Below are 72,089 nucleotides of genomic sequence, written 5' to 3'. Positions count from 1 at the left end.
GTCATTCTAGTAGTTCATCGGCCTTTGGCATGGGTATGCATCAAATTTTGAAATTGCATTCATCTTTTAGAAATCAATGCGGAATCATGTCGACCTGTCCTGTTTGGGCACGAGCACAATGTGGCTTCTCCATTCACTGTGCAATTTTTCCATAACCCCTAACTCTAACATAGCCTGGAGCTCCTGGAGATGGGGTTGCACACCCTCACACATCTTTTCTTCAGGTGCAGTGTCAATATAGTGGGATATCAGATGTGTTTGCCCCAGCAACGTTGAGAATATCTCTGTGAACAAGGCAACCAGCCAATGACCCTGTTGCTTTTGGAGAGGCTGCAGATGTCTCCTGACCAGAGTGGGATAGGCTCTAGGGGCATAGGAGGCTGTGGGCCAAGTTCAGGGGAAGGGAGGAAGCAGGATGACACACCTTCAACAGATGAGGTGATACACCTGGGTCATCGTCTTCCTCCCAAGATTGTCAGATCTCAGAGTCAACTTTCCCCACTTAGATCACCACCTCAGAGGGGCCCTCCCATCGGGCCAATAGCTTTGATTCTGATGTCAGCAAAAGAAACAACACTCTGTCTGCCAGATGCAACTCGTGTACATTATAGGTCTGCTCTTTGGTTGTGCTGTGCCCTTTGCAGGTTTTCCCTCGCAACCTTCCCTTGGGTCTTCACCTTCTCTCAGAACTGGATAATATGCCATACTATGCTGGTTGCCTTGGAGTCCCATTCCTCCCACGTCTTGCAGAGGAGGTCCAGAACTCCTCAGGGCTGCCTCCTGTACAATAACTCAAATGGGGACAAGCTGGTGGATACTTGGGGCACATTATGGAAAACAAACAGAAGAGGCGGGGTGTCTTTTCTCTCCCCAAGTGGTCCCCCTATGGCAGGGGTGGGCAAAATACAGCCCATGGGCTGGATGAAGCCCGTCTAACATTTCAGAACCCCCTCCTGCACTCCAATTCCCTGCCCCAGCCTGGAGCTCCCTCCTGCACCCAAACTCCCTTCCAGACCCTGCACCACCTCCTGCACCCCAATCTCCTGCCCCAGTTCGGAGCCCCCTCCTGCCCCAAACTCCCTCCCAGAGCCCACACTCCTCACTCTCTTTGCACCCCAACACTCTGCACCAGCCCAGAGCTCCCTCCTGCACCCAAGTTCCCTGCCAGACCCTGCACCTCCTCCATTAATATAGTAGAAATATGCGGCCCGTGATGACTTACCAAAATTCGTGGAGTGGCCCCCCTGTGAAAATTATTGCCCATCCCTGCTCTATAGTATTACATGGGCCTTCAGAATTTCCTGGGCACGAGCAGCTGCATTTTCCCTCCCCGATTTGGGGTCCTTTACATCCTGATACACCCTTTTCTCAACCAGCTCAAAATGGGTCCACTGTTTCAAGAGCTAAGGCTCTAGTACTGTGCTGTCTACACAGGCAATCTATTCATAAACCTGTCCCAAGGTTGGATCATTCCTTTGTTCTTCAACAAAGTCCATCTTACCAGACAGCAAGTCCTCATTGAGGAGCAGTGGTGGGCTCTTACTGTTAAGTTAGGCCTCTGTGTGTGGTCATTCACCCATGAAGACAGTCCTTCATTTGGGGCACTCATGGCACCCTTCTCAGCCACCACAGCTGTCTCTGGTTTTCTGGGGTCTTTCTGCCTTGTCTCTGCCTCCACTAGGGAGGTGCCACCACATCTCTTGACAACCTTTTTGAAAAACTTCCAGTCCTCCCCAGGACGAGCAGCTAGGCCAGGTCTTTGACCACTCTGGCCAACACCATCTTGGTGTGGTTTTGCACAGGCATCCTCATCTCTTCCATTGGGTAGGGCTGTATATCTCTGCAGATGTACTGGAGGTACATCCCTCTGTCCTTTCCTTCTGGCCCCACCAGTTGTTGCCTGACCATTGTCTGGCTATAGTGAGAGTCTATCAGTCCCTGCATGGTTACTCCATCCACCTGCACTGGCTCTAACATTTTCCCTGGGCCACCATGGTGGAACGCAATCCCATTGTTACTTCTCCTGAGGGGGATGGCCCCTGTGGGTAAGGTCATTCCTGTGGGCCCAGATCTCTCCTAACAGGATGAGAATGGACTTTCAGGCTCCTCTCAAGCACCCAGTCCCCCAGGACCTCTTCAGCTGTATTTTGGGGTCAGTAGCATGTGGGCCCTGGAGTTGTGCCAGGCCAGCCATTGCTGTTTCTTCTACGGACCCAAGGGATATCAGATAGTTCTCTGCCAGGGCAACAACCATGAGAGTTTCAGGACAGTGCCTTACCACCCATTTCTCTCTCCCCCCTGCCCCCTAGCAGGGACAATCTATGTGAACTGCTCCAAAATGACTTTCTCTATCACCTGAATCCCCATGCGGCCCTCTGGCTGGTGCCACCACCAGCAATATTCCTTAAGTCTCTGGGTAACAGCCCAGGACCAAGCCCCAAGCAGGAATTTCTTAGAGCAGAATTGCTCCTGGTAGGTTTCAGGAGAGATGTTCAGGACATCCAGGATGGGTGCCTTGACTTGTGCATCATCCTGAGCAGTCGCCATGTTGAGGCCCTGGTGTGTGACCATGTAGGGGGCCAGCATGATGGCCCAGCTTTCCAGAGACCATTGAGCCATGGCAGCATCTCTCTTGAAGGTGATGAGGACCTCTGGATCATCCGCAGGCCCCATCTGTGTCAGTTTCGCTGGGACAAATGGCATTGGGGTGATACCTCCCCCTCCTGTGGTGAGAGATGCTTCTACCCCAGATGGCTCTAGGAGTGTCATCAGCTGCTGGATGAGCTGCTGCTTTTCCTACTGCTGTGCTGCCATTTCTCTAATTAGCTGCTTCTGCTAAACAGGTGCCTGCTGCTGCTAGGTGGTGAGCTTCTGAAGCAGTTATAGGCTCTAAGGTCCAAACGGATCATTGTGACCATGTAGTCTGACATCCTGCACATTGAAGGTCATAAAACCTCACCCACCCACTCCTGTGCCAGACCCATAACCTCTGGTTGGGTTACTGAAGTCCTCAAATCATGACTTAAAGACTTCAAGTTGCAGAGAATCCACTATTTACACTAGTTTAAACCTGAAAGTGACCTGTGCCCCATGCTGCAGAGAAAAGTGAAAACTGGCCAGGATCTCTGCCATTCTTACCTGGGGGAAAATTCCATCCTGACCCCAAATATGGCGAGCTGTTGGACTCTGAGCATGTGGGCAAAATCTAGGACACCTGGGAAAGAATTTTCTGTCGCAACTCGGAGCCCTTCCCATCTAGTGTCCCATCACCGGCTGTTGGAGATTTTTGCTACTAGCAGCCACAGATCGGCTACGGCTGCTACTCTGAAACATGCCATTGTAGGCAGTCTCAGCATGCCATTGCCTCCATAAACTTACCAAGTTTGTAGTGGTGCTGCTGCTGTTGGGGACTCTGCTGTTGCTGGTTTTTCAGCACCTTTGTGAGGACCATTTCTGCCTCTCCCCCTCCTCCTCCCCCCACCCGTGTCTTCTCTGGCCTACTCTCAAGCCTGGGACACTCTGGGGCTCATATTCTCCACCAGGTTTGATAGGAGGCTTGGAGGCTAGGGCAGCCTAGTGGTTAAAGCATCTAACTTCCACCCCCTTGCCTTTCAGTCAGGGGTATCTGTACTTGACTTTAAGTGGGGGATCTTTGGCTTTCCAAGCCACAGCTGCGTCTGGGCCCTTAAGGGAGTGTGGTAAGGGGACTCAGACTATCCCTCTCCACTGGGCCCCAGTCCAGGGCCCTGTGAGAAGCAACATGTAGTGAGTCTAAGTTGCCTCCTTGGGCTCCTTCCTACCTATAGATCCTTTCAGTTTGGGGCATGGCCCCTACGGTCCAAACAGTCAATCACCTTGCAACCAAAAGAGTTCAAAGGAACATGGCCCTGCTGGAACTGAGAGTTCTCAAAGGACATGGTGATTAGAGAAGGTTCTGCTCTGTGGTCCCCTCTCAAGCTCACTCGTCTGCCTGGTTTCCTATAGAAGGATCCTTCTCTCCTGCAGTTTGTCCACCACTCTTAGGCTTAGGCTTCTGAGCTCCTTTTAACCTGCTCCTCCAGACACAGCATGCTCAGCAGATCTGGAGGGGCCTGGCTATCTGGGCCCAGTATGGCCTTTTCATCCTATTGGTCCCGGTGTAGGGTTTGTATACACCCTCATACCTGCCTACAAAAGTTTTCTTCTTATCCTCAGTAGCTAGACGTTGATGTGGAGCAGGAGACTTTATATCTTTTCCAGAACAATCTGGGATTCTGTTTTTGTTGTTTAGTTTGTTGGTTTTGATTCTTGCTATTTGAGCTCTGTATTCTCTTAACACTAAAAATGCCCAACCCTTTTTGAATTGGCCTCAGTAGTCTCTTGTGCAAACAAGCCCCACAGACTAATTGTCCACTGTTTGGAAAAAAAAAGTATTTTCTTTTTTTTAGTTTTAGATGTACTGCCTTTCATTTTCATTGAGTGTGAATAGAAGTGCCTGATTTACCTTCTACATACCATTTGTTATTTTGTATACCTTTATCATCTCCATTCTTATTCATCTCCCCTAAAGTAAATAGTCTCATTCTTTCCTGTCTCTCTTTATATATGAGTTTTTTCCACGTCGCTAATCATTCTTGTCACCTGTCTCTGCACCTTCTAGATTTCCTTTCTGGGGCGGGCACAATATTCCAGAAGAGGATAGACCATTGATTTGTATAGTTTTTCTGTTTTATTCTCCATCCCATTCCTTATTCATTCTATCATTTTATTTGCATTTTTGAGTGCTGCTGTTGCAGGGTGAGCTGTCTGCAATTAAACACGTGTCTCTTTCCTGAGTTGTTGCATTCAATTTAGAACCCAGTAAGGTATACAAGCGGTTCATTTTTTCCCCTTGAAACACATAGTCTTTGGCTATCCCTCAATGCGAGGATGATGTCTGCCAAGGGGGTTCATTGGTGAGTTTCTAAGTGGATGAGGAGCCCAATACTTGCCCTGCAGATTTTCCTACAGAAGTGACAGGTGTAATCTTGGAGGAGATATAGTTGTTGGCTGGACTGTTGTGCCCTTTCTTTCTTTCTTTCTTTCTTTCTTTCTTTCTTTCTTTCTTTCTTTCTTTCTTTCTTTCTTTCTTTCTTTCTTTCTTTCTTTCTTTCTTTCTTTCTTTCTTTGTCGCTTCTCTGTCTCATTAGCACATCTGTTCTCCTCAAAGTGAGCTATGGCTTGGTGTATGGTGTGGCACCACTGTCCTGTTCTGTGCCAAGTCCTTCCAGTTTGTTGGTTGATGCCTCCCTTTTCAAGATGTTCTTTCAGTGCATCTTTGAAACTTTCCGCTGCCCTCCGTGAATCCTTCTTCCCTGACTTAACTGAGAGAAGAGTACTTCCTTCTGGAGGCGAGTGTCAGGCATACGTACACAGTGGGTCAGCCCAGCAGAGTTGGAATTTCATGACCTGCACTTCTGTACTGCTGATGTTGGCTGCAGAGAGAGTACTGGTGTTAGTGCATTGGTCTTCCCAGCTGATCCTGAGAATCCTCCTGAGGAACCACTGCTGGAACCATTCCAGCTGCTTAAGATGTCATCTATAGCTTACCCAGGTCTCACACACATAGAGAAGGGTGGGGATGACAATTGCCTTGTAAACCAAGATCTTGGTACCTGTTTGTAGATCCCTATCGTTGAAGACTCGTTTGAGTAGTCTTCCAAAAGATGTGCTGGCACAGCGGATCCTGTATTCAATTTCTGTGTCCATGCTGGCTGTTTGGGTGAGGTGGCTGCCAAGGTACGGAAAATGGTCCATATTTTCCAGGGGTTCTCTGCTGATCGTGATTTGTGGCATATGAAGAGTAGTTTGTGCAGGTGGGGGCTGGTAGAGTACCTTGGCTTTTCCAATGTTGAGAGAGAGACCCAAGCTGTGATAGGCATTTGCAAAACGATTTAGGGTGCTTTGCAGGTTGGCCTCTGTGTGTACAAGAATGACAGTCATCTGAATACTGAAGGTCAGTGATGCCAATTCTCATTATCTTAGATTTTGTTTGGAGATGTCGAAGATTGAGTATCATATGGATAGCCAACTCCTCAATTCTGATTCTGTCACAGCAACATAAATGGAGAAGAGTGTTGGAGCAATGACACAGCCCTGCTTGACACCAGTGCAAATGATGAATGGTTCAGTCTCTGTGCCATTGCACAAAATGGTGGCAGTCATCCCATCATGGAATAGTCTGATGATAGAAATGAATTTCTGTGGACAGCCAAACCTACACAGCACCTTCCATAGGGCATCACAGTTGATGGCAGAGGCCTGTGAATGAAATCTTTTAACATGAGGAAACTGGTGCACAGACAGTAACAACACAAAACTTGACAAGAGGAAAATCCTGACATGGTGGCAAGGAGATCCAAGACAACCAGGGCCTCCCTCCTGCTGCAGTCCTCATCGCCTTCACAGCCATAGAGTACTAGAAGGTCCTCTATATGCGCCCAATCCACCATTGGGGTGTTTTGAAGTTTGGACCATGGTTAGTGAGGAGGCTCGCCTCAGACCTGCTCGCCAAGGGAGAACCTACCAGGAATATAAAAGTTCTGGACTATATAGATCTGAGGGTCTTTAGCCCACACAAGCCTCTGCACCATGACGAGGCTGTGATCCATCAGAGGGGTCCAGTGCATATTACCTTGCATTTGTCAACATTGAATTTCATCTGTTTATGGTGATCTTCACTTGCTTTGCTTAGTTAAGTCCATCTGAAGTTCCTCATGGCCATCTCCTGTTTGACAAAATAATTCTGTAACACAAAGTTTGTTACCTCACAGCTTCCTGCCCCACTTTTTCAGACCATTAATACGAGTATTAAATTTTGTCCCTAATACAGAACCTTGGTGATCTCCACTATTAACATTTTGCCACGATGAAAATAGACCTGTGTCAGGGTTCCTTCCCCACTCTGAACTCTAGGGTACAGATGTGGGGACCCGTATGAAAGACCCCCTAAGCTTATTTTTACCAGCTTAGGTTAAAAACTTTCCCAAGGCACAAACTTCACCTTGTCTTTGAACAGTATGCTGGCACCACCAAGTGATTTAGACAAAGAACAGGGAAAGGACCACTTGGAGTTCCTATTTCCCCAAAATGTCCCCCCAAGCCCTTACACCCCCTTTCCTGGGGAGGCTTTAGAATAACGAAGATGACCACAGACCAGCCTTGGATTTTTAACACCCAAAAAACCCAATCAGATTCTTAAAAAACAGAACATTATTAGAATAACAAAAAAAGATAAGAGAACAACTCTGTAAGATCAGAATGGAAGATAATCTTACAGGCAGTCAGATTCAAAACATGGAGAATCCCTCTAGGCAAAATCTTAAGCTACAAAATGACACAAAAACAGAAATACACATTTCCTCCAGCACAGCGAATTTCACAAGCCAAAACAAAAAAAAACCTAATGCATTTTCTATCTAGATTACTTACTAACTTTACAGGAGTTGGAGGGCTTGCATCCTTGATCTGTTCCCAGCAAAGGTATCACACAGACAGACAAAAGCCTTTTCACCCCCTCCAGATTTGAAAGTACCTTGTCCCCTCATTGGTCATTTTGGGTCAGGTGCCAGCCAGGTTATCTGAGCTTCTTAACCCTTTACAGGTAAAAGGTCTTTGCCTCCGGCCAGGAGGATTTTATAGCACTGTATACAGGAAAGTGGTTACCCTTCCCTTTATATTTATGACAACCTGTTATTCCTACTTTGTTTTCTCTCTCTGCCATTTTCTGATCAATGACAGTAATTTGCCTCTCACAACATGACTACTTCATTTTTCTTCAGGGCTTTTTGTGAAAGACCCTCTCAAAGGGTTTTTGAAAGTCCACATAAATTGTCAACTGGTTCTGCTTTAATCAGTCTTTTGTTATTGACATATTCAGAGAATTCTAATAGACCAATGAAACATGATTTTCCTTTGCAGAAGGCCCAATCACCATCACCATATAGGTGTTGTATAATTCTATTTTTTTTAATTGTTTCACCCATTTTATTCAGATACAGAAGTGGGGCTTACTGCTCAATGATTCCCAGTATCAGTCCTAAAAAAAAAAAAAAATTAGGGACAACATTTGCTGTGCTCTGATCTTACCATCCCCCTTTTTTGTCCTTACAATCAGAAGTGAAAGGGCTTGGAGCTGAGAGGTCTTACATCACAGAGCCAGCAGCCATGTTTACTGGCCTTTGGGGCTATATTCAACTCTGTTTCAACAGCACAGGGCAGTTGTATATCTGCCTTGTTCAATCTGAGGATCCTTGGATTAGAGATTGTAATTTTGTTGTTGTTTTTGTGTGGTTCCTTCAGTGTCGTCTTCTTACCATGCTCAGTCATGCTCGGTCATTCATATCAATTTTTTTGGCAGAAATAAGGTTGTGAAAAGTCAGGTCAGCTGAGGAACTTTCTCCTTTGCACTTGTCTTTCACCAGTTCTAACTCACCCTGGAATTCATCAGCTCTGACAGCTGTTGCCTTGCCTGCATAAAGAATGGATATACCTAGAAACGTTCAATTGTTTTTGCTAAACTGCTGTAAAAATACATTACCAATACTTCCCAAAGTATTCACACAACTGAACAGTTGCAACCTTTGCAAATAAATTTCTTTCAGACTTCGCCCACTTCATGATAAATGTTCTTCATTGAATATTTTAGTTTTTATAGTGAAACAGGACACCTTTAAAACAAAGTAAATACATTTTCTGTAATCACCGATGTTACAGTTCTTTCGTGCAGGAAATAATAGTGCACTATACATGGGCTGTATGTGGAGGGTAGCAAAATGTAGTAGAAAAGGCCAGAAAACCCACTGATGTAGAAGACCCCAGGATCTACTCCAGGCACTGCAGAGGCCTGTCCGCTCCAAGTGCATGCAGTACGGGAGGGGTCACTCTGCTTGGCCTGTTGCTCTAGGGACCAGAGATATCTAGTTGATAATCAGTGCAGAAGTTACTGCTAAGAGGCCATAAAGCCAGCAGATCTGGCCAACTGGGTACTTTCCCTGTGTAAATGAAATTCATAGAAGATGTAGAGATTCTACATTCCCACTATCCCCCTGCATGTAAAGGGATGTGGCTGGAGGAAGGGGCAAACCCCCCACTCTGTCGTGGGAGGTGACAAAGTTTCAGCAGTTCTGTTCTGTAAATGGGAAGAAATGGGTAGTGTCATATTTTGTTTTTTCCCCTTGCATCTCTAAATTGATTTTGCAACAGTTAATTTTTCCAGGTGTTTGTGTGTCCTTTGTCTTTTCAACAACTAATGCTCTTAATATGACCACAGCTTTGTGAAGCATTTCCCTTCACATCTTCCATTGTCCTTATTTTATCTCTAAATATTCATTTTCTATTAAAAATTCCTTTTTAGAGCGGGAACAAAAAGTAATCATTTATCCTCTGACCTGACCACCTGCTTTGCCTAATTCCTTAGAGGAAAGTATCTAACCTACTTCTTTGAACCATTCATAGAATCATAGAATATAAGGGTTGGAAGGGACCTCAGGAGGTCATCTAGTCCAACCCCCTGCTCAAAGCAGGACCAATCCCCAACTAAATCATCCCAGCCAGGGCTTTGTTAAGCCTGACCTTAAAAACTTCTAAGGAAGGAGATTCCACCACCTCCCTAGGTAATGCATTCCAGTGTTTCACCACCCTCCTAGTGAAAAAGTTTTTCCTAATATCTAACCTAAACCTCCCCCACTGCAACTTGAGACCATTACTCCTTGTTCTGTCATCTGCTCTCACTGAGAACAGTCTAGATCCATCCTCTTTGGAACCCCCTTTCAAGTAGTTGAAAGCAGCTATCAAATCCCCCCTCATTCTTCTCTTCCGCAGACTAAACAATCCCAGTTCCCTCAGCCTCTCCTCGTAAGTCATGTGTTCCAGTCCCCTAATCATTTTTGTTGCCCTCCGCTGAACGTTTTCCAATTTTTCCACATCCTTCTTGTAGTGTGGGGCCCAAAACTGGACACAGTACTCCAAATGAGGCCTCACCAATGTCGAATAGAGGGGAACGATTACGTCCCTTGATCTGCTGGCAATGCCCCTACTTATACATCCCAAAATGCCATTGGCCTTCTTGGCAACAAGGGCACACTATTAACTCATATCCAGCTTCTCGTCTACTGTAACCTCTAGGTCCTTTTCTGCAGAACTGCTGCCTGGCCATTCGGTCTCTAGTCTGTAGGGGAACCATTGCAATCTTTCTCTCTCTAGATATGTTCCCTCCTTCCCCCCACACACATACACACTTTTATAGTATTTAATCATAATGAAGTAAGCCTTTCTCTCATTAAAAAGCCAGTTTTAGTTAATCTGAAAAGTATTATTTACTTTTTGTAAAATAACAGGAAGGCCTCAGTTCATTATTTGAAACCTGTTCATTAATTCTCTGATACATCCCCAGTTAGTCATTTTTGTGGTTTACCTCTCTAAACTGAGGAACAAGTTTAATATTTAAACTTATGTAGTGCTGAGCCTGGCACTATGCTGACAAATTCTTTTCCCCTTTTTTGTTGCTTTTTAACCTTTTTACCTTAACTTATACCTCTGCAAATATCACAGGAAAGCTATATAAAAAGGCCTGTTTTCAGCAGTAGTTGGATAAAGATTTGCTGAACTAATTCACAACCTTACAAAAAACCCTCAGTGCACAGCGAACAGTAATATGCCAAGAAGTGAAGCTCAAAATCAACCATATGTTATGCTTATCCTTCCTATGTCATACATTGGAGGTGATCTAAAGTTTTACAAAGCAACTCAGAAACTTTTCAGGATCCCATATCGTCAACGTTTATTCAAAGTCCTTAAAAAGATTTTAAGAAATTAGAACTAAATAAAATTCCACAGGACAGAACCTGAGGCTTCTACCATGACAGAGTTTAGCACTTCCCAGGATTTGGTCCAAGACGATTTAGCAACATCTTAGTAGAGTTTCATACAACCCCTCTATTTGGTAGGAAATAGCAGATTAAAACCTTCTTGATAAGTACACCAGTATCCCAGTGCAGCAATAGTTTGGATTTGAGATACTGTAGTGAGCACTTTGAATCATCTATACACAACCTTTCAGACAGTCTGAAGAACATATCAGGTCTTAATCTCTTTCTCTACTATGGTCTCTTGCTGTGTGGTTGGCTTCATAACTGACTTTTTTAATGCTGAAAGAAGTGACAGTGTCCATCAAGTCCAGTTTAGACAGTGTCTTGTCTGAACTCTGCCTGGCCCAATAGAAAATTATAGGTATTGGAATCTATTTAAATGGGAGTTAGGTGCATAGGTACTTTTGAAAATTCCACTAGGTGCCTGTCTGCATTTTTAGGTGCCTAAATATGTTAAGAAATCTTCCCCCTAGGATCTGATTTGCAGAGCTGCTAAGATTCCAGTTGAACTCAGTGAGAGAAGTAGCTACTCAGCACCTCTGCAAATCAGGTCCTGGGGATGTCAAGATGAGGCACTTAAAATGAGAGACCACTCTGAAAAATGTGAGCCATGGTGACTTACTTGATATCACATCGGGAGAGCCAGTGCAGACACAGGAAGAGAAGTATATAGATCTAGGAGTCTTCACTCTCAACCATTCCTTTGTTTCAATCACTTGACAACACTCCTGATACTGTGATGTAGCTTGGAGAGAGAACTTTTTTTCAACCCTTTTATGTAGGTCTAGATCAGTGATTCTCAGACCTCAGTGATTCAGGAGCCAAATTAGCAATCAGCATTGCCCAAAAGAGCTACAGTAGTATGAATTCATTTTCATGTACTCTTTTCCCCTCTGTGTATGTGTGTGTGTATGTATATGTGTGTATATATGTGTATATATAAATTCTCATAGCAAAATGACTGACCAAGTATTACCATTTTATCGACTACAGTTGGTTAATAATGTAGTAAAAGCATCCTGATTGGTTGTTAATTAAATCACACAGTGTTTTCATATTGTGCTGCAAAGAGCCACAGGAGACACATTAAAGAGGTAGTTGCGGCTCTCGAACCTCCGTCTGAATATCATTGGTCTAGATATTTGTGAGGTCTAGCATCCCATAGTGTGGTGTTTGTACAACCTTCTCTTGCAGAGCATCATTAGTGGCAGCAGCTTTGAAGGATGCTATTGTAATTTGTTTTTAAATGATAAAGTTTTTTTTTAAAGCATTAAAACCCCATAACAATCTGGATGGGGCTAAGTTACATTTCATTTCAAAAAAGTCCTTTACAACAATTATGCTAATGTAATTAAGTTTCACGAATACACTATGTAAATCAAACTGACAAGGGAAAAAAACTTCATCAGTGAATGATTCTTAAAGATACAACAGATCAATTCTTCAGACATTATAAAGAAAAGTAAACCTATTACAAATGTTCAGTATTACCCAAACATTAATATATTCAATATTATTGGATGCAGTGATGAAAATTAAATTATTAAAGACACAATCGCCAATATTTCTGGAGGAATAATGGGTATGTCATTGTATTGGGCTTTTTTAAAGGCATATTTTGACATTAAGAGACAAACTGCAACACTTTGAATTGAAAAGCCCCAACACAACACAGAGTATTCCTGATACATAGTTACCAGGAAAATGCTGAATATTAAAATGTTTCATAGGATTCCCCACCCTTTTCCCTCAAGATGAATTCCCAGTTTAGTTTCTCATTTCATGAGTGAGAGAACAAAAGGTAAAGATGACAAAATGAGCATTTACCAGGATTCATTGGGCATACGACACCTTCACAGTCCACCCCAAATACCTGGTCACAAGAGCAAAATAGATTCCTGGAGGCACTGCCAATGAACCTCCCTGCCCATCCCTGAGAGTGATTGCATCGTGCCCTTGAGTTATACCTCGCTGATAAAGTACATAGTCCATCCCCTGGTGTCCCAGTGACAGGAGGACAGGTTCAGACTGCTCAGTGATTGCTGAGTGGGAGGCTGAATGTTCTCAGCTCCCCAGCAAGTGTCCCTTTAAAAAAAGTCATGACAGAGAGCTGTCAGCAGGGACCCAAACAAGTTTCATTTGGACAAAGATATCATTTCCCTTATGGAAACTAGGAAGGGAGAGTTGGAGTGAGATCCATTTCCACAGCCCACATCTTCCGTAAGCCTATTCTTTCTGCACAGCACTTGCTCCAGTTCCTTTCCTCTCATCCTGCTCTGAAGACATTTTCAGAGTTACTGCAGTCCTACTAATCCCCTGTGGCTCCTGCAAGAGGGACATAGAGGTCTGCTTTCGTGTAGCTTATTTACATGAGCTCTCTACCCTACCCAATAATTCCACACATCACTCTGCCCAAGCCCTTACATGCTTCTGTCTTCCATTGGCATCAGTGTAATCAGAATTAGTCAGTTCCTTCTGGAGCATGGCTTTATGAGTGTAAGGAACTTCTGCATCCCTTATTGTTGAGTACTACAGAGCCAAGATTTGGAGATCATCATGGCACCACACTATAGGAGCACCTAGGCAGGAAGATAACTGACCAATGATAATTAGATTGCATTCTAAAGGCTCATGGTGCTATAAACTCAAATAATTCCAAGGTGCAGGGCTACACTGTTAATCAATAAGAGATTGTGCTTTCAAGCAGCTATAGGCTATCCAAATCAGCTGAACTGTGGCAACCTGCATGGAACTTGGAGTGAAGAGCATTGTTACAGAAGGGAAGAATCTGGAGGAGGTACTAGGAATTTAGTTTGCATGCACATGGCTAGAATGCTAGCTGCAGCATCTCTGTAAATAGTCCTTTTAATAAAGAACCAGTTTAGTTTTAGAAACACGGAGTCCCTCATATCCAGCACATACTACATGAAACAGCCATGAACATATCCTTGCCATTCAAGGGAAATCTGTGAATGCTCAAAGGGAGACAGAAGGAATCAAATTTTGATCTGTTAGACCCTGGTAAATACAGATGAACTCCAGTGAAAGTCAGTGGCATTCATCTGTGTTTATACAAGATCAGAATCTGCTCCATGTTCATTGTTTCCATCTGGTTAGGTAGCTGCTTAGAATGATTTGAGTGCAAGTAATCACTATTTCATTCTACTGTTGTTGGTTGGGATTATCAATGGAGCCTAAGGGAGTGAGGCACCCAAATCATATTAAAATTCTGGTGCCTCACTCCCTAGGGCTCCTTTGAGATGAATCCTTTTACTTTACTTTGTGGTAATTTTCTGTCCAGTTTTCTTAGGTCAATTTTGGTGTGGTCTCTTCGTGGATAAAATGAAAGACCTAATGGGTCTTTTACATTTAAGGACATAGTTAAATAACACTCATGTCTTCTTAGCATGGGGGTAGATGTAGAGGGGCCAGCAGTGCATTCCAGCATTGTCATATCTTGTCCATGATTTAGACAGACCCTCAATAGTAGCACTGCAGAATTCTGTTCCTTAGTCCGTGAAGTGAATAGCTAGGGAGCTGCAGTGTTTGTGCGGGTCCAAAACCCCAAATAAAGAATCCCCTTTGTGTTTACTACAACAGACGGCTGACTTTGTTCTCTATTGTGATGGGTGCTACAATACAGCAGTGTCACTTTTATGTACATACTTTTCAGCATAGAACCACACTTTAATAAATTGTTTCCTGCTCATGCATTTCTGCCACTCCAACACACTAAATCAGTTGGAGATGATACGATTATGTGCTGCATACCCTGGCCCTTGTTTGACATCTCGGAAACTGAAACATTACCCTTTTTCTGATTATGGCAATAAAGACACTGAATGGTAGGTGGTCAAAATGATTGCTACTCTAAAACTGGGTTTGGAGAAAATATTACACAGATCTTTAGTTTATAAAGAACGACTATTGCTGCACAAGAAATATGAGGGCTACTGATAACAATGAAGGAAGAATTAGTGGACTTTGTGGAGTTCAGTGACCACACAGTGCTTGCTGCTTTATTCTGAGTCTAACTGCCTGTGCATAACAAGACCTTCACAGAACCTTGTCCAGGCTTGCTGTCTGGGAAGTTCAGCCCTTAAAGGCACAGACCCGCAGTAATATGCTGTTTCTTAATATGGCCAGATGGCCATATTCTTGTGAGTATGCTACAGCCTCTGTACTTCAGGAACGCAGCATGAGGCCAGGAATATAGAGATTAAACCACAAGTGTCTTTATTAAATACATAACAGAATGGCTCCTAGACTACAAGCATGGAGACCCTCAGGGCAGGTCTCTCCTTAAAATGCTGCAGCAACCCAGCTGCACTGGTGTAGCTGCACCCCTCCAGAGCCTTAGTGAAGATGGTAGCTATGTCAATGGGAGAAGTTCTCCTGTCAACCCAGTGCTGTCTACACTGGGGGGGGGGGGGGGGCAGTAAGGGGGGTATAACTGTGTTGCTAAGGATTGTGGATTTCTCACACCCCTGAGTGATGTAGTTATAGTGATGTAAGTTTGTCATGTAGCCCTGGCCTGAATCTTCCTGCAGCATGTGAGAGACCCTGATAATGGGAGGCTCTCTGGTCATATCCACGTGGCTAATTTTAAAGAGACAGTACCACAGTATAGACTTGATCGATGTATCTCAGATTATGAATAGAGTAATAAAAATTGGAAAGTTCCTCTTTTTTTTTTAAAAAAAAGCCTCTTTCCCATAATATGAGAACAAGAGTACTTAACATAGTTAAAATGCAGTAAAATTAGAAGCAATAAAGGAAACACATCTTTCTTTAGATTAATATTGTGCAATAAGAGCTCATTCAGAGCTCTGAGGAGCAGGCAAGCTTGACTGTGTTTTAAAGTATGCTAATAAATAGAGAGTCATCAGTTACCTAAGGATCAAATGCCCCATACCAATATAGACAGGAAAGCATTTAATTTGACCTGTTCCTCCTCTCTCTCTCTCTCCCCCACTACCCAGCTTTATGCACTGCCCATCCCGTTATGGGCAAGGGAGAAGATACCCTGTGTCTGTGAATATCCAGTGCTCCTGAAGAGAGGTCACTAAGACCAGTAGAGTGTGGCTGGATTTTTAGAAGGGTTTGGTAATTGTATGATCACTAATAACACTGGTGGCCAGGCAAGCTGAAGCTAAAATAATAACAGTGATCAAATTGTATTTTTTTCGAGGAATAAGTGAATCATTACTCAGGGTTAAGAAGGAATCCCTGCATCTCCTGTAGAGGGTTGTGAAATTCTCCAGGATCTTTATGGAGGTTTATTGTCTTCCTCTGAAGCAGCAGCGGTTAGCCTCTACGAGAGACAGGATACCGGCCTAGGTAGGCTGATTCTGTGATCCACTATATGTGCAAATGATCTTCCATGTGCAAATTAGGGGCACAGATGTTCATGTATTTGTCCAGAAATCTGGCTCATAATGACTCTTGTTAGATGCTGTCCACTCTAACACTGTTTCCATAATCAGTTGTTAGTGTTACTGCTGCAGAATTCAGGGAGGATTTTCTCTCTCAGATGATTAAGTGCCCTATGGGGTGTGTTAGGCTCTATCCAAAGAATCAGAGAGGGGCCACTGCTGGAAGCAGGATAATAGAATCAATTAATCAATGCCTTGTACCAATATAGGAAATGCTATGTTTTCAAATATTGGTTATATGAAACTTACCAGTGTGTTTCCCTTGGAATGCTTGATGACCAACTCTACTCAACACACAGTTTAACAGAAATGAGGAGGGAAGCATTGTTTATTAGCCCATTTAAGACTATTTGCAGTGTAGAGGAGTATGTGTCATTTCATTCTGAAATATTTGCTGAGATTCACCTCCTCCGGATTAGCCATACAGTTGGGTGAGCTGAAATCCTTCCATTTCCCCCACTGGACCTTTATAATAAAAACAGACATCCCATTAATCATTATGCATCTACAGCAATAATTTGAATGCAGTAACAACAGTAGTAGGGTAGTTGCTGGGGTCAAAAGCCTTAACTCACTCCCCATAAAAGTGCTTTGACAGGAATTTTAAAGTGTAGGAGATAACCTGGTGGCCTGTGATATACATGAAATCAAGTCAGGGTCTTGTGGCTGTAGTTTGCCACCAGATAAACCTGCTACTGATAATTTATGTTGAATATGTTTATTTCACATGGAACAGGGTTCAGTTTGTGGCCCGTACATACCTATATTACGGAGTGATTCATCGACAATGACACTTTGTGATTATCTGCCAAGTGGAAGGGTCTTGGGTTGTAAAAACAACAGAAGAAAATCCAACAAAAACATTATTTATGCTGAAGAAGTGCATTTATATTGCTCACATGCAAACCAATGTGTACACATTAAAATGATGGCTGTACTGACAGTGCAAATGAGACCCAGAGAGGAATGAATGTCAGCATTTTTGATACAATGGAATCTGCACAAAATTATAGCTTTATTTTATTTTTACCCAGAAGAGCTCAGCTTCTTCATGAGCCTTTTAATGCCTTCCTCTGTAATTCAGCCAGGACTTCTTAACACTTACTGGCAGCAAAGGAAGCACGGAAGAGAGGAGGACGGGGGAAGAATAGAGGAGGGAGTGAAATGGTCTGAGGCATTTATTTATGTTACTGCTTCACAATATCAAGAGCACTGTTAAAACTTTTCTCTCACACACACTCCTGGCCCACATGTACGTTCATGTAGATGTATAATATGAACACTAGCATCTCTTCCATTTAAACCACACCTGATATTAAAGGCTTTGTAACTAGATAACACTTGAATGGGTAAAATGAGTGGGATCATTGGAGAGGTTGCCGGGGTGGGGGAAGAAATACTCATTCAGATGTCAGATGTCCCTTTCCTGACAGATTCTCTTAGGAATAAAAGTTATAATAATAAAGATTTAAAAAAAACAAAACAGAGTTTTGGAAGGGATATAAACTTATGCTTTAACCTCTAACTAATTAGGGATTGGGAAGAACCTTTCCCTATGGGCAGGTTATTCTAGAACTGCATACTACATTACTTACACTTTCCTCTGATGCAGCTTTTACTGACCACTGTTGGAGACAGGATATTGGACAAGATGGACCACTGGTGACACAAAGTGGTACAGTAAAAGCTGTTTTATCTGGCACTTCACCAGCCAGAAAGCTCCATAAACCAGCATTTCTGATCTTCATTAAAATTCAGATTTATAGTCCGGTTGGTGCGGGGCTGGCAGGCTGTTGGGGGGTATTGAGTGCGGGCTCTGGGAGGGAGTTTGGGTGCGGGAGGGTGTTTGGGGTGCAGGAGAAAGTACGGGATGCTGAATCCAGGGGTCACTCACCTTGGGCGGCTCCCCATAAGCAGCGACCTGGCCTGGCTGCTCCTAGGTGGAGGCGTGGCAGGCGGCTCTGCGCGCTGCCCCTGTCCCACTCCAAGTGCTACCTCCACAGTGCCCATTGGCTGGGAAGCGTGGCCAATGGTAGCTGCGGAGGCAGCGCCTGTGGGTGGAGTCAGCGTGCAGAACTGCCTGCTGCGCCTCTGCCTAAGAGTGGCCAGGACAGGTCGCCGCTTGCAGAGAGCCACCCGAGGTGTATGCCCCCCGGACCTGCACCCCAAAATCCCTCTTGTGCCCCAACCAGCTGATCCGAGCCTCCTCCTGCACCCAAACTTCCTCCCAGAGCCCACGCTCCACACCCCCTCCCTCACCCAAACTCCCTCCCTCTTAGTTAACCAGCATTTTTCACTTACCGGCACCCCTCATTCCCCTAATATGCTGGATAAATAGCTTTTACTGTAATTCCTTTGTTCTTTGTTTCTATACAATTATTTACATATTCTTCTATTTCTTAGATTCTCCCATCCTACATCCCATCTCATCATCTTTCTTCCATCCTACATCAGATCATTACAGTAAACTTTATTAACCAGTTTTTTTATTTCACTTTTATTACTGTAAATATGGAGTAACATTGTCTCCAGTCAAGTTACGCCAGACTTACATCAGTAACCGAGATCAGAAACTATTTGGGATGATGAAGATGTTTAGGGATAGAGGAAATTAAGCTCCCGTTCTTGGGTGAAAGGACTTAGCTGGCTGGCTCTTGTTCACATGTGCTGGCCCTAACCAATCACCATATGGGATCAGGAAGGAATTTTCCCCTAGGTCAGATTAGCAGTAATCATGGGGTTTTTTTTTAACCTTCCTCCACAGTATGGAGTGTGAGTCACTTGCTGGGATAATCTGGGTCTATCTCACTTAATCAATTCCCTGTCATTTCAGGGACCACAGGCATTAGTGCACCTCTGTCTCTCCTGTTCTCTGCCAGTGGCGCATAATGGTTTAGTCTCCCGGGGGCTGCTGTATTTTGGTGTAATTTTGGTTGATGAGTTTTGTGTGCAGGGGCTGGGAGGTGTTGGTGGCCTGTGGCATACAGGAATCAGACTAGACGATCTGGTGGTTCTTCTGGCCTTATTAAGTTACCTTTTGTTATAACCCTACTTCTATTCGGGTGGATTCCAAACATCCATAGAATAACCCTTTTCTCCAGCTGTCCCTTTTAAATATCCAACAGAGGGGCAGACCAGGCAGCCTTCCAACACTTAATATATCACTTTGCTCTCTTGTTGTGGATATAGGCTCATTTTCCACAGTTATAAGTATGTAAAAGGACATTTGTACAAAATATTTAGTAGTTATCGTCACCAATTATTCTTAAACTACTCGTGTTCAGCCCTGACATTCCATCACAGGTTCATACACGCAATGAGCACATCTCTTAAAATGTCTTTCCACTGCATAAGATAAGCAAATAAGCTGCATGTTCCAAATGAAAAGTTAGATTGAATGTGTCATGCAGCGACTAATACGCTGAGCTTTGGAAAATTGTTTTGTTTTTCAGTTGGATGTATTGTACTGAGTCTCACCCAGTTTGTTGTTTAATTATCAAGATACTTGCTAGTATAATTGTTCAATTAATAATAATTATAGCAACCCTAATTAAGCAGGAGAAAATATTGTAAAACAAAAATCTGGCTTCAGTCAAATTAAATGTCAAAATGTGATTTCATGAGTTATTTATTCATGGGAATCAGATTGAGCCATACTAATCTGTCCTGCTACTGCTTCACCACAGAAGCTCTCTCTTCTGTAAAATATATCCTCTAATAATGAAACCCAGACTGATCTGAGTGGAAAAATAGTTGTTGGAGCAAGTCTTGTTTGTTCTCAATTGTTTAGGCAGCAGCTAAGTCTCTATTTAATGATTTAGGAGTATACTTCAATAACTTATTCCATTTATTAAGGTGAACCTAACAAAATGTTCTACTTTGAAATCCAGTCACTTGAAACGAGGGGAAAAATTCTAAGATATTGATTTTCTTCCATTCAAATTAACCTGTCAACCATTGTATACAGCTTATATGAGGAACACGCTGGTTTCAGCTAACTCTTGTTACAATTAATTGGCAATACCACAGGGATCACTAATAATATCACTACTATCACATGCAATTTGTTTTATAATAACTCTGTGATCCAAATCAGTTAGTTCTTTGTACAGCTGACCAAATTACTTTGCAGAGTTCATGTTTTCATTTCAATAGTTAATACCCTTAAACTCCTGGAAATTACTCTATGTGACAATAAATTTGTCAAGCTACATTAAAACTCGAGTCCTTGCTCTAGATCAGTAACTCCTAAATATATATCTTTTAAAAATAAGAACCTTGAAGTAGGCTGTAAGACATGTTACACATCTTGCACCCACGGGTTTGTGTTGGCTTGTGCACGGGTTTGTGTTGGCTTGTGCCTTGTTGAGCTATGAGAGACTGATAGACAAAGAAAGGAACCAGACCACCTTTGAAACCCAACTTCCGAACTTTCCTCTTTATTAGTGATGGGAAGACTCCAAATGATTTGGATAAGCACTCAACTCTCGAGATGTTTATCCACGGCTTTGCTGAACATCTATAATCTGCAAAATTGAACTTGAAAGCTCATACCTCTTGTGAGGTTTCTGGTTCTTTCTTGTTCTAGTCAGGCCAGAAATACCACAGAATCTGTTTATTTTGATCAGTACTTTTTCCACTGGTGGCCATGGATGCAACAGTAATGAGAAATATGGAGTTGGGGGAGGAAGTGAGCTGAACTTTTTCCAAGTCTCCAGAAACATTCAATTGAGGTTTGGTTAAGGTTTTAGGCAGAATTAATTGGGAAGAGGGAAGGAGTTTCCTATTTTAATCCAACTGCTTCATCCATCCTTAGTTTTAGTGTTCTGTACTAGTGGTTGAAAGTAGTTGATAAAGCCACATAGTTGTCTCTTTCTGTTGGTGATAGATTAGCAGTCGTTGTTGCTGTGAGATGGTAGTCAGGAAGAAAAAGGACTGACAGCTTCAGTCTCTTGATTTAAACTGTCCAATGACTCCATTTGGACTAAGATGCCCATCTTGCTTGGCCATCAAATGTGTTGGCTTCTGTGCTGGAGGCCTTAAATAGTGACCGTTGCTGCTCCTTGAATGGGGTTTGCTTGAGGCCATGGTGGTGGGGGCATGGCTCACTACTTTAAACTGTGAATTCCTTGCTTCTGCTTTCACTGGGACCAAGCACTATATTCATCACTAGCTTTCTCTTGGGGTATATCTACACTGCAGTTAGACACCTCTGAATGGCCCATACCCAGCTGACTCGGGCTTGCAGGGCTCAGGCTGCAGGTCTGTTTAACTGTGTGTAGGCTTCTGGGCTCGGGCTGCGGCTCACGCTCTAGGACCCTGCAAGATGGGAGGGTCCCAGAGCTTGGGCCGCACAGCCTGAGCCTGAGGCAGCTGGTACGGGCCTGCCACAAGGTTTTAATTGCAGTGTAGATATGCCTTCAGTGTCCTGATAGCAAGTGTGAAGCAATTGGCAGGGCTCCATTTGTCTGTTACAGGTTTTGTGTTCTCGCTCTTTTTCTTCTTGATGTTGATTTGATTGTTTTAGATAGCGTTGATAAATTGCACAGTCAATTGCTTGACCACTCTTTGGTTCACTATGAAATATATTCAAGAGGCCAGAGAACCAATGCCAGTCAGGTTTATTGTTCTAAGCTGTCATAAATATAAAGGGAAGGGTAAACCCCTTTGAAATCCCTCCTGGCCAGGGGAAAGCTCCTGTCACCTGTAAAGGGTTAAGAAGCTAAAGGTAACCTCGCTGGCACTGACCAAAATGACCAATGAGGAGACAAGATACTTTCAAAAGCTGGGAGGAGGGAGAGAAACAAAGGGTCTGTGTGTCTGTCTATATTCTGTCTTTGCCGGGGATAGACCAGGAATGGAGTCTTAGAACTTTTAGTAAGTAATCTAGCTAGGTACGTGTTAGATTATGATTTCTTTAAATGGTTGAGAAAAGAACTGTGCTGAATAGAATAACTATTTCTGTCTCTGTATCTTTTTTGTAACTTAAGGTTTTGCCTTGAGGGGTTCTCTATGTTTTGAATCTAATTACCCTGTAAGGTATGTACCATCCTGATTTTACAGGGGGGATTTCTTTATTTCTATTCACTTCTATTTTTATTAAAAGTCTTCTTGTAAGAAAACTGAATGCTTTTTCATTGTTCTCAGATCCAAGGGTTTGGGTCTGTGGTCACCTATGCAAATTGGTGAGGCTTTTTATCCAACATTTCCCAGGAAAGGGGGGGTGCAAGTGTTGGGAGGATTGTTCATTGTTCTTAAGATCCAAGGGTCTGGGTCTGTAGTCACCTAGGCAAATTGGTGAGGCTTTTTACCAAACCTTGTCCAGGAAGTGGGGTGCAAGGTTTTGGGAAGTATTTTGGGGGGAAAGACGCATTCAAACAGCTCTTCCTCAGTAACCAGTATTAGTTTGGTGGTGGTAGCAGCCAATCCAAGGACAAAGGGTGGAATATTTTGTACCTTGGGGAAGTTTTGACCTAAGCTGGTAAAGATAAACTTAGGAGGTTTTTCATGCAGGTCCCCACATCTGTACCCTAGAGTTCAGAGTGGGGGAGGAACCTTGACATAAGCCAATAATATGGTACAGGAAAAGGGTTCTGTATGATAACAGTCTCTGTGAAGCCATCTTGTGCAGAGATATTACCTTCACCTTATGCAGAAGGTGTGCTCCCAACTTATAAATAATACCAGTTAAATGTGTATGATAATTTACAAGCTACACATCTCTTTAAACATCACTAAAACCCAACCCATCAGTTTGTCCCAATTCTCTAACTTGGGCTGGGCAGTTTCAGCTTGATAATGAAGAAGCCTTACTTGGCTCTCTCATGGCCCATGGAGCTCACTGTAGGAGGGAATGTGTCCCACAGCATTCTGGGTTGGTGAGTTCATCTCCTTCTGGCTTTGAACTTGATTCCCTTCTTTCCACTTACTCCTGTGTAAAGTAGGAGACATTCCACTAATGCCAATGGAGTTACACCATTAAGAACATGAGAATGGTCATACTGGGTCAGACCAATGGTCCATCTAGCCCAGTATCCTGTCTTCTGACAGTGGCCAATACCGGGTGCCCCAGAGGGAATGAACAGAGAAGGCAATCATTGAGTGATCCATCCGGTCGCCCACTCCCAGCTTCTGGCAAACAGAGGCTAAGGACACTGAGAGCATAGTGTTGCATCCCTGCCCATCCTGGCTAATAGCCATTGATGGACCTATCCTCCATGAACTTATCTAGTTCTTTTTTGAAATCTGTTATAGTTTTGACCTTCACAACATCCCCTGGCAACAAGTTCCACAGGTTGACTGTGCTTTGTGTGAAAAGGTATTTTCTTTTGTTTGTTTTGAACCTGCTGTCTATTAATTTCATTGGAGACCCCTAGTTCTAGCTATGTGAAGGAGTAAATAACATTTCCTTATTCACTTTCTCCACTCTAGTCAAGATTTTTTTAGACCTCTATCATATCCTTTGTTAGTTATCTCTTTTCCAAACTGAAAAGTCCCAATCTTTTTAATCTCTGCTCATACGGAAACTGTTCCCTACCCCTAATCATTTTTGTTGCCCATCTCTATACCTTTTCCAGTATAAGAGAGGAAAGAATCAGACCTGCTGTTTTATAAATTATGGATTAACAGAAGAATGGCTAACATGAAGAAGTGGCCACCTTTCTTTATTGGAGTCTAAAATGATTGCAGTGGAGGTAAGACTGGACTTTCTAAAAGTGTTTAGATCTAAAGCGAGAGAATACTTAAATCTCCCTGTATTGCTGAGTAATTCTAGTGTTGCATAGCATGTATCAGTATTGTCAGCGCTCATGAATTTATCATGATTTTGACCCCCGCTACAAGTGATCTTGTGGAAAGCTATAGCCTTCATATGAGGGGTGAGGGAGAGAAAGAGAGAAACCCTGACACTCTACACAGTGCCCTGAAGTCTAGAGTTAAGTATCCTGGATTGCAAACCCAGAGACCATAAATTTTAGTCCCAGATCTTCCACTGACTGCTGTTGTTATTTCTGTGTACTTCATAATCCTGCTAATGAAGGTGCTCAGCACTTCACAGGATAGGGTCGATTGAGAATAGGATATACCCAAACTGTTTTCCTAGATCAGATTTACACCATTCATCACTGATCTAACGTGATAACAATGGGCCAAATTCTGCTCCACTTATTCATGTTGAATAGTACTTTATTCTATTAACAGTTTTGTTCATTGTGATGGGGCTACGCATAGGATGAGGTACTACCCAACATAAGCCAGGGAAGCATGCAAATAGCAGCTGCAGAATCGAACACAGCTACTTGCAGAAGGTGAATTTCAGAGTTGCATACACAAGAATTCAAATCAAAAGGTTTTGAATGCATATCCAACCCGGGACCAAAAGCAATACTCTCTGACTTATCTGACCAATCACAAGTAGCATAGCTCACTTTTGAATATTTGCAGTAATGCCACTGGAAGAGATTTAATCATCAGTTAAGCCTGAATAACGAACACTTTCAAAGGAATCATGATTTTCATTTGCATATTCAGTGATCTGAAAAAAAAGTTACATTCATCCAATAGATTATTCACGGTAAGTGATTTGTTCAGCTCAAAAGTTGAGCATTCAGAAAATATTTAAAACAACTTCAGCTGAAAATAGAATCAGATAAATCACATGAAGTAGATAAAAAGGATCAGTCCTTTAAAACTAAAAGACTGTCTCCAAGTGGAAAATATTTAAACTGCCTAGATTACCAGTACAGTTACCATATATAATTGTTAAATGGGGAAATGCTCAAAGAGCTGACTTGAAGAATGTATGGTGCTGTCTAATCAGCTGCTGTGACATACTACATTCCAACATGTACTGTAAAAACGGATTGCTCATTTATTGACTGATGTCCATATGAGCAAACGGAAACAAACGGAGACATTTGGGAGCTTTGTCTTCTGTTCTAATAAAAGTCAGATGCAAGCACCATTTACACAGCTGCTAAAGCAGAAACATCTCACCAGGTTTTCAGATAATGCACAAAATGGATTATTTAAATTACATTCCACACATTTTCTCAAAAGTCAATCTACAGTAGATTTATATATATGCACATATGTATAAAATAGGTTATATATATATATATATATAACCTAAGACACAGCATATCCAAAACCACCAAGCTTGAGTATGAGAAAAAGAGAGATAAAATGTGCCATTTTTGTTGTTCCGTAGAGCCATGCTGTTTCATAATTATACTGTAGCATGCCAGTCAGTTTCAACCTCCTGTACCAATAATGCTGTAGTGGGCCCTGGCAGAGTTACTGCATTTTTAGTGGAGCTGCCATTTCCATTAGAAATCTCTCTTTTGGCTTAGGACTGAGATATTTTAAGTTCACACTAGTTTGAAAGTGTACATCTACCACTTCTGGCTTTATTCAGATCAAGCTGTGAGTTTTCACATCCCCTCCCCAGCACACACTGGAAACCCTTAAATGCTTATCTAGGGACATGTAGAACCTGAGGTAGTATACCCACCTAGGGGGTAGGTAAGACCATGTGTCACCATCTGACATACCTCTGCATCTGCCCGCTCTGTGATGTGGATGTAGCCATGATAGAGTGAACTGCCCTCAAGTCTAGGTTGTCCTCCACTGTCACTCCCAGAATTCCCTGTCTTTTATGTTCCACCTTTCAGCATCTTCATTTCCCTCCCACTTGTTCTCCATGGACTGGAAGTTATCTCATGTTTATGTTCCCTTAAACAGTGTTTAACCCTTCCTTTTGATGCACATGGATTGCTCCAACAACATGCTACTAATCCCCGCCCCACCATTTCAAAATGTCCATCGCCCAGTGTGCTACGAGATGGCCAGAGAACAACACTAGGGTGCTCGTGACCGTCTGGTGTGATGACACCCAGAGCTGGGACTTCAGCATGAGTTTGTGTTATATTCATCTGTGGAAACATTTCATGGAGGCTAGCTGAGCAAGTGGTGCAATGCAAGGAACAGATGAAATATCTCAAGTCCGTCTACAACAAGGCAAAGGACTCCAACAACTAGTGTGGTAATATGCCCAGCACATGTCTTTTCTATAAGGAGCCTGACAGGGTTGTTGGCACCACCTTCAGTATCTGCCATGATATCCTCCTGAACCTAGAGGGTCTCACCATGAGGCAGGAGGAAGGAGAGATGGGCATAGCAGTGGGTGGCAGTAGAGGGGACTCAGTCCACATATCTGTCCATGGAACTTGATGCCCCCATTCAAGACACTCAGAAGGATGGGTTAGTGGAGGTTCCTGGCAGATTCTCTTAGGATCCATTTGGGGATGGACTTGTGGACCAGTCTTGGGCGACAGTTTGGAGCAAGGATGGGGCACCTATCTGCAGCTGGATAAGAGACAAACATCATGTTTTTATTATTAATTATTATTATTATTATTATTGCCAGATTCTTCATCTTCAGTTTATATAGGCAGGAGTTTTGGGTTATGACAAATAACAGTATTTTCATGGAGGAGGATGTTATATTCCAGGATGAGGGGTGTTTTTCCTGGGTGGCAGGTGGTACATTTCGGACTTATCTAAGGTATCTTCCCTTCAATCTCTTTCCATACCTCGCTCCCCACCCCACCATTGCCATGATGTACCCAAAATGGATGCCAGTTGGGAAAAAAAATTAACCCCAAAAATACTGTTTACCCTTGGTGGCAGCTGGTTAACTATAGGCCTTCACAGTGAACTCTTCTCCCACCACATCCTGCCACTGCTGTGAGAGGCCCAAGATGGATGCTAAGTGAGAAAAAAGAAAAGAAAAGAACTACTATGTAAACTCAACACTCTCTGATTCATACTTTGTATTCCATTAAACCTCTCAGTGGTGGTACAGGGTGCATGACCTAACAGACATGAGTGTGTAATTTTGCCAGTAACGTTTTCTGTGAAACTGGGATTGACGATGTAATGTTGCTAGTGTTTACTTTGGCTATCAAGCTATTCTCATGTGTACTACAGATTGCAAGCACATTTGGTAAAGTTAATTGTGACAATCATTTTCTTCTTCATTCGTCCTGTTCATAGTACAGATGTGTACTTTGGCTACCACTTCACTGTTCCATATAAGTCCAGGGGGCTGCAAAAAAGTGGTAAAGTTCTTTGTGTCTGTCATTGGTTGTCACTCATTCATCCTCTTAATGCTGTGGATGATCCTTTGGCTAGCCAACATTTTTGCCATGTAACGGTGATTATGTGTCCATTGCAAGTCCATTTTTATTCTTCTGGATTTCTTCAAACGCCATTTCAGATGATGGTTCATGAACAGGCATTGTTGTGCTCTCTGACTTGTCATGGTTTTTCTGTTGATGTGGTAGAAGGTGTAGGTGCAGTCGATATAGCCAGTGGCAAAGGTATGCATCCTAATGCAAAAACTGGTTAATTTTCATCCTGTTTTCATTGCACTCCTGGAATGTGATCTCTGAAACAATTTCACAGACCAGAAGTTCCAAATGATTTCTCAGATTTCTGGGGAGAGAAAATGCACTTGGAACACCCAGGTAGCTCACTAAACTGTTCCACTCAATCATATGCAGTTCCCAGACCAGCTCCTTAAAAATCTCCATTGTGTAAGTTGATAGGATCCCATCATGTGCCTGGAACAGCAATTCTTTTTTTTTCTCCATTCTGGTATTTAGAAAATGTTTATGTTCTTCAGTAGTTTGCCTCCCTGAAACAAAAGTCAGAGCCACCACTGGTGATTTTCCCTGACAACTGATGTCACCCTTCCCTGCCTAAGCAGGTTCCAAACTCCTAAACTGTTTGTACTTGAAACAAAATCTGTTACTTACCATACTGTTTGTGTAGGTCTCAGTCTTCTAATGCCAGACATAAGAGTGCCTGCCCATGACAGAAAATGAAGGAGTAATTTCTAAGCATTCTATAATATTCCAAATTCTGGCCTTGTGTACAGGATAAAAACAAGTTGAGGGATTTTTTCCTCCCACATGGCAATACAATTAACATACTGTGTGCCTCCTTCCATTTGCAGATACCTCTGCACCTGCTGGGTCCAGGCATCCCATCCAATACAATGGGCACTACCTGTGGCCAGCAGCGGGTCTGGAAATGGAGGAGCAGCAAGGAGTGTGTTGGACTAGTGACCAAAAAGAGTGAGGAGCACTTTGCCTTCCAGAGTGTCAAGGAAGAGAGAGAGAAGGACATAGCCTGAGAAGAGAGACTACTGGAGCATTTCCTTGAAGAGGAGAGGAGGAACAGGGAGTAGGACCAGCTGTTCCTGGAGTGGCGGCTGATGAGTATGTGGGCCAGCAGTGTGGTTCAACCAGATTCCCCGGCAGCTCCGCAGCCACCTACAGGGAGAGCTCCCATGCCAGCTGCATGGTGTGTATCTGCTTACGTTCACTCAGCACCACAGTGGCACGGAAACAGTGCAGGATTTGGGGAATGTTTTCCACCCCATGGACTCAACCCCTGCACACATGCCAGCCCCATTACAGCTCTAAGGAAGGAGATCAAGGGACGGTGCTTCTGGTGGTAAAGGGCTTAGAAGTGGCACAACCATTACCCACTGACAGTACAGTGCAGTGTGGTGTCTGTTGCAAATGTGCACGGTTGAAATCTTCTCCTGCATGCCTGGGACTGTCACTTGCACACTTGGATACTGTGTTGTTTTAAACATGTTGGTCCCAGGATCTCAGCAACGGAAGCTGGTCGAATGAAAGATATTACTTTACCCACACCTGCACACTCGGTTAGTTGTGTTTTCCTTGTGTTTCTCCCTTTTTAAAAAGTTATGGTTTTGCACAGTTTAAATGCTTGATTGCAGATTGCGTTATCTGCCATGTGTACTTAGCTGTCTTTGTACAGGTATAATTCTGCATTGGTTTTAACAAATAACTAAGAGCCTGATTCTGCAGCCTTTACTCATTGAATGTTTCTTATTTCATCGTATACTCACACTAATAAGGATTACTTAATATGCTTAAGGGTGGCAGAATCGGGCCCTCAGTAATCATCAATGAGAAGATCAGAAAGAATATATGGTTGTTCAGTAGTATTTTGATTAAAACTAGGCATATCATATATGTGTAACTCTTCAATCATATTTAGAGCGCATACTACATTGAGGAAGTTTGGGTTCTAATTTGGATATCTGGTTCCAAATTTCACAGTTCAAGCGCATCTACAAAATTTGGATCCTAAAGGGTGAAAGGAGTTCAGATCTAGTATTCTGGTTTATGCTCATCTCTAAATTTGTATCACGCCCACCAGAATCATGTCATATTTTGCCAGTGTCTGAATTTCATTGTGAAATGCTAGCATAGTTCTAGTAGAGAGAAACAATTTGTGTGGTAGCTTTGTTTAATTGCATTCAGCTTCAACATATACTTGAATACTTGTGGCATGATTTTTTTTAAAGCGGTCCTTGGAAAGAAAACGAATATTAAGGAAATAAAAATTACTTGATTTCTGTAGTGGTTCTTAAATTCCATTTAAAGACCCCCTTCCCAAAAGGAAAAATCCCCCAAAATGTAGCTCATTGTTCATAAGTGCCAGTTTTTCCATTTTTCCCCTTGTGCATTTTGTCTGCCATCTGAAGTTCTTTAAAAGGGTGTTTAAAAAAAGTTGAACATTTATAAAATCCCATTCTGAACTTAACCATCTCGGTAGCACAAACACTACCACTGGAAGTTCAAAAAACTGGATTTTTAATTTTCCTAGCTTTCTGTTTACTTATTTCCCTTTGTTTGGTCTGTGAATATTTAAATGCATACTCACTTTAAAAAGTAAATACTGCTTCTTCTTGTTGCTTTTAGACATTTGAAAGAGTCTAGAAGAGCTTTTATGCTGTCTTGCTCATCAGTGTTAATCAGATAAAAGATTAAAAACAATACCTAGAGTACAGAGCTCATTTTTGGATTGCTGCCTGCTGAATTTTAATTCCTCCATTAAAACCCCTGTTCAGCCAGAATGTAAATATATACATAACTAAACAAGTGGAATTTATGAATTTATTTGAACTCAACAGGTCATTGGGGATGCATTATTTTAAAGCCAAAACATCGTCAGTATTTTACATGATTGCAATAGGGACTTCAGTCCCCCAAGAATGCTTTTTAAAGGCATACACCACCTCTTCATTTCACACAGCCTGCAACATTAATGGAAGAAGCTATCTGAAAAATCCGTTTTGCCTTGGCATTTTCATTTGTGGAAAATTTACTCTACTAAAGTTGGTCTCATCTTGTCCTTTGGGCCTCTTTTTGTAACATGATCCCATCACCAAATACAGCGCTTTTCTTTAATCTAGAAGGGCCCAATCATGTGAAGCCTTGGTGCCAAGTGCAGCTTGTGAAATGCCAACATTTATTTCCAGGTAGAGCTGAGTGAATAGTTCATAGCAAAGTTTTGGGTATTTTTTTGTGAATTTCATCTCTTTCTGTGAGCAATGATGTATCCCCGGACAGATTGCTATTTTCCTCACGCTTATTTGCCATTTGAAATTATTTGATTGACTTCATTTTAAATATTTCTAATGAAAATTCCTGGTGTGCTGCTTAGCTGAGACCGATTACGTACCTCAAACAGTTTTGTTTCTGTTTATTGATTTGAATGAATGTTAACTCCTAGGGAAGGGCCACAGTGCCACAGGGAGGTGTGATCACCACTTGGGCTGGCGTGCCTGCACTAAAGCTAGGAGTGAAGATGGAGTGGCACGTACTCTGGTACAAGCTAGCACCACAAATACCTGCCCAGAGTTCTGGGTGGGCTCATACAGCCCAGGCTGCAGCCCAGGCCACTGCATCTTCACGGCTATTTTTAGTTGCACTAGCTAGATTAAAATGAGCCCCAGGTATGCTCACCAGAGCTGCAATCACACCTCTGATGGCAATGTAGACAGACTCAGGTTTCTAGTGCTGGGCTCTGGAAAAGTGAATTTAAAATCTGCCTGTGATGGGGTATATAATAAACCCTAAATTGGGAGAGAAGGGGTTAAGGCCCTGCCCTGCCACACCACACCTGCTTGAGCTGGAGAAGGTGTTTAAAAGAGAGCCATAGGGGAGAACAGATCTATCCTGAGAGCTCCTGAGTAAGGGTATATGAGGAGCTCTTGCTGCAGGGATGGGCAGGGACTGCAAGTGGCTGCAGCAGCAGAGGACTGACTAGCTTGTCCTTAAGGATTAAGAAACACTTCATTTTCTCTCTTGTTGGATTGTTTGAGACTTTGACTGTGTGCTGTACTGGAAAAGTAAATGGTAGGAAGTGGCTGAAGGAGGCAGCCTCAAAGCACTCCTGGGGTCTGCTGCCATTTGTAGCCTGGTAGGGAGGGGGAATGTGGGCTCCCCTAATAGCTAGCCATGAGGGTGGTATAAAGCCCTTTTGTCACTTGAGATAGTGGGGACAAGGACATTGTATGCTCTGATGCAGAGGTGTAGCACCTGGAGTTGTCTGGAGCCAGGAGACTTTTTTGGGCCGGGGGTGGTGGGTATTGGACTTCTAAACTTCATTGGACTCTGCTGCTCTGGAAAGGGGTAGTCTCCAGTACTGACCTGTCTGGAGGACTGAGTCCCTATCTACCAGAAGAGGGACTGCACCTAAGCGACCACCCACAGGGGATGCTATTGATGAGAGAGCTGGAACCTAACCACCAAGCAGCATCAACGGTGAGCCCAGCCCTTCACTTTACCCTCAGCAAAGCATTTGTGCTATAAAACTCTGAGCCCACAAACATGAGTGGAAAGCAACTGCAGAAGGAGTGCAAATCCACGTGAAGGGACTTCAAGCAACAAATGGGAGCAAATATTCACAACCGCTTTTTGCTGTCTTTTCCCAGGCCAGTCCTGTCCTTGTAACTGCAGGGTGAGGACAAAGGTCATCAGCTGCAGGCTTTACTTGCTGAAGAAGTCAAATGCAAGTTAGATCTATTTAGCTATCAAGGAAGATGCAAGCAAATACTATAAGTTCATTCCTTTTTTTAAAAAAAAGTATATTATATGCAGATTAGGTGCAGACCAAGCCTTTAGGCCAGTAGTTCTCAAACTTTTTTTTTTTCCATAGACTACTTTGAAAATTGCTGAGTGTCTCGGTGGACCACTTACTGATCTTTCCAAATGTTTGTACTGTTAGCTAACTATTGTAAAGCGCTTTGGATAAAAGCACGATATTAAAAAAAACCTCTATTATAATTTAACTTTTTTGTTCTACAAATAAAAGCACACAACTCACATTTCAATATCTGTCATCTTACCTTTCTAATGCGATGGATGTGCCCTCTCTACCCTGCCACAGCAGCCCCCAAGCTGGAGCTGGGAAGGAGGGGAGTCTCTCCCCGGCAGCAGCAGCCCTGGAGCTGGGGGAAAGTTGCCTCTTTCTCTGACCTCTGCAACCCTGCACATCCCAAATTCCCCCCACCCCACCTTCTTGCCCCACTGCCTCTTCCCACCTACCCCCTATTCCCCCTAAGGCCACCACCTCACCTTACATATGCATTGTCTCCAGGGTCCAGGCATCTAATTAGTGGAGCCATGCCTGCACAGCTCCACTAATTCTGTGGGTGGCCCTTCATTCTCTTGTGTGCGGCTGCCCAGGAACTATCTGCGGACCACCTGAATGGAGCTCATGGACCTCTAGTGGTCCATGGACCACAGTTTGAGAAGCTCTGCTCTAGGCTATTTGCCAGTGGGGCACTTAGTATTTCAAAGTTGGATACTTTTGGTACATTGTGGCAGCCCCTTTGTAACTGCATTAGGCTGTGAGGGCAGGTTGTACAGAGCCTGTTCCCTCCAATGTAGACACAAGGTATGTATAATTTAGACTCACTTTCCTTAGAATGCTAGGCTATTCTGTCAGCCTACATGGCGAGAGAGTGGGGTGTTCAGCCAGAGTTAGGGGTATGGCTATGGCCCATTCCCCCTGCACACCTGGAATTAGGCAGCAGATAGTGGTACTATTATATCTCCAAAGGAGGAGTAGTAAGGAATGGAGACTGTACTGGCTCCCAGTGCTCCCTGAGAACATCTGCCAGTCCAGGGATTAGAATGCCTTGGAGTGCCACTACTCAAGTTCTACAACTCCTCCTCCTTCCTCTGCCCTGGGAAAGCCTTAATTTGGTTTTAGTGTTGGTCTTCTTGGACAGAAACCTGAGGTATAGACTTAGAAAGTTATTGTCCTGCTCAGTACACTAGCTTCTCTATGCAAGGGAAGCAGAGTCATGCTGTCTGTGAGGAATGATATAATAACTAGAACTTTTGTTGATGTATATGATTTTAGGAATATTGTATCATACTGTCATGACTCTGCATTTGCAAAATGTAAGGTGAAAAGGAGAGAGAATTTAAATGGCACATTGCTGGGTAATCACAATTACAGCTTTAGACTTCTGGCTGCCAGTTCTCACAAGTCTACATGAATTTATACCAATTTGATGAAATGGTAATTGAAAGGAAGGGGGAAATGCGTTTTAAGGTATGTTCTGTGTTCCGAACTTCTGGGTTTGGAATCTGCACTAAACTAAAAGTGTGTAAATAAATAAATAAATAGAGATCAGAGCTGAACAGAGGGGAAAGAAAAGGTCCCTATTTATCATGTGCCTGCAATCACTGCTGAGTGATGTATAGTGATTACAATTTATTTTTAATTGGCAGGCTTCTGAGACTGCTATGGGAATTGGTGACAAGATGATGGATCAGTTTCACCATATTGGCTTGTTGATCCAACAAACCTAAAGTGGATATTGGCATTTGTCATTCAGCTTTGGACCCCTACAGACTCCTGCTGCTGATTAGTCAAATACTTCACCTCCTTGTAATTAATGTTTTAACAGCAGAGCCTCTGAGAGACTCTCAAGGGAACAAACTTTTACAATACAACTGCAAAGAAGTGTTACTTAGTACCAGTTGAGTGAGAAGAAGTGAGCATATGGGAAAAGGGAAGAAATCAATGACAATGTTTGAACAGCTTAACCCTGTTGGCCCTTGCATGTTAATAGATTACTTATGCATCACTTACCAGTAGGAGGAAATTAGTCTGATTAGCATTTTCTGTTTGACTGTAAATCACACATTGGAAAAATGTTTGCATGCATTTTTGTTTATTCCCTTGAAAAACATTGACAGTGACTGTGAGGCCAGAACAACCTCACCATCCTTTGTGTTTAATTATATGTGCTGTTGTCCATGCTGCTTGTTTTTCTAAGTTTTTAGGAGTATGAGCAAGGAAAAAAGTAAAATACACGTATGTGCATTTTCACAGAGTTTGGAAAAGTAGTAGCTGAACATAATCTAACGGTTGAGATGCACTAGAATGCAAGACCTGACATGGCTGCCCATACAAATATTCCACTCCTTAGTGGTGAAGCCTTTCATAGGACTTTTTTTTAATATAGGAATATTTGGGGAGCTCATGATATGGCAAGTAGGGCTAGGCAAAGGCAGGATCAACAAAGCTAGTTGGTCATGGTAGGTTGGGAATGTGTGTGTTTGTGGTACAGATCAAGGTAAGGTAAGAAAAGAAAGGAGGCTTTTTTTTCCTCTTAACAAGTGTCTCCCTCAAGTTAATGCAAAAACTCATACTGGAATGAGCTTCTTAGACCGTCCAGGTGGCATGAGGTTGTCATGTTCTCAGGGGCCTGGATTAGAACGAATCTTCAGATCGATCCAAGTCAAACTCTCTGACCTAAACACCCCCTGAACTTCAGATGCTGTGCAGGCACCTAGATACCAGGGGAGGGTGCTTTAGATATTTGCAATAGAAGGATGGGGGAGACATACAGTTTCGTTATGGAAACAAGACAACATTTGCACTGATGGGGAGGTAGGATAAAAGAGAACTTTTGTGTTTTTTATTGTGGGCACTCCAACGCCATGATGGTAGAGAAACACATCGTAAATTCTAGATTCCTGTGTTGGGTATGTGAGCTTGGTACTTTGACTAGAGTTGCCCATGTGGGGAAAAGAACCCAAACCCTTATTCCCAGTCATATGTGCAGGGGTAAAGAACCACGATAGGAGAGGGGAAGTGGGTGCAGCTGGGGCATAATAATCTTAAAGACACAGATCTGCCTACAAAGAAGAGCTGAAAAGGAGAGGTGAGAGGCGTAGTGGCAGGAGAAGCGTGGCTCAACATGAGAAGAAAATGTGTCCGCTGTACATCCTGGCAAGCACAGGCCTTTGTTTAAACCCCAGAAAGGGGGAAAGTTTAATGTTGGCCTGTTTGTCACACACCTCTATCCCTGAAAGAGGGGAAAAGTTAAGGGTTTATCTTTGCGGTCTGAGAGCTACTTTCGCTGCTGGTGAGAGAAGAGATCCCTTTGACAGTACCTTATCCACATGATTGATTTGACTTCTACTGTAATAGCAAATCATAATGAAATGCCCTTATTCACATATTCCATCTGTATGCCATTATCTTATTAAAATTAAATCTAGCATTTCAGTGAAGGAATACCTTTGGAATATTCTTAAAGGACCTGGGTATCCTGAAGACACTTTATTTCATAGTGCCACTTATGTACTCATATGGACTGTATTTTTAAGCATGTACTTACACAGTCCGAACTCTCATGCTTTAGTATTTTAGCAACAGATTTCTCATACTCAAGCCTGAGCAAGCTGATTTCTGTGGCTGTTCTTTCTTTGAAAACGTAGAAGAATTACAGGTCCTCTGCTTTCTCTGGAAAAGCTGCCAATGTTTACTCCAGGCAGCTGTACACTTTGAGGTTACAATGTGCTTCCTCAGTAATAGCTGGATTCTCCAGGCATGACGTGTTCTATGGTACTTATATGGCCTCATTACCATATTCTATGAGTGTCTCTTGCTATTTAATATAGTTCTCCTCACAACACCCCTCTGAGGTATGAAAGTATGATTGTCCCTATTTTACAAATGGGGAGTGGAGGTACAAAGAGACTTGGTATGTCTACACTGCTGAGCACCATTGGTTAAACAAGTGCAAGTTGTGTTTAAAGGAAGAAAGAGGCCTTCACTGAGCCTCCTTGGAGTGGTTTGGGTGTGTAACTAAAGGGAGCTAGATGGCACTTTTACTCCTGCAGCAGGCGAAACTGAGGCAGTTGCTAGTTTGTGTTTCAGCTCAATGCAGAATGTCAATGAGTTGTTGTTGTCCCTGTTCCTCCCCTGAAGCGGCCTGTATATTCTTTTTTTTCTTGCTTAATGTGTGTTGGGGGGGGGGGATTATGGTTTATCAACTGAGTACAGTGGGTTTTTTTTCAAACTGAAGATGACACCTGGATTTTTGGCTAGCTTCGTAAAATGTTACAAGGGAAAAAAATTGCTTTTCTTGTGCAGATTCATGACTTTCTGCCAGTGAAAGCGAAATCTGTGTATTGCAGCAGTCTGGGGGAGTGGGAAGGAATTCATATGGCTCAGCCAATGCCTTCTGCTTGTCTGTTTTCCCACTCAAGAATTCAGCAGTATGTAGACCTACAATGAGGAGACCATAGACATGCAGGCAATTCAAGAGTGTCTCAGGGTAAAATTGCTGACAGGATGACTTATTGAGAATGGCATCTTTAGTTCTACTCTACCAATCTGGGTTCTATCCCCATCTCTACCACTGACTTGCTGTGTGAGCTTGAGCAAGTCACTTCACTTCTTTGTGCCTCTATTTCCCCTCCCACCCTTTGTCTGCTCTTTACCTAGATTGAAACCTCTTTGGGGCAAGAACTATCCCTTACTATGTCTTTGTATAGTGGCTGTAGTGTGCTCGACCATTCTCCGTACGGGCTGCTAAAGCTGTTGTAACAGAAATTATTAATAATGTAATCCAAGTGTTCTTGACCTGGGAAGGAAGAATAAATCAGCATGGGTTTTTCCTAGCCCCCCCGCCCCCTTTCTGATCTAGAAACAGAGGGTACATGTTTAACTGCAGCAGCAAAGGGGAAAAGACGACAGGAGGAACTCCACAGCTGAAGAAAAATAATTACCCTTAACAGCTGCTTTGTAAAGGTTTAATTGCAAAGGCAGAGTAGGGGACATGCAGCATAAATGGGGAAGCAGTAACAAGGTCAATAGACTGCATGATGAGATATGCCATAGATGCTGTAACTTCTTCCATTGACAAGAGCCCACATAGGGACAGCAGATGTTCTGCTTAAGAGCTGAACCACATTTCTCAAACTCTGGTACATGTACTAATAATGGTACAGGGCTGGTTTATAAGAACAATCCCTTATAAGTGCCCTGTTTAAAACTGCCAAGTCTGTTTGAGTTTAGATGCAGTATGCCAAGTCTTAATTGAGAACTGCTGGCCCATATTATGGGTGAAATGATACTGGTAATTCCCTCAAACTCTCCATATGCAAAGACACCAGAAAAAGTCTTCCATGCCCAAACTGCAAACTCAGCTATAATGTGAGAGTCTGACTTGGAACTCTCACCAGTGTAAAGCAGGAATAACCACTGAACTCAGTGGAGTTACTCCAGAATAACACCAGGGGGAGGTTAGTGTCCAATAAAAACATACTCTAAAAAAACTTGGGAAAAAAATTTACAAGTGATATTAATGCAAGGAAATGCCATGGCTTAAATATTACATCCCTAATGGGAACACATTTAATAAGTGTTATTTGAATTGGAAATTCACAACTTTAAGTCAACTTTTTTTCTGGCAAAACTGGGGAATGTAAAGTTTAGGTTTACACTCTTCGTTCATGTGCTGTTACAAAATATGACCTAATTCAACATTCAGCCTGTTGGTGACCTGTGACAACCTTGTTTTAGTTAATACAGTTGGTTTCCCCATGTGCTACTTATGTTACTAACTCCTTTCACATATGCCACTCCCTAGTTTTCTTTTGGCAGCACTCCCTCCCAACCAGTGACCTCCAGCTTTCCTGAACGATTTATGTCCCCTACCCATCACACTTTTCACAAAAATAGTGTTCTCTTGTATGATTTTCTAACTTGGAAAAAATCATTTATTTAATTATTGGAGCTTTCAGTCCCAATACCTATAATATTTCCTTCCCTCTCTGAGCTCTACCTGCCCTCATTGCCTCCGAGGTTGGTCAAGCAGTGACTAAAATTGCCAGAGAAGAGAATATTAAAAATACTTAAAGAAAAATGTCTGGAATTTATTTATTGTACAAATAAGAGGCCCCGCAATGCCAAAGGTTCTATTGAAGTCAACAGCAAAATTCCTATTAACTTCCAGGGCCAGGATTTCAACCTAAGAATTTACAGTTCTGGACCCTTTGTTGCTATATGCTGCTACAACAGAATTAGCATTGATATTCCTTTGAACTGCTCATGTTCCAGTGGAATGTAACCATTTCGCAGTAACATCTGGAGTGAATACTATCTTACATTTTGTCTCGTGTTCAGCAGCACAAACTCAGTTAAGACCCAGGGTTTTTTTTGTACATCATTGATGTGCATGGCAATTTTAAAAGCACACATAATATTGGACAGATTCCTGCCTCAAGAAGCTTAAATTGAAACTATGCAAATACAGTAAAAATGGTCAAAAGACAAGGTGTGAAGGTGGAAGCAAAGAGCTGTAGTTAATTAGCATTGGTTAGGGTTAAATGACTGGAGTTTGGAAGGAAAAGGGATGGAATAGGGAGTTTGTTACTAGCATAGGATTAGCATAACAAAATGCAAGAAGCCAAGAGCTGAAGCTTAGAAAATAAAGCATGCCTCTTTGCTAGGTATTTTCTAACATACTGTAAATAAAGCCTATCTGTTGGCAAAGGTCGCTGCATTTCAGAATTTTTATTTTTGTCTGTCAGCTCATCTGCCCACCTGCTACCGCAACCCCAACCCTACTCGTGAAGCACAATTATGACTTCTAAGTAGAAATCTGTCGGTGAAAACTGCTTTGGGGTGATGCAAAAATCTATGAATGTACATTTCATAAAGTGAAATTTAGGTGGTGTGGGTATATTAGGATTCTTTGCGGGCATTAAAAGTTAAAGAACATGGTTGAGATTTTCAAAGCAATCCAAGGGATTTGAACACTTATTTTTCCTGTGTCAAATTCCCCTAGACTGCTCTGAATATCTCAGGCTACACTTCCCTTACTAACCTCTCCCTAACCTGCTTATGCTCAAATAAATTTGTTAGTCTAAGGTGCCACAAGTACTCCTTTTCTTTTTGCGAATACAGACTAACACGGCTGCTACTCTGATCCCTAACCTGATACAACCCTCCTGCTTCTAAGACACCCCTTGCACTGAGGGGCTGAAACTAGGGATGTGTTAGAACCAGCTCTGCCAATTGAATTGCCCTTATGCTATTGTATTCTCCCGAACAGTGCAAAGAGAATGGCACAGAGTTATGAATCTGGACTAAGGCTTACCTGCTGACCTGTAAAATAAACACATTTCAATACCCATCCTTTGCCTTTGTTACTGGTTTTCTGAATTCTCCCTAAAGAGAGAGAGACTCTGCACAATGTTACTTCTCAGACTGTCATTTTAAACAGCCAGCAGGTGCTAAAAGGACAGTGAAAGACACCTGTGGGTGTTCTAGTCCAAATGCACTAAGGACTGTGCTATTGGGCAAATAGGAAACACTCACAACGTTTTGCAAATGGATATGAATAGAATTCTTATAAGAAGATTATGGGGTGTCCACCCCACAAAAGAGTTAAGGAAGAGGTAGTCCATTATTTTTTTTGTCAAGGACCAGACTGCAGAGGGAAAAAAAAGGTAAGTAAATAAAAAGATTTTGGGGTCTGTTCAAAAGCATCTGGCATTTGCCGGTGGTCCACCTATTGACTATCACTGGATTAATGTGGTCAGGTAGGTCAGTTAACTCCCCAGGCTACACCTGGAGGAAAAGCCAGGGAGCAGGGGTGGATTAAATGAGGCCCAGCTGGGCAGGAACAGGAGGAGCTGTATAAATCCCAGGAGATGAGAGCAGAAGTGGGCTGTAGGTTGAAGTCACTCTCTGTGACAGGGGAGGTATGTTAGGAGCTAGAGGCTAGTCCATAAATATTCCCAGGGAGGTGGGAGGCTGGTGAACTCGGGGGAAGCTAGGAAGATAGGGAAATGCTTATGGATAAATCAGAAAGGCAGGGCAGGACAGTGCAGGCCTTGGCTGCTGACTGGAAGGCCTCTGAACTGGAACCCAGCATAAAGGGCGGGCTGAGGTTTTCCTAGTAGCCCTTGGAGACATGGCACAGGCCAGCCAGAAGACAGTAGTCTACCTGGGACAACTTGTTCTGGAAAGACTTTGTTACCCTACCCCAGAAGGTGAACATGTATGGTGGTGTAGCTGGAGGGCTGAGTCATCAAGAGGAGGCTGTGGTTTCTGAACCAAGGGGGTGTCTGCAGGGCAAGAGGATGACAGGAGACACCACCAGGGATGGTGCAATACCTGGCCAGAGCTAATCCCCAAGATTACCAGGCAGAGGTGCTACAAGGGGTGAGTGGAACACCCCTAACCCAGGGGAATTATAGTACATGGAAGAAAATACACAAGTCTGCCATTATAAGGGGGCATTTCTGTTGAAGAGATTTAAGTTCACATTTATTATAAAGTTTTATTTCTTAGAATAGAAATACATTGCCAGTTAAGGGTCTGATTCAAAGCCCACGGAAGTCAGACTCTCACTTGCTTCCATAGGCTTTGGACTAGGCCCTCTTACATTTCTCATTTGCTATTTCATATGATCTATTTTCAAGGTTGGCTTGCTTAATTATAATTGGCTTCTTCCACACAGTTGCCAGGTTTGAAGTTAGCTACAGCTAATGCATACAGAGGGGAAGTTCAAAGAATTGCTAATTTAGAATTCAATGTTTTATATAATTTTGGCAGTTTGTCAATGTTTATTTTTAAGCATTTTTCTATTTTATCAATTAAAATTTTTTCACAGTAGTAGGAAATTGTCAGGGGGTCAGACAATTATTTAATGACAGTAGCAGCGTCCAAATTGTCTGTCACATGTCCAAATATACAAAGTAAATATTTCTAAATCAAACTAATTTCTCAAGATGCATTTTTCTTTCTTTGCCTATATGTAAATTTCAATTATGAAAGAGATTGTGAGACATTTACCGACAAAAAAATCAAATCCTTCCAAGCTTAGCTATAGCACTAGTAAAATTATGGAGGCTTTGTACTCTCCCACTTTAAGAATCAAAGAGTACAGTACAGAGGACAGTAAAAGAAGGATGCTTAATAAAAATGTCCCTGTTTTATATTTAATAAACTTTTTAAAATAAATGTAGCTGTTGAAATATTATAAAACGCCTACCCCAATTAAAATTAGAAGAGACTGGGAGATCTGAAAAGAAAAACAGAAGAGAAAACGTTATTATTTTTCTAGTAAAGGATATGCTAGGAGCTCACTGCTGCCAGTGCTGGGAAAAACCTGGCTATAAGCTAAACTAGGGGCTTTAAAAAATTGCCTTGTGGGCAGGGAAGCAAGTGTTCTTGCCAACTCATCAAGGGATGATTAAAGGGCAGCATCTGCAAACTGCACTACAAGGACAATGTTTCTGTACCACGTCTGACATGTGACTTTGAGGAAAAGACAGAGGCGGAAGTTATTCATATATATTTTGGTCTCAAAGACTTCATACCAGAGGGCACCAAGCCAAATCTCGGAGAACCCCAACTGCACATTTAAAAACACAAAATCAACCAGAATAGCAATGATTCTTCCTATCACCATATAATTCATCATTTGATCACTAGTCATGTGACCAATTCAGCTTACAGCCGTCCTTGAATTTCCCCACTACACAGAAATCCTATTCTCCGGCTCCACCAATGCTCACTGAAAAGATTGGGATATACAGTCAATAAATAGGGGCTACATTGGACTTGGGGAAGAGGCAAAGTATTCCAATGAAGCCTATTGAGAGAGTGCTCTGCCAGCGGCCTCTCCTTTGCTGATCACTTCTGTGATAGTATGGCAGGAGGCCAGGCAGTTTCTCAAGTAGGCATGTCAAGTAACATGAGCTTCTTATGAGGTTTCACTACCTCACCAAGCCACGAGCCCCAGGCGTGAGCCTCCCCTCTCTTCCCCACCCCCATAGAAGCAGATTCTAGCGGGAATATCCAAAGCAACCAGCTGATAATATTGTTTAAGTATTCCTCCAAAGCATAGTCTCAACTTCCATGGTCCAGACAGCATATCAACATTCTGATGTCACTCTATCTGTGTTTCTAAAGCATCTTGCCTAGTACATTGAGTAATATGAAAAATGGGATAGATTCTTCCATAGTGCTGCATTTCATATCCCTCAATGATGATGGACAGTGGCTCATAATAATCACTGATCAACTCCTATCTCATAGGTAGGACCAAAACCACTGGAGGAAGAATCCGGATATTAGCATTGTGTCTTATTACAAAAAGAATAAAAACTTTCTAATTTTAAAATGGAGTAAAGAGGCCTTGGATTGAAAAGTAACACTAGGAAGAAGGGAAAAGAAACTAAACTGGATAGAAAATTAATCCAATAGCAATGTCTGAGTAAAAATAAAAACAGTGGCAGGGGCACTGGCTTGTACTATATATGGTCAAGAAAATCTGATCCATACAAAAAGTTTGAAGTTTCTATACAAAGTGTCCTGAGTCAGAATGGAGTAGCCGAGGGGCAATAAATAATGCGGGGGAAAAGAGGGATGAGTTACTGGGTGAATGTCCATGGAAGCAACTCTGGGAAGAAACAAGAATGGGAACAGTAACTGAGCCTATTCCAGATTAGCAGAGGACTATAACATGGGGGAAAAGGAATAATGGGACAAACAGAGAGAAGTCTAGGAGCAAGGAGGTAAGGGAAGGGAGATGGCAGTAGAGAGGAGAAGACTTGGGGTCTGATACAGCTCCAATTAAGTCAATGGGTTGTTTGAGTCAAGCACTTAGAAAAAACACAGTAGAAAAGGCTGTGAGACCATGTGACAGGCATCGGTCAGTCCTCTGAGCCCCTAGGGGCGATGGAGAGCAATGGTCTCCGTGGCAGGCCTCGGCTCCACCTCCCGGGCGTTGGGGAATTAGCGAGAAGGTGTGCCGGCCAGAGTCGGTCGCGCGCCCCTCGGGCAGGGGAGCGCCGGGGTAGGGGAACGCAGGCCCACCCAACTCCACTGCGTTCCAGCCCAGGGCCCTGACAGTGGCAGGAGGCGAAGGTCCTGCCGCTGGGTCAGCAGGGCAGTCCGCGCCCGCTGACCAAACACACCCACCCCATGGTGTAGTTGGGCCCCTGGGCTACTTCCTACCTGGTCTCTCTCAGGCGGGCAGCTCCGGTCCCTCCATCTCCTCCGGGTATTCCGCTGCGGGCAGCTCCCACTCCCCCTCGGTATCGGACTCACGCTGGCCCGGGCTGCAGTCAGACCCCTCCAGGTCCTCTGGGTATTCAGCGGCCAGCAGCCCTGGTTGCCACAGGCCTTCCCCCAGGTCACGCTCCTCCTTGCCCAGGGCTTCGCCTGGGTCAGCAGCAGGATCGCAAGGGAGCAGCCTGTGTCTGTCTCCCTTCCTGGTGCTCTCCTCACTGGGCAGAGGGCCCTGCCCTTTGTACTTCCTGTCCCACCCTTCCCCTTCCGGGGATTGGCAGAAGCTTGGCCTGGCCCCTTCCACTCAGGCTCAGAGGGTGGCTCTTTACCCTCTGGTTCGGAGGGGAGCCACCCTGGCCCCCTACAGACCAGAAAAGGGAAAGAACTGAAGAAAATACAAAGGAGTAGGAATCATGTAGATAGCCTTTGGAATACATAATGCAGTAGCATGATCAAGTGAATGGATGGAACTGTATCTTTTGCACTGATAGATACTATTATCTCTCACAACATGATGCTCAAGTATCTGAATATTTTCCTGATAAGAATAACTACAGTAATTTTTCTAGTTCAATCTGAACTTTTAAAAAGGCAAAACTAATTAGATGTATAAGCAAACTAGATAGTCACAGCTAATTCATTAAGAACTCATGCCAATTGCTGTTTAGCTCTGTACTTCCATTGACGCTAAATTAATGCCAATAATATGAAAACTTTAAAAATGGAAAACATTATTTTTTTGACTATGTAACTTTAATTTCTTTTAATTTTTGTTTCAGATAAATACTAAGCCCTAAATATAAATCCATGCACCTCTAGAGTAAGCATACTAATTACATTTATCTCAAAAACTGAACCATATTCAGCCTTTAGCCTGTTGGTAATGTTTTTTAATAAGTGGCCACTCTAAATTACAGAGGAATTCTTATGGAATTATGCATTTCCATTACATAATTACCTAAAATGTCTGAAGTAATTATTGTTATTAAAATGAATACCTTAGGACATAATATAGCGTGAACATTAATCACACCGGCCATATGATGTGCTAGTTATTTGAAAGTGTTGCCAGAATATCATTAATTCTAAACTGTCTACAAATCAAGTCTTTGCCCAAAGTGACTACAAGTGCTGGTTCCCTCATGTTTGTAAATAGCACTAAACAAAGCCCTCTGGCACACTTTCTCCAAAACTCAACAGTAAATTCATGCATTGCTTCAGTCTCCTCCATGAAGAAGCAAAACAAGTACACCTAAAGTTTGGGTCAGTCTGTAAAAGTATCATATAAAAGGGCCTGTTCCACAACTGGCCTCATGTAGGTCTACCCCAGTATAGTCACTGGGGCTCTGCATGGCTGCATATATCTCCAGTTGTGGGGCTGAGATCTAAAGTACAGCGGTTAGGAGTCAAAATCTATTGAAGTAAATGGAGTCTTTCCATCAGCTTCAGTGGGTTGTGGATCACACCTTAAGTGGATGAGCCTGCATTTTTGAGCACCACAAATTTCCTTTAACTTCAAAAGGAATTTGTGTTCCAAAGGAAATGCAGGCTGGAAGCCTTAATTTTTTATATATGATCAGTGGGAGTTTGGGCCATGCAAGGAATCCAACCTTTTCAGAACAGTTCATGTAGCTTTAAATTCAAATAGTTACATGAATCTTTAAAAGAGAGAATACATATTCTCTCTCTCAAGAAGAATCAAGAGGTTTTGATCTTATGAGTGTTAAGTGCAAAAAAGCAATTTTAAGTTTGTAAGATCAAAAACTAGGGCATTCCAGAAGTGAAGTTTGCTCTGACAATGTTAACTGGGCCATGTTTCAGTACATCCTGTGTATTTTATGTTATATGTATAACAAGGAGTAGTAAGTCAAGATTTACACTGAACAGGGGAAGGAAAATAGAACAGTATATGGAATATAGCCAGGTTAACATTGCTGGAGATTGCTTTCAGGGCTTGATCTTGTAACATTCATGTGACAATAATGCTAGAAGATTTTGTTTGTTTGTTTGTTTTCTTTTCATTTATTTTCCTAGGATTTTTTATACACCACTCTAGAATCTGACTATCACTATGCTCTACATATATAAACATCACTTCCAAAAACGGCCTCACCCACTACAGCCCTACATAAGCATCAATATTGTTTTAATAACCTCTCAAGAGGCGCTCCAAGAGAGCTGCATAGAGAAATGGGGACAGCTGCCCAGAGCAGGAGCAGAGACTGTCCAAGCACAGCTGCCCAGAGCAGGAGCAGAGACTGTCCAAGCACAGGGGAATGGTGATCACTGCCATTACCACAAGATGGTAGTACACTATGGTAGTACTGGTCTTGAGAAGGGGAGACAAGACCTAAGAGAAGGGGTACCTAAGCTGTTGTGGGGTATTACTTTAAATTTGCTACACGAGATTGTCTTTGAGACCTACCGCGATTGGTACTATACATCTAAGACATGGGAACCAAGAACACAGAGCCAGAGCCTCAGGTGTTGTAAACTGGCATACCTTCATTGAAGACAATGGATCTACATTAGCTTACACCAACTGAGTATCTGGCCCCCAAAAGCTCAGCTTTTAGAGGTTATGGGGTTTTTAATTATTACTTCACAAAATGTGTGTGAAGGGAAATAGCGGACTTCAGATATTGTCCAGTCACAGGATAACAGTTCCCTTCCCCCATCCCCAAAAGTGATGTAATCAGGGGTTTAGCAAACTTTATATCTATCCCTATACGGTATTTTGTTCAACTGAAATCTTTGTGAAAGTGTATTTCTGTTCAACCTTGTCTAAATGTGAGGCAAGGCTGTGTATTTCCTCATCCATTCTCTATGCTAGTATATGGACTTCAGCTTCGCAAACTTATGACACAAAACGGCAAGCCAGTTCAAATGCACTGAAAGATATTTTGTTTCAGTCAGTTCATCATTCTTCTCAGCTAATATTATTTCTTCCCTCCAAATACCTCATCTGCATGCAAGAGTATTGTTGTGTACAGGGTGCTCATTTTGTTGCTTGTCTCACTTTGTGGCGTGAGGCGAGAAGAGCCCCTTCAGAAGCTGCCATTAAGGGACACAAATGAATAAACCAACCCTCCCATCCCACCACCCCCAATCACGCTGATCATACATGGAGAGAGAATATTCATAAGTACAATGAAATTAGGAAATGATGATGGGTATGTCTCCATCCAATGTGGAGCAGTGAATCAAGACTTCAGCACTTTCAGAGAAAATGAGTTAGTTCTTTCTCCCAAGCTTAATAATAGCTACCACTTCTAAATGAAGCGGTAATTTTAATTTTTATGCTTCCCACGTAGTGTTAAACATTGTTTTTACCTTTAGACTTACGAGTGGAGATGGTCAAAAATGCAGAATATTTTTCTATAAACATATTCAGTAACTTTTTGGGGAAAAATGTAACTATTTTTTAAAATTTCCAAATAGTATGGCAGCTGCAAACTGAAAAAAAAATAGGAACAAAATTCATAAAAACTGTCTACTTCTAAAATTCAAAAATTTCAAACCAGCTATTTTCAATTAAAGAGGTAAATTGCTATGCTGTAATAGTTGCAGAGCAACTGTAGAGGTGAGACAACTGAGATGGGCTACAAACTTTTAGCCAGAATGTTGTTGGTTTGCTGGTCATCTTAGCTGCTTTCCTGGCTACTCTAGCTATTGATCACCCAGAAAATCTCTCTCTTCAGCTGAAATGGAGGCTGCCCGTGCCATACATCATCCTCTCTCCATAGAAGATGACCCATAAAAACTAAAACCCTTTATGTTACACCACTTACTTAGCTAATACTTTACCTCCAGTATCTTCTAGAGTTTCTCTCTCTCTCTCTCATGGGACAGGAATGATTGCTGAGAAGACCACCTGAAAATCATCATGCTCTTCAAAATGTATTCTGAGGCACTGTCATTCATGCCAATGTGTATCTTAACCACTGGATCCTTGCCCACAGTCTTCAGAACACCATCCAGTTTTTCAATTATTTGTTTATGCTCCAGGAAGGATGAACTTTTGTCCCCTTCAGAACGTCTTATCCACTCCCTTAACATTGAGTCACCAGTGGGGATTGTCTGTTTTCTTTGGATGATCTGTGGTCTTCTTTTGGGAATTTTTGACATCTTAAAAGCTTGAGGTGAGCACCCATCCTTAAGTGTCTCCTGAGGAGATCCCTCATCCTTTCCTTCAGCTGAATCTTCCAAGACATTCACTGAAGCAGATGCAGAGAATTTGAAAGCAATTGCATTCCTCTAAATATATTGGATTTTTTTCTGGTGGTCTCAGACTGTCCCTTCTGTTCTGCTTCTGTGTCTGTAGAATGTCGTCTTCTTCTCTCTTCTTAGTCAGTCACAAAATGCCAATCCTCTGTTTTCCTCTTTTTTTCTGTTCCTGTCAGACCAGTTTTGTTCTCTAGTTGAGTCTGGAGCTGATGCCCAAATTGGGTTGTACAACACCTCTTCTGTGTGTCAGATGCTGAACTGGGTAAATAGCTGCCCTTCCAGATCACAGATCTATTTCCTCTAATATAGCTATACAGCAATCAACTTGCACAGGAAGTCTTTCTTCAACCAGGAAACTGAACATAGCACACTCCTTGCAGATCTCAATGATTGTCCCATTGCTGGCCTTCGTAATTGGTTAAGCAGAACTGTATCTAGAAAAAAAGCTCCTACACTTGTTTCTGCAAACTGTGTCATAAACTCCAAGTGGCCTGTCCTGTTCACCTGCTTAGGAGTCTGCTTCCCAACTGGTTTACATACCTACTTGCTCCTTGCCACTAGGGAGTTCTTAACCACTCAGACTGATCAGACCAGGTGTTTGAAAAGACCCCAAAGCTCAGCCTCATGGCCCTCACAGACCAAACAAAATATACCAAACACACAACTCACTAAGACTTTTACCACCAAGCACAGGATCTGCATCTACTCCTCTGAAATTCCTGTTTGCCATCTGATAGAAGGGGATAGCCCTTACTTACCGAAGTAGTCCCATTCTCTTCACTGGAGCTATCCATCTGTTTAGGATCAGTCTCTTATTCATACAGAGAGCTAAACATGAGGACTACTGCCTATGTGTGAGCTCTGTATTGCTGAAAAATTGCTATCAGCTTGTAGTTTCTAAATATACCACCCAGAGGAATTTAGAGTGCGACGTATTATTTTTTCATTTTGAGACTATAAAATATTAAGCAAGTCATGCAGTCTGAAAGACAAGTGTCCCCCTCAAAGAATGAATATAATCCTGTTATTTCTCTATTTATGTGGCTGACATTCCTCATGTCATTGGTATTCTTCACAATTCTATCATGACTCCGTTAAATGGATTGAAAGAAATACAGAGGCTGTTATACATATACGGTATTGGGGGTTCACTGTCTAATAAGAACACTCGGATCAGGATAGAAGGAGGCTTAGGCACAAAACAGCAATTGTTAGATCACTTTGCTTTTAGACCTTTGCGCATGTAGAATTTGCCAGGCATATCAGTTTTACAGTGTGCCCATCCTCTCTCCCACATTACAGTGCAAATGTAGTTCAGAAAAAACACCCAACATAACATTTTTGTTCTGCTGTCAGAAAAAAATTATATCTGAGTGATCATTAATCAAAATGAACCAAGTTTCCCTCCTGCCAAAGGGAATTTCAAAGGAATGTGAAAGTTCAAAAATAAGTTGCTTGTGTACATTGCTGGATGGAAAATGAAGCATTAGCTAGTATATTTCTAGTGCATGTACTCATAGCAAGTTTTTTAATGACCCAGTTATAGAACAGTTTTCTCTCTCTCTTTTTTTTTTTTTTTTAGTCTTAAACTTGGAAAAGTTATCTGGCACAGCCAAAGCTGCAATATTATGTAAGAAAATGATGAAACATAATTTATAGTCTTATTTGACTATTGCCATTTAGAAGTGTGTGTGTGTGTACGTGTACGAGACAAGGCAGTTGAAAAGTCAAAGCTGAAAGAAAGTGTTCTTGGATTTTACATCCACTTCCCCTCTGGGTAGATGTATGGGCCAAATTTTCAAAAATGACACCAAAACTGGATCTTCCAAATTGCACGTAATGTACATAGTCTACATCTGTGGATGCAAAACATGTATTTACTTTATTTGTATTCACAAATTGCACACCTTTTACAGGTGTAATGCTGGAGGCCCTGAGGACCCCTTCTGAGTGCAAAGAGGATTCCTTTTGAGTAAGCTTATATACAGAATAACATGCATTTAGGACTCGGTACCAGAAGCTTCAAGAAATGAATGTGTGATAGCAATTTGCATAAATAATTGCTCTGCCAGATCTTGTTTCAACATGCCACAAGAAATCATATGTTCACATGGAATGACACCTTCATATTATAATGAAAACGTGTTGTGTGCATATGGGGATTTGTATCGGTGTTGCCTCCTTATTCATATATTGAGCAGAAGTCTGCATAGAGACAAACACTGAGACAAATTCTGCTCTCTTACACAGCTCCTGCTTACTTCAGGAAACCAAGATAGGTAGGAGTGTTGCATGGATGTACCAGAGGACAAAATTGGACCCATTGATTTTTGTTAGTATAATGGTCCACTTAGAATCATAGAATATCAGAGTTGGAAGGGACCTCTGGAGGTAATCTAGTCCAACCCCATGCCCAGAGCAGGACCAATCCCCAACTAAATCATTCCAGCCAGGGCTTTGTCAAGCCTGACCTTAAAAACTTCTAAGGAAGGGGATTCCACCACCTCCCTAGGTAACGCATTCCAGTGTTTCACCACCCTCCTAGTGAAAAAGTTTTTTCCTAATATCCAACCTAAATCTCCCCCACTGCAACTTGAGACCATTACTCCTTGTCCTGTCATCTGCTATCACTGAGAATAGTCTAGATCCATCCTCTTTGGATCCACCTTTCAGGTAGTTAAAAGCAGCTCTCAAATCCCCCCTCATTCTTCTCTTCCGTAGACTAAACAATCCCAGTTCCCTCAGCCTCTCCTCATAAGTCATGTGTTTCCAGACCCCTAATAATTTTTGTTGCCCTTTGCTGGACTCTCTCCAATTTTTCCACATCCTTCTTGTAGTGTGGGGCCCAAAACTGGACACAGTACTCCAAATGAGGCCTCACCAATGTCGAATAGAGGGGAACGATCACGTCTCTCCATCTGCTGGCAATGCCCCTACTTGTACACCCCAAAATGCCACTTGATGCTACATAACTCTGATTCAATTTCTTTTAGGGTGATAAGTAGTGATCTTTGAGTTTAATCAACTTATAGGAACAAAAATGTCCTGATCACGTGTGTCACATGTAGAGCTGATACGTTATGTTTAGGAGTTCTGTATGTGACCTAGTCATGAGGTGAAGTTACTGTGTGTTGTGTTATTAGACTTTCCTGTATGAATGTACTGATCTAGCGTAATAGGAGAATTGTTGGAAAAACAAGCAGGAAGGCAGCACAATGACTCCCAGATAAGAATATCCCATTGTCTTTCAAGTGTGTCCTGTGGAAATGTATTAGCTCCACGGATCTTCTATCTTGTCTCCAACAAGTTGAAAGTCTTGCTTGCCAATGCTGTGAATGAACAGATCAAAGGGCTACAAACAGTTCAAAAAGTGATGTATTCTCTGAGAAGGAGGGTGATCAAAAAGACCTAAGCAGTTTTTAAAGGACACTCCCTGCAGCAGAGGGGAGTGAACTGTTTTGTGAGTTAAGGGAACAGATTTTCACTGGGTTTGAGGATGGTCTGTTGGAAGCTTAGACTAATCAGAATCCCCACATGGGAGATGGGTAGATACTGGATAAGCTAGATGTGTGTAGAGTCTGCAGTTGTTTTAAGATCTGTTTTTCTCTGAAATGTGTTTGTTCTAACTAAATAATACTTTGCTTTAAGAAGGCTGTTTGGCTATTGGATACCACTGTCATCTCTCCCAGAGAGAACAGAACTATGGGTGGTCAGCCTAAGTCAGGCTTGCTGAGATGATGATGATTAGTTCCAGGACACTGCTGCCCAAAGCCCTTTTTGAAAGTAGGGGGATCATGACTGCACCCCAAGAGAGAGCTGACAGCCTGAGAACTGATGTGCGGGCGGGGGCACTCAAAGATCAGGAGGGGCTAGATGTGCAGTTTGTTCAGTAACTGAAAATATGAAGTCACACAATGATAGGGTTCTGATTCTCAGCTACACTAAAGTTCCTTTACACCATTCTTGTGGTGTAAAGGGGCCTTCAAGTTGGGTATAAATGAACTTTATGCTCACTTTAAGGCTCTTTGACACTTTTGAAGTGGTGTATAGGGGCAATGTTTAACTGAGGATCAGGCCCTGAAGTTAGAACTGAAACTCCACTAACAAATTTCCCCATGTAGACATGACTGCTACTCTAATCTAGTGCCTCTCCCACTGTGTCCCAACAAGAGCATTGAGACTGGATGGACGCCTCTTGCTCTTCTTTCCTAGGCTCCAACCGCACTGAGCTGAAGGCAAAGCCTTTCAGGGACTCTTGTCTATGGAATTCACTCCCTTTTAGAGCTGTCTTCAAAACTCTGTGTATAGCATTTTTATTCTGGCTAGTACTCCTTCTTTCCATCAGCTCTTCCTTTTTTAAAAATCAGGCTAGGAAAAAATAATCCACCGTATTTTTCATTGTCACATGCTCTGACTGATTCCAAACTGGGCTCAGATTAGCTCGACCCTTAGACCTGTTCTGTGTTTTGAGTTTGTAAAATCCCAAACCAAACCAGTTTTATGTGATCTCTGGTTTTGTTGTAAAAGTGTAATGTAGACCAGAACTATTTTCTTTATAGAACAGATTTGTTTGTCTTTTTCTAAAGACTGAGAAGACAAAAGGAAAAAAAAACACATATAACCACTTTGATGCTTTCCCCCCTCTTTTCAAGGAAGGAAGGGAGGAAAGTTTGAAAAATGATGTTAATAAAAGTCACAGCAAAACTCTGAAAGCTTAGTCATAAATTAGCTCAGAAACACATATAAGTTTAAACTACAAATTGCTTTTAAAGTCACTAGTCACCCAGAAACTTAATAAAATGAAACCTTCGCAGTTGTTAGAGAGTAGCAGCTGTTTGTTTTTAACATTTAATTAAAAATAATTCTCTATTGTTCTAATGTAGCCTTTTTGCCTGACCTTTTTCACCTGTCTCCTTTGTTATGTTTCATTAAGAGTTCTCCACAAGATGATCAGTAAGTTGTTTTCCATAGCTACTTAGCATTTATTTTACATTGATCCCAGTGTCCCCTCCTGGAGGTGCCTAGAATGACTGTTTGAATAGCAAGGCTAAAAGCCTGCATGAATAAAATAGCAAAATTGCACTTAACTGAAATACAATAGTGCAGAAGGACAAACACCTCCTTACTAATGCAGTTTAAAACCATGGCCGGATTCATGGTATCTGGGTGAGATGATTTTTTTTAAATGATCAGCATTGGTCTAACTCTGCCCTGATTGAAGATAATAGGTGTTTTACAATTGACTTTAGAAGGAGCAGAATTAGCTCAAAATTGTGTGCTTTTATTCAAAATGTTAAGACAGCTATCTGTGCCCATTCAGTACTCTGGGCCATATCCTATACATAAATAATTATAACATAACCCTAGACAAAGGAGTGCTCGTAAATACAACTATCTCAACAGCCTTAACAAAAAGGGGAAAAGGCAAGTTTTACCCTGTTTTTGGAAGGTTAAACACAGGCTCTGGCTGACAAATGTGGGAAGTGAGAGCCAAATCCGACAAACACACACAAAGAACCTCTTGCCCTCATTAAACTTTAGTTTCTATATTGAGGGAGCCCCAGCTTGAACTTCTCTGCTGATCTTGTGTGTTGCTGTATGACAGATGAGGATAGCCTCTCTCTCAGGTTATCAGGTCCCAAGCCCTTTGGGGCTTTATAGGTTGAAATCAACATCTTGAATTGCACCTGGAAGCTTATTGGAAATCAGTGCAGATCACAGAATAGTGGTCTAATGTGCTCTCAATGTGAAATTCCTCTTAATAAGCAGGCTGTAGCATTCCAAATGGCCCCAATTTCTGGCCCCATGCAGAGCACATTAGAGCAATCTAATCCTGATATGACAAAGGCATGGATAATTGTGGCAAGGGCCACATGGGAGAGAGAGAGGTTGCTCTCATCTTGCCAGGTGCAGATGGAAAAAAGCTTTAAAAACCCAGCCCATGGTACTTGGAGGGGTTGGGGGTGGGAGGAGTACAGAGGGACAGCATGGTTGGTTTCATGTGGTTTAGTCTTTTGAACATAAATCCCTGGCCTCTGCTGTTTTGAGGCCACGCCAAACGCATAGCCAGTCAAGCAAAACAGTGGGGAAACTGCAGCAGGCTGATGGGAAGCAAAAGAGAATCAAAATGGTGGATCTCGATTGTATTTAAAGGGAACGTCCTCCTCCCCTGGAGAATTTTGAAATAGCAGGCAATTTTCTTCTGCATTTTTAGAAGTTAAGCTCCTTTCAAACTCCAAACTATATGCAAATAATTACCAGTAAACATACTGCTATAATCTTGAATTCTGAAGAAGGATAACTTGCTAATAGAGCAATAAATATTCATTTTAAAATTAAGTTGTAAAAGACGTGCAAAACCATATGACCCCAAGTGTACACACACACACACCTCAAGATAGCAGCATGAGGATTGAGAAAATTCAGAAAGACCTAAGATAATTATTCCCTCCCCTATGTGAAGGAAGTGGCTGCCCTAGCCATGGTGAGGAAGCCACTTGCTTCCCCTCTTCCAACCCTCACCTAGAAGACTCCTTTCCTGCTTCCCCTCCCACTTTTCTCCTCCTCCTCCTTGGATTTTGCCCACATACCCACCCACTCCTTGAGCATACAGGAGAAGGGCTGGGATCAGTGTATGTCTCCTCACACTGCTGGGAGAAGAGAGAGGCTCTGAGGAACCAGCAGTGGAAAAAGCATAGGGAAGGCATCAGCAGCACCGCACCTCCTAATGGCTGGAGATGAGAGGAGTGGATTGTGGTTGCTCAGTTTTGAGAGGCTAGCTGGTTTCCCTCAGCTGGGGTGTCTTCCTTCTCTCTCACCCACACAGTGCATGAGCCAGTGCCACCAGGAGTCGATTCTCAGCAGACCCCCTTGTTCACCACCCTACAGGAACAGACTCCCTGTGTTCCAGATCTGAACAACATTTGGCCCAGCCACCCCACTGTCTGGATGGAAGGGCAGCCAGACCAAATTTCAGTGGCATTGCAACCATGTAGTTGGAGCAATGCTCCGGCTCACTCAATCAGCAGCCATACTGATTTAGTGTGGGACCACTGGTTAAAAGTGGTCAGGCCGTGGGCCCCCAGCTCTGGGGCCTATGAAACCCTGCCCCCCCTCCCCCCCACAATTAGCACCTCTGCTCTCTATGTCCCATAGAGACAGCCATGTACAATCTCTCATCTGTTTCTTTTTCTCTCTTGGATTACTTAAAGCCAGTGAAATCTCAAAGCTCCAGGCAATGGGGCTACACGTGCTTTAATGAAGCTTGAATTAGGATGATAATGTAATTAGTGTAGTTGAGGAAATACCTGCAGGGCCAAAAGGAGGGGGGGAAAGAGAAACCTTAGACACTGCATCTGGGTTTTTCTCCTCAGCAAATCTTTGGGGCTAGTTCAATGTCCCTGTCAAGCAGGGCAATGTGCCTGCAAATTTCATATAGCAGAAAACATGTGTAAGCGTAACTGCCAAACACTTCCATACCTCTCAGCAAGTACACCATGGGGGGACATAAATTAATGCAAGAAAAATAAACCCCATCTAGCAGGGAGCTGCAAGATTCCCTGAGAGAGCTGCTTGTGCCAACAATTGAGGGGTAAACTTGAAAAGATTTGCAGTTTGGATGCTGATCCAGATTGTCCAAATTTCATAAGTCTATAATGATAATTTGCCTCTTAACAGAGATTTTCCCCTCCCCCTTAGTAAATTAAAACCACACCTCAAATCCCTGAGAGGTAGGTAAATTTTTAGACTAAGAAACTGAGGCATTGGGAAATTAAGTGAAATACCCCAAATTCCACATTGAGAGGGTGCCAAAGCCAAGAACAGGGACTCTGGGTCTGATCCTCCAGTGCTCTGAACCTTGTATAGCTATCTACACCTGTGCAAAGCAACTGCAAGTACTGCCATTCTGATGTGATAGTGTTACACCCACTTTGCATCAGTGCAAACAATTGCTTCTATATCATATCCTATTACCCATAACACTCCAATTTTTTAAATAATTAATACCATATTCTTGAGAGAGTAATCTCGGAGGCACAAGCTGCAACATAATTAGTCTTTCAGAAGAATATGTCCTTCTGCTGCTTAGTTCAGAAAAGGAAAAGCAAAAGCAAACTGAATACTATAAATGCCTTCGCATCTCAGAAAAAAAGTTAGTGGAAAACTACTGCAGCTATATTGCGCTTTCTTTTAGTGCTAGAACAGATCATTGCCTTGTGTTATGCAGCTGAGTTATACCAGTTTTGTAGACCTACATCCTGCATATTTGCTAACTTTGGACTGCCTCTGTTTTGTTTTGTTTTTAATCCATGTAAAGTCAGTTGAATTGCATCCAACTATGATATGTTCTTTTCATTATAAAGTGTTTTATATAGTGTTTTAAAGATGCAACTGTGGGAAATATGGATTTAATTGTATCACTATTTTCAGTAATTTACAGTGGTGGTCCTCAACATGTTTTAACATGGGTGGTCTCTTAGCAATCTTTCCCCACAAATCACTTCACTCCACTACCACCCATCCAACACTTTTATAATTGTGATCAAATATACCTTCACATATCCTGTCATTGGTGTAAGAATTTCAGGTTGTGGCTTCTGAGATGCTTTCTCCCCATGCCAAAGCATCTGCCAATAAAGCAAAGTGGCTTGGTAAAGTATTTTTGGACTAATGTACAAAACTAGTGAGCAGTTCTCCAAGGGAAGGCTAAAGCCCTTTTGGTAAGACTCCTTCCCTTCCCCCGTGACATACTGGGGCACAAGCCAGACTGAATAGTTGTCACCCCTGCTCTGTAATCTGGGGTGCTCTTTACAATGCCTTGCTGCTGTGTCCTCCAACCTGGACTGCTCATAAACAGCCTCCAGCATGTGAGTCACTCCCTGCTATGTCTGTGTGTGTGCTGCTACCAGCCAGCCTTAGCTAGCTTCTTACCAGCCTTAGTTATGCTGCAAGGGGATCCCAACACCCCCCGGATCCCAGATCTTTCCCCCCAAAATGTGTGTCTTTTACTGCCCAGCCCTCTCCTTGACAGTACAAATGTATTTAAGCTCATTATTCTTTTAAGGGAATAATATGCCAGTTTATTATTTTAAATAGATTCCAACTTAAACACCCTGAATTAGATAAAACAGTAAAACAAGTTTTTTAACCACAGAGAGCTTTTAAGTGAGTACAAGTAATAATGCATAAAAGTCAGAAATGGTTACAAGAAAAATAAAAATAAAATGCTTCCTAGCATTTACTTAAGAAACTATCTTCGTTACAAAGCAAACTTTTTCATCACAAGCTGCAGCAGGTTACTGACCAAATTCTCAAATCAGGACCCCTCCCCCAGAGTCAAACAGCTGTTTATTTTTGTCCTCTAAAGTGCAGAGAATGTGGTGGGCAGGGAGAGAGAGAGAGAGAGAGAAAGGTGCCTTGGGGTGTTGGCCATTTCTTTTTATAGTTTCAGTTCCTTTCTTGAAAAACATTTCCAGCTTGAGTTCCCGAAGACATAGTCTGTGCGGAAGGATACTCCTTGCTGGTTTTTCTGCTGGTTTGAACTTCTTTTGTGTTCCCTCCCTGCTTGATGATGCTTTACTGCTTAAAATAAGGCAAGCACCCATTCCTTTTTTTTTTTCGTTTAGGACAGACATGACTTCTGACTGGGCAGGACTGTGGGGTTTGGAACATGTTAATATCATACAGGGGAATCTTACAACTTTGCATACAATGCTGCCACACATACTTTACAGGGCAATACTGACCAGCAAATTATCGGTTTTCAAATGATACCTTACAAGACATATTTTGTACAAAGATTATTACAATAGTGTGTAGTATGTGAATACAGGGGTCTATTCTGTCACATCCCCATTTTCAAAAATTATGCAAATTGGTGCATTCAAAAAACAAAACCCAATATTGCTCCTTAATCTCCAGGGGAAGGTCAGGACCTAGGAGGGTTGGTTTAGTATCTCTCCTGGAAAGAGGATGAATTCCAGGAGGAGTAGGGAAATCCCCTCAGCCTATACCCAAATTCAAACAGTTGGTCTTATCCAGCAAGATGATGAGTGCCCCTCAATTCTCACTGAAGTCAATTTAAAAATGAGGCCACCTCATAAGATTATCTCCTCTTTCCACTCCCTGAACCCATAGTCCCAAATTGGCTCCATTTGCTCCCTCTCTACTCAGTGATATGCTGCTCCCAGGCTGAGCTCTGAGCTCCTGGGGGGCTGTAAACATAGCTTCTGTCTGCCGCCCTAAGGAAAGGGAAACCACAGTTCAGCTCCCTCTCTCATTCCCCAGAAGAGGGGAAGATGTATTCAGGGCACCGTTTAGTACTTTCCTCTTCTAATGAGGCACGCAAGGGGTCTGCACTGTGGGATGGCTTTGTCTTCTAGCAAGGGAGCCAGCACCCACATTTACAGGCTCCTAGGTCAAAGAGCTTCCAGGAGTGCTTCAGATCCCTGAAAACTATGGGCCACAGGCTGACACCCTGATTTATTGCATGCTGACAATATTTCTGTAGGGGAGCTATGTAAAGAGGGAGCTGGAGAGCAACAATCTAGCCCCAAAAGGGAGAGAATGCCCAGAGATTTCATGTTCTTGGCCGAAGAAGTGAGCTCTATTCGATTCCCATTTTATCCTGTCAGACCATTAAGCAGAGTGATATGAATTTGTTCTAAAGATCCCTTGCATTTTTAATCCTGACAAACACAACAGCTTGGAGAAGGATACTGGAAAAGGAGCATGCTGATCTACTACATACAACTACTGGGCCATAATCTTCTCGCAGGTATGCTGGCTGGGTGGGTTTGCACCAGTGTAACAGAATAGAATGTGACCAGTGTGTATGAACTGAGGAAGAAAAGGAGGAATGGAAGTTCTTTTGGTAGAAGGCGGGAGAGAGTGAAGGGTCCACAAGTAGGGGCAGAATGGAAAGTATCTGAATGGAGGAATAGAAAGAAATGGAATGAATCTAGGAGCGGAGTGAGGAGGGGTACAAATACAAAAACTGAAGGTTCTGGGGAAGTAACCTTCCAGTGGGGAGGGAAGAATTTTAATGTACGACTGCGTGAAATCAGAAGCCAGGTCTATTAACAATCTATTTGTTTATGGTACTTGGGGCAACATTCTCAAAAACAGGAGCCTGAAGTCAGTCACCAAAATCCATGTTTAAGCACCTAAATACGTGATTCAACTTTCAGAAGTGCTGAGCCCCCAGAAGCTCCGGTTGACTTTACTGTCTGCTGCTGGCTATTTAGCACTCTACAAAATCAAGACATCTTTTGAGTTCTGAAATATGAGTTCAGGAGTGTAATGTTTCCTACGAGCCAGATTCAGTTCTAAATTCCATCAGTGGAAACAGTAAATAACTTTAGTGAAGTCAGATTTAGCCCAACACAACTGAGAGAAGAATCCAGCCCTACGTGTTCCTGCTCATCTGGTTTTAAATGGCTCACGTGATGGAGTTACTTCCCTAAGAAACTATTCTACAGTCTAACAGATGTGACTGGTAGGAATATTTTCAACTGGTATTCGCACTAAATTTTTCTTTGCTAGTTTTCATCCCATCACTCCCACTGATATTCCCTCGGACCTCAGTAACAGGTTAGGATTTCCGCCTACATTCCAAATGACTACCAACCAATCCATATGGTAATTGGAGAGCAGGAGCACGTGTTGTAATGATCATGAGCTCTCTGTAAATTTACTAGATCCGATCTGGATCTTCAGTCACACATCGGGCCACAGCTCCCTTCCCTTCTCCTTCATTCCCTGACACAGTTCAGTGTGGCTCTATTACTGTGTTTATTTATATTCTGCCTTTTGTATCACCCATTCGTTGACTCTTTATGGTCAAGTTCAAATTTATTTTCCCCAGGCTGCTCCACTGTTGACCTGTCGGCAGTGGAAATCTCAACTGCATTCACCCCTTTCCTCAAATGCACTTGTCTGTCATAGCCACTACTTAAATAGCATGACATGTATGGAAATCACACATAGTTTATTTAAAATGCCCCACAGCTCCCTCCAGGCAATCACTGAACATTGGCAGCTCAACCAGCTAGTACCTCTGTTGTTCAGTTTCTGAATAATCCAATAAAATACAGTAGCACCTGTACTGTGCCTTTCATGCGGAGCACCCCAGGGCACGTCACACAGAGGAAACACAGCTATTAAAATGAGTAGTATAGGACTTGTCAGGTTAATTGAAAACTAGGATGAAGAGCAAGGCTATTAGCAGGACTTGAACCTGAAAGGAGACTCGGGGACAGGGTGGGAGTAGGAATGAATCCTGGTGTTCCTGGATGTAATGGAAAAATGCTCCTGTCGGAGTGAAAGGATTAAGCAAGAGGGCACTGGGGACTATATGACTCTGGAGGTTGGTAATTAGATTTAAAAAATAAAAATAAATCAAGGACATATGTAAGCAGGTGGTGCTCCCACACTGCTGTGAACAGAGAATACTATGCTCCAAACTTGCTCCAAACTTGCTCCTGGCTATGCTCCAAACTTACCTTTCTTCTGAGGCTTCTTGTTTGTTGTTAACTTACATTCAACCAAATGTAAACCGCAGCTGAAGCTTTCTTCCTGTTTGGCTGTTCCTAGAGATTTTTTCCCTGAAGGCCCCCTTGGGTCCTGCCCTTCATTTCTGCTGCTTCCCCTGTCCTAGGTTGGAGCTTATGGGACCCACCTGCCACCATGAGTCAGAAGAAATAACTCCACATCTTTATGTGGGGTTCAAGTACCCTTGAGGGTGACTCAGACACAGAGCTCTGCATTCCTATCCTGTCCTAGAACCAGACACCTCTTCATACCTTGGCAAGAATATATTTGTATGTCAGTTTATACTCTGTGTATATTATAATTCCTTTTGCTCAGTCCCCACCGACCAGGACTATTCATAGAATTGAAGGCCTGGAGGGGACCTCAAGAGGTCATCTAGTCTAATCCCCTGCACTCATGGCAGGACTAAATATTATCTAGACCATCCCTGACAGGTGTTTGTCTAACCTGCTCTTAAAAATCTCCAATGATGGAGATTCCACAACCTCCCTAAGCAGTCCGTGAGGCTGAAAGATTTTAATCATCTAAAACTGCATCGAACAATGTCCTACAGATGTACATACTCCATAATGCCTTGGTGCTATTATAAAGCAGAAATATTTTCTTTTTAAGAGGAAAAAAAGATCACCCCAGCAAATATATGGGAATGTCTCTGACGTGAGTCCCATGACCCATGTATGACATGATTAGCAGTTAATCACAAAGCCCCACTTGTGTCAAGTAATCTGAATCCATTGCATAATCAGACTTTCATCAGCTGGAGCATGCTGTGAGACAGATCAGACAGAATAGGTCTGAATATATGTTTGGTAAGGTGGGATGGTACTGGAACCTAAAGCCAGTGGCACTTTGAAATCAATAATAATCAGTTCAGCAACAAACTGGAAGCCAGTGGTTTCTGACAGAATAGGCAAAATGTCAAATTTTGTATAAGTGAGTTCCCTGATGTCACAGCAGCCTTGGAATGTATTTCTCTAAAAGATCCATCACATCAGAAATGTAATAACAGGCCAGGATAGTGGGGGGCGGGGGAGGTAACAAAGAGCTAGGTGGATAAATTGAAGTATGAGGGAGCTTGAGTGTGAAATAAAGCTGGTTGTTATGCTAATGCACGGATCAAACAGCAGAACGGAGTCCACAGGAAGAGAGTAGCTCAAGACTGCTCACAATAAAAGGCTTTTAATTGCAATTAATGATCAGCATATGTAAAGCAAATAATTTCTTTTTAAATATACACAATACTATAATCAAAATACATTGTGTGAAGTGAGTGATCATGCAAAGTGACCATGTTCGTGGGGAAAAGCCAATCCAGAATATATGTAATTATCAATTTTTCTGGAATCAACAGAAGTAGCTGCTTATTAGAGCTGGTTGGAATTTTATTCAGCAAATATTTAAATATTTCATCTGGAAATGCTACCATGGTGTCTGGTGGGAGTAGTAGTTCATTGTCTTCTAGAAGCCAGGCTCCCTGTTCAGATTACAGCTCCCATGATGCACCATGATCTCACCTCTTGGCTAGGGGAGGCAGTACTTTAAAGGAGACCCTGATCATCTGGTGCATCATGAGACAGATAGCCAGCTCAGGAATTCCAGCCCACAGAGGAAAAAGGGAATATTAGACAACCAAACTACAACTCCTATGATGCTCTATGGCAGTGTATCCAAATTAAGCTTTTTTGTTTTCAGCTAAAATATTTCAGTTTGGGGGCATTTGGTTTTTCAATGAAAAATTGAAGTTTTCCACCGATACACTTTTAATGAAAAATTTTGTTCAGTCATAATCCCAATTTTCTAACGGAAGAACAGTTTTGTTGGAAAAAATTTCAAACAGCCCTACAGATGAAACTGAGTAGGAGAATGTTATTTACTAGTTAGAGTAGAGATCTGGGAGTCAAGACTCCTGGGTTTTATTCCTGGCTTTGCCACTAATTTCCTCAGGCACCTGGGGTAAGTAATTTACCCTCTCTGGTCCTCATTTTTATTATCTATGAAACAAGTATAATATTACCTCACAGGGATGTGATGAGGCTAACTAATACTTGTGAAGAACTTTGAGATTGTAAGATGAAAGGCGCTAGATAAATGGGAAGTATTATGTCAAAAGCAAAATGTTCAATGCTGGCGGTCATGTCCCCAAGCATTCTGCTTTCTAGGGACACAAAGAACAATAATCAACCCAAGCTGCACGCAATTTCAAAGTCTCATAGGATGAAGAACAATTCCCCTAGTCAGTATCTTACAGAAGATACACACGATGGTTTATTTCATTCTTACCACCATGCACCACTGAATACATCTTACAAAAGAAAAGAAACATCAAAGACACAGTATATACTCCTTTATAAAAGCTCACACACTACAAAGTCTGCAAGCAGGGCTCAGACGATTTGGCCCTAAACTGGCATTTATCATTCATAAAGACTCTGTATGCTCCTCTTTAGGGTCTGTCAAATTTACTATATAATACGTATACACAGTGTGACAAACTTCATAGCAGAGACACTAGAGCAACATATCTGATCATTTTACTGTGCTTTTGACAGATATCAGGAAAGAAAGCAATTTGTTCACCTCAATGCTAGAAAAGCAGATGCGTCGTTAATGGCACTTGAACACGCTACTGGTGGTACGTAACTGAACAGGAGATCTCAATGGGATTTGGACGGGGTGGTTTTGGTTTAACAAAACCTCATTCTTCATGCTTTGGTTTTTCAAGTCCACAAACCAAAGCCTTTTGGGTTCTGATTTTGGATTTATAGCCTAAAGAAATATGAAATATTTTATGCTTGCCAAGTCTTCCCTGCTCGCCTGTGATTCTTAGAATGACATAAGTCTCCTTTTTCTCCTTTAAATAATTCTTGTGCAGCTGTAAGTCTGTGAAAGTAATAAAATAGAGAATACGAAAAGCACAGCACCCACATTACAAAAATCAGAATGCAGGAAACAAACAAAAAAAAATATCTATATGGCTTGATTTTTCAAAGTTAGCTGCCCTCATTTTTGCACACAAAAAATGCAGCCCATCACTGCACATGATTTAGATGCGTAATCACAATTCCATGAGCAAAGTGGGTAGCTAAGTGCACAAATGGCTAGTTACATAGGTAATGTAAGCACATGCAATTATCTGCTGTGCAAATGAATTTTTGAGCATGTAGCTGTATGCTCCTAAAGTTGAAAAATGGCCTTTTTTTTCCTTCTTCTTTTTTTTTTTTAACACAACAACATCAAACTCATGATTGAGAAGTTTTGCCATTTGGAGTCTGTGTGGATGCTTACCTAAAGCTTATTGTAGTTATCTAAAGTTATCTCCATAGTTCTATGTCTCCACACATTCCCATTCCTTCAACATGCCAGCTACCCTATACAGCATCTTTTGGTCTCTCTCTTCCTCCTGCAACTTTTGGGGGCATCTCCCTTTCCTCTCTTACTTTCAGAAAGCTGCACGGCCTAGTGTATTGAGTATTGGACTGGAAGTCAGAAGAAATAGATTCTGTTCCCAGTTCTGCCACTTATATGATCTGTGACTTACATACACAATTCTTCCAAAATGACCGTGAATTTGAGATGTTTCACTTTTTGAGTAGCCAACCTGCAGCACTAAGGACCTGATTTTTGCAGTGATACTGAGCACCTGTAACTCAAGTTGATGTCAGTGGAGCACCTCTGGAAAGTGGGTCATAGACTTCTCAAGTTGTGTAATCAAAAATGGAGGCACCCAGAACCCCTGGAAGTTTTTGGTAAAACAGGCGTTAACATCCTTGTGCCCCAGTTTCTTCAGATCTAAAATGGAGATAATAATGCATGCTCTCCAAGGTAAAACACTTTGAGATCTATAGATGGAAATGACTATTTAAGTGCTATTAAGTATTATAATTACATGTTAATACCAAATACAAATAAAATGGGAGGAAAAGAGCTGGTGGCTAGGAGAATGCAAATGGAACAGGGAAGAGTGGTGGAAGGAACCCAAGCAATCTGGAAAGAGCAGGTGGGGATCTCGGGACAGGGAAAAGCTGCAGTGGAAGTGATTGGGGTTGTGGTGAATAAAGCTAGGGACAAGTCATAACTGATTGGGAGTGCTCTCAGATGGTGGATGGAAGGAGGGAGTTGAACAAGTTAGAGGCGTGATTGGGTGGACTCTGTAGAGGGAAGGCATGAGCAGTGGAGAGGGGCAGATGTGGGATGGTTCTGGGCATGTGGACAGAGTGGCAGAAGAGATACAGGGGAGTAAACAAATAGTGAAACTGAAGCCAGGATTAGATTGGCACAGCAGTGGGAGGGCCTTAGTGAAAGGGCATAGGGAGAGAATGGGTAAAAAGGCTATAGGGCTGGGGAAGAAAACAGAGTAAGGAAAGAATGAGTGGGAAGGGAAGCCAACCACTGAGTTTGGGAGAGATGTGTATAAGGATAGGGTACCAGGAGGGAGGGGAGCACTGGGTGGGAGGGAGACAATGGTGGTGGCCTAGGTACAGGGCTGTGGTGCTGTGATGGATTCCCCACTTCTTTGGGGTGCCAGCTGGGACTGGGGTACCACTGAGCCTGCCTGACCCACCAACGTGGACTCCCTTTACACTGTATTGCTGAGACAAACCAGCCAAGCCTTCCCGTCAGGCTTCAGACTGCACTTTACCAGCATACCTACAGGTAGGGACATATCCAGCTGCAGCTTTACACACACATGCTGAGATCAGCTCTGCATGGGAAGGCTCAGCTAAGGAATTGCCCAATACTCAAGTGCACCCCCCTCCCCAGATGGTAGAAACAAAATTGTACTGTCTTGCCCTGCCAGAGAATTGTACAGTATAAGCGCATGAAAATCGCTCCCATCTCAGTGTGGAAAGAGAGATTGTCATAAATATAAAGGGAAGGCTAACCACCTTTAAATCCCTCCTGGCCAGAGGAAATTCTTCTTTTTAGAACCCGATTGCTTTTCATTGTTCTTAAGATCCAAGAGTTTGTGTCTGTGTTCACCTATGCAAATTGGTGAGGATTTTTATCAAGTCTTCCCCAGGAAAGAGGGTGTAGTGCTTCGGGGGGGGGGATATTTTTCGGGGGGAGATGTTTCCAAGTGGGCACTTCCCCTGTTCTTTGTGTAACACTTTGGTGGTGGCAGCGTTTAACCTAAGCTGGTAAGAATAAGCTTAAGGGGTCTTTCATGCAAGTCCCCACATCTGTACCCTAGAGTTCAGAGTGGGGAAGGAACCTTGACAGAGATGCAATAGCTTTTTTCCCCCCAGTTATAAATTCCACACATTGGGTTTTAGACCAAACAAAAACAAGTTTATTAACTACAAAAAATAGATTTTAAATAATTATTAGGGATAGCAAGCAATGTTCCCTCTAATTTTTGACAGGCTGTGTGCACAAACAATTTCTTCTGTGCAAATTGTTGTGCTTTTGTGCAAATTTTTGTGTATGCGGTGTTTCGCCATGTGCATGGGGTTTAGGATCTGTGTGCGCGCGCACAGCTTAGAGGGAACAGTGATAACAAGTAGATCAAAGCAGATTACCCAGGAAATAAAACAAATTGCAATCTAAGATTAATATACTAAAGAAATTGGTTACAAGTAGCAAATTCTCACCCTAAATGATGTTTTAGGCAAATTGCAGAGACTTGCTTGCAGCTTAAAACCCCAGATATTTCTTTTACAGGCCTGACACCCTCCAGCCTGGGCTCAGCCCTCACACCCCAGCTCAGTCTCTCTGTTTCTCAGGTGTTTCCAGCAGCCTTCTTTCTCAGGAGGGGAGTTAGTGAAGAACAAACCACAACGATGTCACTTTGCTGCCTTAAATAGTTTTTGCATATGGCGGGAATCCATTGTCTCCCAGTGTGGTTCCCACTCCCGGTTAGTGTGAAAATACTAGTACACACAAAAGTACCTTAAGGATTACAGTTCCAATTCAATAAAGCACTTAGCTGCATGCATTACTTTAAGCATATGCGTAGTTCTATTGAAGTTATGCATGTACTTAAGTGCTTTGCTGGACCATTTCCTGAGTTTTTAAGCATCATATGAAGAGACCTGGGACACCTTAAATAGGCCCCACTTATTAATTTCATATCTTAACTGGATGGTATTATAACAAAAGCAGTCATTATTTCTAGTAGGAAGAATTACTGTGATGAACAGCAGGATTGCAGTTCTCTCTCCGAATGAATCAAAAATAAATGACTGGTCTATTTTATCCTGATGTGAAGCTGTCAAACCTGAACTAATTTTTCTCTAAATTTCTAGAATTACTTCACTTTTGGACTAAGGTGTGAGATGCTTCAGCCCAAAGGGAAAATGTTAGAGGTAGTTAACAGCAACTGAAAATAAGGGTGTAGAATGGATTGTGCTTCTCTGCTTAACTTCCAGTCTGGCGCCTTAATTGCAATGAGGCACTGCAAACCCCTTAGCAGCACTGTAGCTCTCCAGGTGCATTTCTCTGTCTCATTAAATGATTCCTGAAATCAAAATGCTCTACAGTGCTTGCACGTTGGGGGTCACTATGATTGCTGGATTTGAATGGACTCTTATTACAGGTATTACCTGACACAGCCTTTCACACATTCTTGCTAGGCAATGTTCAGTTCAAAGATTATTTGTGTTGCTGAGATTCTCCCAGTGACACATTGCCCCTGTGGTAATAAAGGGTACCCCTGTTCTCACTACGACTCAGGCAACCCTATGTTTAATACACAAGGTGGGATACCACAGTAAAAACAATTCAGGGATGAAATCCTGGTGAACTCATGAGAATTTTGCCGTTGACTTCAGCTGGGACAAGATTTCACCTCACATGTGTAAAATATTAATAATGAAATGCAAAACTGCTTGAAATGCAAGATTTTTCACATTTTGTTCTGAACTTGAAACCAGTGCCACTTTCACAGAAAACTGTAAAAGTTCATATGTCTGGAAAAAAAACCCCGGACCCATTCTGCAATGTAGGTGGGCCTGTTTAGCATGAATTGTCCCATTTATAAAGTGAAGAGGCTATTTACATCAAAAATGCAAATATTATCATTCATTTGAAATTGTGCATAAAGACAGATTTAGAAAATCCAGAACTACAGGAAACAAAATAGTGAGAATATTTATGCAAAGTTGTAGGAAATAAAAGTTGTTAATAATGCACAGCTTCAGAACTTAATGTATGTAGAAGGTCTTTTGAATGTACCAAAAGGTACCGTGTTTAGGACATATGCAAACAAATAGCATTAGGATTACAATAGAATGTCATTAAATTTGAACTAGTAAATGAACAAACAATTAAAATACCCCAATGTACTGAATCACAACACATACTTTGTTCACTTATTTGACAGGTGTGGGTCAGTAATACTTCACTAGGAAATGTACATTAGGATCCACTATGTAATATCATATATAAAAGCCTTAGTAATGTATACATGACTTTGCTATAGTACTAGACTACTAAAATCTTTGCTGAGAAACGAGGAGAAACCACTGCTTTCTAGCACAGGCTACAGCTTAATAAGCACAAGCTGGTAAATGGTGAAATGGCAAGGTTTACTGTATATAAAAGACTAAATAAATTACATTTATAATTACAGTATATCCAAAGGATCCACCCATATGATTATAATTTATGCAAAGCGGATACTCTCTAATTACAGTATTCACACAAATGATACCTCTTGTGTTTACAGTATATTGTAGTTAATAGGCGTGAAAGAGCCACTTATCTAATGAATATATTGTCAAACTAAGTGACTAGGTGCTTACCATTGGAGTCGAACGAATAATAAATTTTTGGTTCAGGGAGCTGAAGCCCCAAAAAATCAGAAAACAGTTCTGGTTCAATTAGAACAGAAACAATTTTTAAATATTTTTTGTCTAATTAGAAAATTTGAAAAAAAAATGTTTCAAGATGACTTGAAGAAAAAAATGTGGGAGTTGGTGATTATTCATTTCAAGTCGACTGAAAAGTTTCGGTCAACTCAAAGAGTGGGTTTTTTTCTTTTAGTTTTTCATTTTGATTTTGACCATTCTGTGTGTGTGTGTGTGTGTGTGTGTGTAAAAATTGGCCAAATTTAAAATTGAAAAATCATTTCATATCAAAAAGTCATAATGAAACATTTCAACTTTTTCTGTATGAAATATTTGAAAAAAAAATCATCCTAAACTATTCACTGAGGGCTGGATTCACAAAAGGACCCAGGCACTTAACTGCCACTTGGGATGCCTAAATCCTGGAATCAGGCCCCATGGGAATTCACAAAGCCCCTGCTCAGCTACCTGTAAACTCTGTAGACCCACACCCAGGTGTCTGGATTCCAAAGCCCCAGAGTGATGCACAAACTGGGAGAAGATGTAGATTCTTCCACCTAACAGGCTTGTGGGTCCTGATCTGATAAGTGTGCTCAGACCTCACCGACCAGTTTGGGCCCCTATAAGTCATAGAATCATAGGACTGAAAGGGACCTCAAGAGCTCATCTAGTCCAGTCCCCAGCACTCATGGCAGAACTAAGTATTATCTAGCCTACAAAAAGCAGTGGTGGGGTGTGGCCAAATGATCCCTCATAACTATTAACCTAGTGGTTAGGATATTCACGTGGGAATTGGGAGATGCACAGTTTAAGCCCCCCCTCCACTGGGATCTCCCATCTCTCAGGTGAGTGCCTTGCCACCTCCTATGTGAGGCTCCCTCAGTCTCTCCTGTTGAGCCTGCTCCTCTTTGGTAAAATAATGTTAAAAAGTCATCAGAGCAGGTGGGGGCTGGATCCTGGGTCTCCCCAGATGCATGCTCTCACCACCAGGTTACAGAGTTATTCTCATGCATGTGTACATGCTCTCGCTTGCTCTTCCCTCCTCTGCAAGGCCACAGAGAGAGCATTGTGTCAAGAGAGCCCCTGTATCAAGCTTTGAAGACATCTACATAGAGATTCTGGTGGATATAAAAATGAAGAGAGTCCCAAAGACAGGATTCAGAAATTGAGACTGCCCCCACCCTAATGTGATGCAGAAGGAAACAGGAGAATAAAATCAGTCCAGCCAATCTCCGTTACCTTGGGGGGACAAAAGCAGTGAGATAAATGGGATGGGGGATAGCTCAGTGGCTTGATCATTGGCCTGCTAAACTCAGGGTTATGAGTTCAATCCTCGAGGGGGCCATTTAGGGATCTGGGGCAAAAATTGGGGATTGGTCCTGCTTTGAGCAGGAGGTTGGATTAGATGACCTCCTGAGGTCCCTTCCAACCCTGATATTCTATGATTCAAAATGCTTATGTACCTCATGTCTATGTACCTGACTCAGCAATACAAAGAGGACAGGTTGCATATACTTGGGATTAGAGTTAAGTAAGTGGTCAAAAAACTGATAATTGTTCACATGTGAAAGTGAATTTCAGTTTCACCAGGTTTGCAATCCAATCTTTATACAATTAATTAGTGTAAATACTCATAAAAGCAAATATTAATTTGACTATTATCCAAATGTGAATTTTGAATTCCATAATCAGTTACAGTTGATTGTAACGGATTTGTAAAATCATTAGTTTATGCTGTTAATTAGTTTCTTAAGATGTGGTATTGTTCTTGTTTCCAGGTTTGATGATCTATGTAAATAGCAAACGCAGTAAGAATTGTGAATTCTGAATTCCAAATATTGCCGTAAAACAGGTAACAGAGCCCATACCACAAGCAACAGCAGAAACTGCAAATATTTATTATGGAGAAAGAATTTTGTTTTGAAAAATAGTGAGAGAAAAACAAATATATCGGAGAATTTCCCAATTTGATCATGGAAAATTAATGAATGGAATAAAAGATGAAATTGAAATTAATCAAATATATTATTCATTGCCAATTATTTGCTCAGTTCTATTACATACCATTTTGAGAACATCCATGGTTTCAGCTTGTGCCTAGACTGACTGTGTTGTACTGTATCAGTGTCACGCTGTCTGGAGTGGCTCACAACTGTGAGTGCCTATCTCAGGCCAGACTGTCAGAAAACAAGGGCAGACGCCCCAAACTGGCAGTCTGTTCTATAAATAGATATCACCAAGCCAATAACAAATGTGAACTCTTGGATCACTGTAAGAATCTTACCATGGAGTCACAGACAGTCCACTTATCCTCGCCAGTCTATCTGGTCATCCAAACAAACTGAATTTTGTGATAAAAGCCAAAATTAAACCAAAAATCACACCACATCAGGTTTTCTTTGAGTCCCAAGGGACCAGTCACTTATCATAGAATATTAGGGTTGGAAGAGACCTCAGGAGGTCATCTAGTCCAATCCCCTGCTCAAAGCAGGACCAACACCAACTATCCCAGATCAATTGGTATTCTGGATCTTACACCAAAGACAAAGCTGGCAGCCAATTCTATAGTAAACCTACTAAGACTTATTAGCTAAGAAAAAAAAATTGAGTTATTGAGGGGTTAAAGAGGGTAAAATATAATAGCAGGTAAATCACAATTTATAACTCCAAATGATGGCAGTGATGTAATAAACGGCCAGTTTCCCAAAAGTTTCTCAGGGCTACCCAGAATAACTCTGGGGATCTCCGTCTTCTCGTTCAGTTGTTCTGCTCTGTTAGAACCCAGACAGTCAAGCAATAAAGGATATTTCATTGAATCCATATTTATAGTGTCTTCACACAGAAAGCAAGTTGACTATGTGTCTCCATGTGGGCTTTTCCTTTGATGATGGTCAGTGAGCAATGCACTTGTACATTTGACCTCCAACCATATATATATAATGGCCACTTGCTTTGAAATTAGCATTTTATGTTACCATCCTTAAATCCTTCATTAGCATTTCACAAGATTTATTTCATGGGTAATTTAGTTACAAGGACATTTACCATGTAAACGTTTATTATATTATGACAGGAATAGATAAGCAAAAAAATTACACGTAACATTCCACTAGTTTTCATGAAGTTTAAACATCTGAATACACACTTATACCTCTAGCCATTATTTTGATCTACACAAGTGAATTGACCTGAATACACTCTAGCATGACCTGATCAGCCAGCATCACAACCTGTATAAAGTATTTGTAATGAATTTCAAAGACAAAATAGAAATCAAGCTGTTTCTAAAACTATAATGTCTCTTGTAGTTTGTTCCCCAGCCCTGGGTGACATCTTGTATTGGTAGCTGGGCTTTACTACTATTTCATATCTGAAACAGGAGGACCAAAGACTCCTATAATGTCTTTGTTATGTGATTCATCAATATACCATGGACAGCAAAACCAAATCTATATAAACACAATACACACAGTAGGGGATCTGGTACTAGAACCAGATGAAAATGCAGATTTGGTGATACCAGAACATTTCATTAATTTGTGTCACTTTTGCCAAATCATTTCTGCCAGAGGGGAAAAAGTTCTGAAATGTGTTATTTTGACATTTTTAAATTTTTCAAAAATGACTTTTTGTTCATAAATTTCCTTCAACTTTATTTAAAAAAACAAAGCAAAGCTATAAAAAATACTCAATCTAAATAGACTGAATAATTTTTTGGGCTTTTTGAGTCTCTGAAACTTTGGAAAATTTTCATTTTCAAAATGATTTTTTTTTTAATTGCCAGCAAACCAAAAAATCCATTATGTACACAGCATTAACTGAAAAACCCTGATACTGCTGCTCTAAAAACTCAGGCTTTTATCACTTGATCTAAAAGAGGTTTTTTTGTTTGTTTTTTTTTTAGCTAGAGATCCCTTAGCTTCTTTGTGGGCTAATGTCAAAGGGCAACATCTCAAACAAAAAGCCCAGTG

This window comes from Lepidochelys kempii, chromosome 5 (assembly GCF_965140265.1).
Source record: "Lepidochelys kempii isolate rLepKem1 chromosome 5, rLepKem1.hap2, whole genome shotgun sequence".
Classification (NCBI taxonomy): Eukaryota; Metazoa; Chordata; order Testudines; family Cheloniidae; genus Lepidochelys; species Lepidochelys kempii.
This window is presented reverse-complemented; position numbering follows the sequence as displayed.